The sequence below is a fragment of the Puma concolor genome, chromosome A3, assembly GCF_028749965.1.
Source record: "Puma concolor isolate L17-30 chromosome A3, mPumCon1.1.hap2, whole genome shotgun sequence".
In the NCBI taxonomy this organism is placed as follows: Eukaryota; Metazoa; Chordata; class Mammalia; order Carnivora; family Felidae; genus Puma; species Puma concolor.
Genome location: NC_141669.1, coordinates 83,298,946 through 83,371,034, shown reverse-complemented (window position 1 = coordinate 83,371,034; position 72,089 = coordinate 83,298,946). Strand labels below are relative to the sequence as shown.

Below are 72,089 nucleotides of genomic sequence, written 5' to 3'. Positions count from 1 at the left end.
GGCGGTGGGGGGTGGGGAACGGGGGCTGAAATTCTGGTGTCCTCAGTTCATACCCTTTTTTTATTATTGTGATAAAATATACATAATGTAAAATGTACCATGTTAGCCAGGTTCAAGTGTCCAAGTTCATTTGTGTTAAACTACTTTCAGACTGTGGTACAAACATCACCACCATCCATCCCCCAAATTATTTCACCTCCAAACTCTACCCATTAGATAATACCTTTCCATTCCCCTCCCTCGCCCCCAGCTACCACTGTTTTACTTTCCGTCTCTATGAATCTGACACTTCTAGGTCCCTCACATAAGTGGGGTCATACAGTTTTAATCCTGTGACTGGCTTATTTCACCTAGCGTAAGGTCCTTAACGTAAGGCAGAGCCATAGGAGAGGGTGGCTTCAATCCCACAACCCCTGGGTGAGGGGCCAGCATTTTTCCACTGTGCCACTCTGATACTTAGGCCCACGTTCTTGATTTTGCAATGGACGGTATCCTGCTTGAATTGTGTCCCCACACCCCCCAATTATAGGTTGAAACCCTAACCCCCATACTACCTTGGAATGTGACTGTATTTGGAAATGGGACCTTCAAAGGGGGTAATTAAGCTTAAACGAGATCATGTGGTGGGGCCCTAAGCCAATGTGACAGGTGTCCCTAGTAGAAGAGGGACATCAGGGATGGGGTACTCCTGGAGGACAGGCCATGTGAGGACCCAGCGGGAAGGCGGCTGTCTGCAAGTCAAGGACAGAGGCTCTGGAGAAACCAAACGTGCCAGCATCTTGATCCTGGACTTGCGGCCCCCAGGACCATAAGAAAATAAATGTCTGTTCTTTAGGCCACCCAGGCCCAGGCTGCGGGACTTTGTTATGGCGGCTGGAGCTGACTACTACAGATACGGCTCTCGGTGTTCACAGATACGAAGGCCAGTGTCACACTGCGGCCTCCTTGACCTGGCGACAGTCCTTCCCCTGTCTGATCTGTGGGCATGGACCACGGGGGTTACCTGATTCTACATATCCCGCCCAAAGGGATGTGGTTTCTGAGCCCTTCCGCGGGCTGGCACTGGATGACTTTTCAACGTTGTATGTTTCCAGCACTGCCCCTGGCCTCCATGGAGGTGGTTTCACTGGCCCCAGTAGCCTTATTTTCACAGAGGGGACCTGTTCCCATGGCCTGCAGGACCACAGAGACGTCATGGCTTCACCAACTCTGTGAATCATTCCTCTCTCCAACCTGCTGCTTTGGGGCACTAGAGGGGGAAAAACACCTCACAGAGAAAGTCACGCGGCCCGAGAAATGAGCCTCCACCTTCTGAAGGGAAAGTTACCAGTCTCCCTAATAAAAGTACAAGACTCTTTGACCTCAAATTCAGAGTAATTCTTCTATACTTTTCAATGCTCTGTGTTCAAATTTGCCACTCGGAGGTGCCACAATCTGTGTCTCATCTTGCTTTTCGGCAAAACAAATAGAATTTTTTTTTTTTTTTGGTTCTAAGACATATAAATTCTAAAACAGAGCCTCCACTTGGTCCAGAGAAACTGGAGGCCCTGAGAGACGTTGCAAAGGGTAGAGCGAGCTGGGGGGTGGAAAGTGTGTTCCGTGAGGGGGAGAGAAGGTGCTAGAAGAACCAAACAATCGCTAGAAGAGTGCCATTGGGGGCCACCCAGGAAACTCAGTGAGGAAGATTAGGCCCCGCGAGCGGCCTTGGAAATGTGTGACCCAACACAGGGAAACTGAGTAAGAGTGAGAACACCCATTACTGAAAACGAGATTCATGAATTTTCATTTAAGAAGAGCTCAGGAGAACATCAGCCACGTTGATGAGGCATGGGTTCCCAGACAGATGTTTCGGCCAGAAGCCAAAGAGGGTAAAGACAGAGATTCCAGGCAGGTGAAAAGTCTTCATGCTTCAAAGAGGAGAAGAGAAATGGGTACAGGGTTCAGGGAGTAGTGACGAGGCTGAAGGGAATAGACGGGTGTGCAGCCGGAGGGTAGAAATTAAAGGTGAACTGAAAATCAAAAGGGGAAATCTTAGTGCAAAGAGGTCAAGGCAGGGGCAGCAGCCACAGCCTCTAACGCAGAACAATCACAGAAGTGGGGCGACAGAGGGTGTCACTTGTTGGCCGAGGTGCAGGAGGCCCCGTGGCCAGGATCAATGACAGCCCAATGTCATCTGTACTGGTTGGGCACTCGCCAAGTAACAGGAGTTATCTGTGCCTATCATGGGCCGGTTCGAGAAGAAGAAACCAATGAAAAGGAGAAAGCGAAAATTTTCTGTGTACCCTGGGCAAGATACATCCCTCTTTGATCACTTGAGAATGATAAAGGGGAAGTTCACGGGCATCAGCAGCACAAGGACCTTGCATTTGGCAGTGGACCCAGGGTGGGCTTCCCGTCTGGCCATGCCTCCTCCCATTGCCCAATCCTGGTTTCTCCCCCGCTTGTGGAATAAGTGCTGATGGACCTCCCTTCATCTGCTGACCAACACATTTACAGAATGTAGTCAGTAGGCGGATATCAACCCGACATCTGTTCTGGCCAGGCCCTGTGTTATATGACAGATACTCACTGGAGATGGGATGGCAAGATCAACAGAGGTTTCTCTCCACAAGCAGGATAACACGTTCATGTGAACCCAGCTGCAGTGAGAGGGCCTGCCATAGGGCTGAGGAACCCTTCTCTTCCCCCCTGGCTTGTTTCCCTTTCGTTCCCACAGCATCTTCCCAGACTTTCGGTTTGTTTGGCTTGCACCTCTATCTTGAATCTCTGGCTGTGAGTCACTGGTCCCACTTCCTAGCCACTGAGGAAATGGACACCATCTGATGGGTCCGCACCACCTGCCTTTCCCAATGCAAAATTTCTGGGATTTTCAACCGTAGTCTCCCTCCCCTCCCGGCAACTCCTCCTCCCAGAGAAAAGTGCCTTTTTTTCTAGAGTTAGCCCCTCCCCTTGCGTGCCGGGTGTGATCTCTCAATCCCACCAGCCCTGAGTGCAGGCTTACCTCTTACAGGGTTCCTCCCTGTCTCATCCTTATGTCTCTACGGGCTTCCCCACCCGTCTCTACAGTTGGTGCAGGCTCCTCGCCCTAAGGAAAGCCTTCCCTTACATTCACTTTCCCATGCGACTACCGCCCTCCCTCCACCTCTCCTTCCTTCCTGCCCAAGCACTTGCCCAAGGCCCTACCCCAGGCTCCGCCACCCCCATTGCACACCCACTCCTTGGACCCTTAGGGTCTGATTTCCGGAGTCCTCCTTGAACTCGCTAAAAGGTAACTGAAGACCTTTCGAGTGACATGCAAATCTCAATTCTCATCTAGCCCCCACTGGGACCATTTGACGCTGTGACCACTTCCCCTTTGAAACTCCAACCCACACCCCACTCCCTTCTTGCTCTCCCTCCCACCACTGATCGTTCTTTCTGGATTCCCACTCTGATCCCTCTCTCCCCCTGCAGCTCAAACGCAGGTGTGCTTGATCTGCCATTGCTTCTCTCTCCAGGGACGCTCATGGATTCCCACACCTGCAACCGTCAGCACATGCAGGTGGTTTTAAGACCCACATCCAGGTGGACCTTCTTCTCAGCACCCCTTCCTTCACCTTACTTGCAACTTCTTGCATGCTACGTACACAATATGCGTTGTGTTCACCCACTTATTTTATGACTCCCTGACATTGACCCGATTCCCTTTATCTTCTCACCAGGACTACTGCAATGGCTTCCTAATTTTTCTCCACATCTGCCACAGTCTTCATGCACTCAATTTAGTTTCCTTCTCGAAAACCAGCGATGGTTCACACAGCCCATAGACTAATGTCCAAATTCATTGCTTAAGAGTCTTCGCTCTGGATGCATGAGTTGCAGACTATGGAGAAATTATTTTGCCTGCTTTGAGTCTTGGTGTGGTTGTAAGAACAGTCGTTCAGGTTGTACACTGCACAAGTATGCCCAGATGATGGAATCCGTTAACACGAAAATCAAACTCATGCTCCAGCCACCAAATCAGTGGCCTAGGCCGAGTCTCAGTCTGGTCAGAGTAGGAAGAAGCCTTTCCCTAATTTCCCCAAAGGTTCAGGAAGGGCTGGGACTTCCCAGATTTCTTCCACAATACATCCATATTCCTGCTGCTACCTGACACTCAGACTCAAATCTTTTATTTTTCCCAAGTGTACCAGGTACTTGAATAGCCAAGGGTGAGTTTCCATCATCTCTGCAGCAGTTTGTTCCTTTATTCTGCACTTGGGGAAAGCCTCGTCCTCCAATGCTCCGTGGTCTGGGAAGGATCTGTGCATCCCCCCCCAACTTGGAACTTCCTCTTTAGTCCACATCCTGGTTACACATTGATTGAGGACTGTGCCACTCTGGCTTGGACTGTGCTTTTGGTTGGGAATCCATCTCCTCCACTTGGTTTTGGGTGATGTGATAGCAAACCCAGAGTGGAGCCCACTCACGTTTGCTCTTTTGAGCTTAGTATTCCCGGCAGACCTGAACTTGTCACTAAGCACTATGGGGGTTACAATCTGGAAGACAAAGGGATAGAGCAGAGTTTAAGGAGCAAACATGTATATTTTGAAGGAGGCAGATTAGAGAATGATTTTAAAATAACTGTCTGAATTAAAGCGATAGTACAAAATAGCCCTGGGTATATTGGAAAAACACAGATGAGTAAAAGAAAACCGAAATGACTCCTAATCCCTCCAGCCAGAGAGAACCGTTATCATCATTTTGCTCTACAACCTTATAGATGTTATTATATATTGATGGTCTACCAAAAATAAAATGAGATTTATGTGTTACTTACTACTTTACTTGGTGTATCATGACTACTTTCTTTCTTAAATTTTTTTAATGTTTATTTTTTTATTTTTGAGACAGAGAGAGAGAGAGAGACAGAGCACAAGAGGGGGAGGGGCAGAGAGAGAGGGAAACATAGAAACTGAAGCAGCTCCAGGCTTTGAGGCATCAGTACAGAGTCCAACGCAGGTGGGGCTCAAACCCACGAACTGTGAAGTCATGACCTGAGCCAAAGTTGGACGCTTAACCAACTGAGCCACCCAGACGCCCCTATCTTGAGTATTTTCTGACTACATAAAATATTTTCTATAGGATTAATATTTTTAATATCTGCATAGTATTCCACTGGGTCTTTGTACCATAATTTATTTAAACATTCCCCAAATAGGTAGATTTTCATTTTGTCTTTGTTTTATGTAATGCTGTAGTCAACATCCTTGTAACTCTCTGATACAACATAACTTTTCTCTTAAGAATAAATGCCTTAGACAGACAAGCGCAGGATCACAGGCCAGGTACATTTTTAAGACTTTTGATATCTGTAACTAAACTGGCCCTGGAATCTTCACACCAACCTAACCTTCCCATTGGAGACCAGCGACTTGCCAATTCCACCACCCTCACCGAAACAGGTGTTTCAGATCACAGATGTTTAAAGCTGAATGTAATCCAAGAGATGACCCACAGCGAGGGTCTCATCCCTGTCTGCCACTGGACCCACGGGGGCCCGGACAGGGCATGGTGTATCCATCAAGCTCTGCAGGTGACGCTTCTGCACACCCAGGTTGGAGAACCACTGATGAAGTCCAAACCTCACGCTCCCTGTTTGAGGAAACTAAGGGCCAGAGAAGGGGTGGGTCTTGTTTAAGCTGGCCCATTGGTGGAACAAAAATTAAAATGCACCCAAAAGACAAAGGAAAGGATGCTGTTAGATGGGGGAATGAAATGATAATCATTTTGCAGTGAATTATGGATAAGAGAGGCCGTCGTCCCTAGGTGTTTATGGTCGAAACTTCATTCTGGGTCTGCAGACGATCTAAGAACATAGAGAAGGAATGCTACTCTTCCATCCATTTCATGGAGGCAACATCCCCAGAAAATTGGCTCATCACCATTTGTTCATCTTAAACTTGCATTTAAAAAAAAATTTTTAAGTTTATTTACTTATTTTGAGAAGAAAGAGAGTGAGCACATGAGCAGGGGGGGAGCAAAGGGAGAGAGAGAGAGAGAGAGAGAGAGAGAGAGAGAATCCCAAGCAGGCTCCTCACTGTCAGCAGAGCCTGACACATGGCTCGAATTCACAAACTGCAAGATCATGACCTGAACTGAAACTAAGAGTCAGACACTTAACCAGCTGAACCACCCAGATGCCCCAAAACTTGTATTTTTTTAAGTCTGTCCTTTTTAAGATATGTTTATGTTGATTTATTTTTGAAAGAGAGACAGAGCACAAGTGGGGGAGGGGCAAAGAGAGACAGAGGGAGACACAGAATCCGAAGCAGGCTCCAGTCTCTGAGCTGTCAGCACAGAGCCCGATGCGGGGCTCGAACTCATGAACGGTGAGATCATGACCTGAGCCAAAATCGGGTGCTTAACTGACTGAGCCACCCAGGTGCCCCTTTAAAGTCTATCCTTAAAGGAAAGGGAGGAAAGGAACATACAGATAAACTCCTACAGATAAACTATGTGTGAATTTATTTTTTAAAAATAAAGAAAAGTTATTTTTACAAAAGCTGCAACAAATAAATTTGTGTCAACCCAAAGAAAAAAAAAGACACAAAAATTCATTTTTAAACAAAAATCAATCCTGATGACATAAGTCAAGTAACCATTTCTTGGTTGGGGGGAAAGCCGTGCATTTGCAGATGAAAACATTTCCCAGGAGAAGAAAAATACCGTAGCTTTGTGGCTTTAAGAGTCTTGAGTGAGCGGCATTAGGGCACAATTGGATTTTGTGTCTATTTTAGTGTACATCGAACTCAAGTGTAAGAAGCCTAGACCCTGTGACCCGTCATCGCTGCAGGCATGAGCACACAGAGAAGAATCATGAATCCGTGTGTGTGTGTGTGTGTGTGTGTGTGTGTGTGCGCACCCGCGTGCGTGCGTGCGTGCGGTGGGCAGAAAAAGCTGAGGAATCTTGCCTGAGACGCGTGGTCTTTTAGAGACCAGCTGAATTAGCAATTGCAACCAATGGCTCTCCCCAGTTACCACTTTACAAGAAAAACTGATTGCAGCACCCTTTTTTTTCTGAGAAAGGAAACATTCTCAGAAAGGAAAGGGAAGGTTTTTTTGCTTTGTTATTTACTGCTGTCAGGAGATACACAGCTTGTGGTTTCGAAAGTTCGAATTGCCTATCACCAAATCCACCTTACCACTCCCACTAGTGAAATGAAGCGTTTCTTTCTTGAGCGTTGATCCATCAATGAGCAACTTTGTAAATGAGCACCCCTCCCCCTGCATTGCCCTGAGTGCCACCGGACACAGCCTGGGACCCCGAGGAGCTTAGGCTACGGAATGGGGAGTGAGAGCGGGTTCACATCTTACCCTGAAGGCAAGACTCCGACTTCCCTCAAGCTTTGCACAGGAAGATGAAGAACATTCCCAGAAGCCACTCGGCTTGCTGATGCAATCAGGCCAAAGGAAAAAGCAGCCAACGGTGTTGGGAGAAACTACAACGCCTTCATCCGGGAGATGAACTTTTCCCTGCTTTGGGAGAGTTATGATACACTTGGGCACATCAGAATCCTTAGGTGACCACCAGGACGACACTCCTCAGGTGGTCCCGAGGGCTTCTCAACCTCCGCCCAACTGACACTGGGGCCCGGTAATTCTTGGTTGGAGGGCGCTGTCCTACGTCTTGTGACGTGTTCAGCAGCGTCTCTGACCTCTACTCACTAGACGCCAATAGCTGCCTAAATCCCCCGGTTGTGACAACAAAAAATGTCCCCAGACATTGCCAAATGTCTCCTGGGGCACAATCACACACAGACACCCCTCTCCACTTCGAGGTGACACTCCCTGTTTCCTAGGAGACCACGCACAGGCAGGTGAGGAAAACATCGGAGAGGGGGACCTAAGAAAGGACTGGAGAACAGAACGATTGTCTGTCTGCAGTATTAAGAGAAGAGCAGGCTGGCCGGTAACAACAATACCAGCAGCCACAGCGTGAGACACTCCAGTGTTCCGGTCTCATGTCTTCTTCCCCAAACATATCCATGAGTAGATGTTACCCTATCTTAACAAAGGCTAACCAGTATTCTTTTTGTTTTTGTTTGTTTTTGTTTTTTTTGTTGTTGTTGCTATTTTGACCATTTCTTTTTTTTTAATATATGAAATTTATTGTCAAATTGATTTCCATACAACACCCCGTGCTCATCTCAAAAGATGCCCCCCTCAATACCCATCACCCACCCTCCCCTCCCTCCCACCCCTCATCAACCCTCAGTTTGTTCTCAGTTTTTAAGAGTCTCTTATGCTTTGGCTCTCTCCCTCTCTAACCTCTTTTTTTCCTTCCGCTCCCCCATGGGTTTCTGGTAAGTTTCTCAGGATCCACATAAGAGTGAAAACATATGGTATCTGTCTTTCCCTGTATGGCTTATTTCACTTAGCATAACACTCTCCAGTTTCATCCACGTTGCTACAGAGGGCCATATTTCATTCTCTCTCATTGCCACGTAATATTCCATTGTGTATATGCACCACAATTTCTTTATCCATTCATCAGTTGATGGACATTTAGGCTCTTTCCATAATTTGGCCATTGTTGAAAGTGCTGCTATAAACATTGGGGTACAAGTGCCCCTATGCATCAGTACTCCTGTATCTCTTGGGTAAATTCCTAGCAGTGCTACTTAAGCAGTATTCTTAAAGTCACCCAGACTCTCTGTCACCAGGTTGGGGTCTGAACCGGGTCCCCCATGCTCCTTCTATTGCTATAACAAGGTATAGAAGTAATGATCGACTGTGGAATTTTGAACAAAACAACGTAAAATGGGGTCACACTAGAAAGGTCCTAGATTACCAAAGGACCAGTTGACTTTTTTAGATGCAGGTCACATCCTTCTCGCTGATTTTGGACACTTTTTCAGAGGCAATGGAAATTAGCTTTGAGCAACAATATAAATTTTAGGGGGAAAATGATTAAGAAGGCACAGACAATATGGAAGGAAATAGAGTAATAACAAAACAACTAGTTATAGCCTAGTAAGAAGCTTAAATATATAAATGTGACATTTTTAGAAGAAAGAAAATAGAAATTCAGGGGAAACTTCTTTTTCTTATGTAATAAGTGGCCCTTCCAGAGGCACACCCAAGCAGAAATTAAACTTGGGTGTATGTGCAAGGAATAATCCTCTTAACTGAGGGACGTTTCCGCCCTGTCATAAGATAAGTGAGGATAAGAAATCACTTGGGATTCCCTGAGATACCATACTCATTTGGAAAGTCATATCACCTTTCACTCACTGACAGTGTCTTCCCTTAGAAGAGTAGGACCCAGGAAAAGAGGAAGAGGGGAAGGACCTTCTTGGGGGGAAACGGTGACCCCACTTGGGAGAATGAGTTATGGCCAAAGAGACAGAGCACATGGTGGCCCTGGTCCATAGAGTGGCATGCACGAGAAGGACACCTGATGCAGCATCCACTGGACCTGCCAAGGCAATGATCACAACCTCCGCCATGATGTTCTGGATGCATCCTACAGGGACAGCTTTGTTAGTGTGGGTAGAACCTCACCTCCCTGCAAGGCTATCCCTGTGTCTTCCACCAACCCGTCATCATAGCCACCTGGTAACTTATTACAGACCTCAAAATATTGGTTTTCTGTAGCCCAAACCGTCATCATCTCATGCCCTTGCGGTGACAGCACACTCACCAGTCCCTGAGCAGTGAGGAGCATGGGTAACAGACATTAAAGGTGAGGGTCCCTTTCACATTTGCCCTCTGGCAAAAGGCATGCTGAACGACCTTTGACCCGTGACCCAATGATGTTTGACTGGACATAGTACTGTAGACCTAACAATTGTAAGGAAAGTGATTTGAGAATGTGCAAATCAGGCACTAAAGTAGTCATAGAAAAATTATCATCTTGCTTCTCATGCCAATGGAATGTAACAACAAGTGCCAAGAGATTATTTAACAGGATATTAACAAATCCTCTGGCCAGGATGCAATAAAGCTAGATAATTAACAATGTTACTGCAAAGGCAGCCATATTGGTCTAAATGAAAATCAAAACTCAAATATCCCCAAGTTAATAAAATCATAACCAGAAGACTGTCACCTATTAAATTTCTGGAATCCAGCCAATGAAGAAAAACAAACAGAAGTTTGGTAACATATATGCCTCTTGTATACACAGAAGATACCAGGAAACTGAGTAAGACTCCTTGAAATGGCCCAAGCCACCACGTTAAATACCATCTCCATCTAAAGACAAAAGAAAGATGTTGGGGGCTGGGGGAGGGGCACCAAGGGGGGTGTAGTTATGGAAGGTTATGAGAGAAAGTGCAGTAAACAAAAGTAGGTTGCTATGCAGACTTAAATAGGGTGCATTCTCCACCGATGAGAGATTCTGGTGATTTAGGGTCATACTTCTCTTCCTGGTACAGAGTGGGAAATGTACAAATAGAGAGTCCCCTTAGAAATGCGAATATTCCTTACAAAAGGGTAATTTCTACTGTGTTCAGGGCTTCTCTCATTTCTTAAAAATAATCAGCTCAAAATAATCCATGGGCCCAAGGCACCCATGGAATTATAGTATTATAGAATTCTATAATTCTATCCTTAAACGTTAAACCTGTTTATTGATCTCAACTCAAAATACCTTTGAAACACAAATTGGTTCCATTACTAAGGATGTTTCATGTTTATAGTTTTGCTCTTCAGTCAGATTCTAACAGTCTGCTTGAAAATGGGCACAAAGAAGCTTAAAACACAGAGATTTTCGAAAGTCTTTATTGGTCGGTCCTCTGTTGAGATCTCTAAGACACAGTGGGTTCGCTAGAGTGGCCTGCACTAAATTTTCTTGTTTTATTGTTCAAAGTACTCTGTGGCCTCTGCCCTTCTGCTTATCTCTAGCATCAATGATCCAAATCTCTTTCTGACCTTTCTCCTCTTCAACGGTTTCCTCTGAACTCCCTGCAAAGGGGTGCCTCGTGATTCTTTTTTCTCTTCTACGGCATTTGCTTGTTGGCTTTATTTTTTGTTTTCGTTTTTTAAAAGAGAGGCATCTTATGAGTGAGCCCGGTGGTTTATAACCACTGGGGGAAAAATCAACCCTCTTGTTCAAGAACAATCAGGAGTAAACAAACTTACCTCTTTACATGTGAGTTCACACATGGTCGTGGTGGTAAGGTGATAAGCAAATCAGGGCTTCCTGGCCAGAACAAACAAGTGCATATCATCAGTAGAATTTTCTCGTTATGTGTTTACAGTCTATCCTACATGTCTTAGGCAGCAATATCAAACAACTTGAAGGAAAGAAAGAAAGAAAGAAAGAAAGAAAGAAAGAAAGAAAGAAAGAAAGAAGAAAGAGAGAAGATAGAGAATGAGAGAGAGAGGGGAGGGGAGGGGAGGGAAGGAGGAAGAAAGGCTCGACTACGTGCCAATAATTCTAGTTCCTGATTCTAGTTAAAATAAAAGGCACAACTCTGACAACTATCCGAGAAGGCCACTCCCATAGGCTCCCTTCTTTCAGACAACCAAAGCAAAACCCAACACATCAAGCCACCATCACAATCAAGAATTGGCCTCGTTGTGGAAAGCTGCTCTTGCACGATGCCACGTTTAAACCATCTCTGTGGTATGATTGAAGCAGCATAGGAGCAGCAGAAAACATTTCCCTCCTTCCCTTCTACGTTCTTTGGCTGATCTAATAATTACATTGACATAAGACAGATAACAGGAGAAAAAGAAATTAATTTCGTATGTGCAGGAGCCCCATAAAAGTAGGAGAACCAAAGAAGTGATCAAAGCAAGCAACTTATATACCTTTTAGATAAGCAGTAAATCTGTGATGAACTCACAAGGCCGAGAGGTTTGGGCTTGAAGTAACAAAGCGGTGAAGAAGTAAATTTTGTCCATGCAGCCTTCTCAGCCGTAAATTCCTGATCTCTGGTGAGAAGGATCCTTCTACCCTCCTTGTACAGAGAGGGTACCTTTCACATGGGAAATGTGTCTCCTGCTTTCAGGGGGACAAAGGAGGGTAAGAGTGTCCTTCTTGCACTGGCTGTTTCCCAAGTATCTTTAGCTCAAGATAATATGCCAAAAATGGCACTTCAGGGGATGGTATATTCTTCTCTCCTTCAGGAGTGTTTAAACTAGCTGTTGGGGAAAGAGAGAGAGAGAGAGAGAGAGAGAGAGAGAGAGAGAGACTTCTCTTTATTTGGATGTGTCAGATATAAAAAGGAAAACTTTTAAGTGTCCCCGGTGGTCCCAGTCGGTACTGAGATGGGCTGTGAGCACAGTCTGGACACTCCACTTCGGGACAGGTGATGGTGGAGAGGCACATCATGGCAATCCCCCCGACACCAATGTGTGCCTGTGCTCAGCCTGCATTGTTGTGATGGCTCAGCTAGCTCCTAGTAGAAAGTCGTTGTGATTTGAAGCATCATTTCAACAACCCCAAAGGTGCCCTTCCGCACTCTCCCTCACCAGCCCACTGATTCCCAGAAGAGAGCCGTTGACAAAGAACCAAACTACTCCAAGCTGTTCCATTGGAAGCAGATCAGCTCTCACTCATTTATTTACTCCCAAGATTTGTGGAGGGAGGGGGCAGTGAAGGAGGGGCAGGGAAGCATGACATTGTTGCTTCCACTTGAATTTCATTTTACTGATTATTAAAAGCATTTATTGGGCTAGGTTACACCAAAAAGATACATAAAAGTTGCTTCTGAGCCATTAAGTCATTTTATAATTTAAACCAAAACATCCTCATCATAGAAGCCCCAAACTTAGTATGTTTCTTTTATCTCTTTTCCAAGGGGAGAAACTCACATTATTCTGGAGAAAAATCTGCATTGTTTATGGTTGGTAGTGATCAGAAAGGAAGTCTAATGGGAAAGACAGAACTATGGAGGAGGATTACATTTGTCAGAATTCTTTCAACTGCAAGAAACAGAGACCCAACTTACGCAGAAATGAGGAAGCGTTAACTCCTGAACTTGAGAATTCCGAGGGAATTTAAGCACAGCAGGATCCAGGATCTCCAACAACATCATAGGACTTTCTTATTCTTTCTCGCTCTCCCTCCCCTTCTCTGATTGTGCTCATCTGTCTAGCTCTTCATTTTTGGCATGACTCTTTCTTGATTCTGACAAACTCTATGCTTATGGAAAGAAAAATTGCCACTGGCACATCTACTTCTGAGAGAGGTGCTGCCGGGGGGTCGGGGGGACAGAGAAGGAGAGACAAACATACAATTTTCCCCACTTAGTCCAGCTAAAACAAAATTCTGAACGCTTCTGGCTTACCCATCCTGGGGCACAAAGCTATTGTTGAACTATGTGCAGATCATGCGGTGTTAGGACTGACCAAGCCTGGATCACGGACCATGGGATCCATATGTATACAGGTGGTAGTTTCCTAATGGAATCAAAAGAAGGGTAGGAAAATTTATGGATCATACCCAAAGTATAGTCCACCACAAACCTAGACCCCGTCTAGAAGTAAGCAAAACTAGGAAGAAAACCATTACTCAGGGCCATCATGGCATATTGGATTTTGGAGTCAGCTAACCCTGCGTTCCAATAGTATTGGGACGGGAAATAGTACTTGGGAAAGGGATTTGAGCTTCAGAAGCTCAACACATGCATCCTCAAAATGTAGCTCAGAAGGGTGGTGTAAGGGTTTGTATGCTAAGTGCCTGAACCACGGTAAATGCTCTCAGCGAAATGTTAATCCCTACAGCCATCAGACGTACCATTGAGATACCAGGTGTGGTTCCCCTGTGACAGGTTTACATGTTTGTGCAAAACACCTACATTCATTCAACCTTGTCCTGCGTTCTCCTGGTTTCAGAGAGTAAATGCACCGCCTCCAGTGTTGTACCTGCTGTCACCCTCAGCCCATATTAAATGTCAGCTCTCTGCTCTTTTCCTGTAACAAAGCTTCCGTATCTCCATTCCGCCTCAGCTAGCCATCACATTGTAACAAAATCAACTGAGTTTATCCCCACAACTGTGTGGGTGTAGTTGTTGGAGACATTTTCATTTAAAAACAAAAAACAAACGAACAAAAACCCTACTCACGCTGATATTGCATACACCTACTTTTTTTTTTTTTTTTCATTTAATTCTAGAAAGGTATGTGGTGGTGGACTGATGGAGATGTTTTTGGGAAAACATAGCATTCTCCAATCCCTAAATGTTACTAAGTAGCTGATCACTTAAGCAGAAAGCCAGAACTAATTGAGACACAGAACCAAGTAACAGGCCTCAAAGATCATTCAAGTCAATACCTAATGTAGAACCAAAGGTTTTGGTGTCCAGTGACATGCTGCTCTCAAAAGCTTGAGCCAAAGTGACGTGTGACCATCAACAGATCCTGCATTAGAGGGGTGCCTGGGTGGCTCGGTTGGTTAAATGTCCGACTTTGGCTCAGGTCATGATCTCATGGTTCGATGAGTTCAAGCCTCATGTCGGGCTCTGTGCTGACAGCTCAGAGCCTGGAGCCTGCTTTGGATCCTGTGTCTCCCTCTCTCTCTCTGCCCCTCCCCCACTTGTGCTCTGTGTCTCTCTCTCTTTCTCTCTCAAAAATAAATAAACATTAAAAAAAAAAAAAGGTCCTGCATCAGAGCTTGAGGTGAATAAGAGTTTGATAAACTCAAAACTAAGATTACCCTTTGTTTTGTTTCATCAACATACTATAGGAATTCAAGAACCACACAGAGTCAGACCAACTTCAAGTTTCTCCTTATGGTGAAACGTGCATACAGAATTTACCATGCTTGAGTGTGCCGTTTTGTGACACTAAATACATTTGCCTTGGGGCACCTGGGTGGCTCAGTCGGTTGAACGTCTGACTTCAGCTCAGGTCATGATCTCGCGGTCCGTGAGTTCGAGCCCCGCGTTGGGCTCTGTGCTGACCGCTCAGAGCCTGGAGCCTGTTTCAGGTTCTGCGTCTTCCTCTTTCTCTGACCCTCCCCCGTTCATGCTCTGTCTCTGTCTGTCTCAAAAATAAATAAACGTTAAAAAAAATTTATAAATACATTTGCCTTGTTGTGCAACCCATCGCCACCATCCATCTTGAGAACTTGTTCACCTTCCCCAGCTGAAACTCTGCACCCATTCAAATCTAGTTTAATAATAAATGTTTCATGCATGTGAACAATACATAGAATGATATCATGAACACACAGGCACCTGCCAGGCAGCTTCCCCAAATTATAGTTTGTAACATTTCATCCGGATCTCCTCCTCCTCCTATTTTCTTCTTTTTTTTAAGAAATGGGACATTTGTCCATATAACTAGAAACCCCCACGTGGTCCACTCAGGCCCATTTCACTCTCTTTCACCCCCAAGTGGCCACTATGTTCATAATTTTATAACATTTGTGCATATCCACAAATAACACATAGGACTGTTTTTTTTTTAATGTTTATTTTTTTGAGAAAGAGAGAGAGTGTGTGCACACAAGTGGGGGAAAGGCAGAGAGGGGGGAGAGAGAGAATCCTAAGCAGGCTCCATGTTGTCAGTGGAGAGCCTGGCACAGGGCTCGATCTCACGAATCATGAGATCCTGACCTGAGCTGGAATCAAGAGTCGGGCGCTTAACTGATGAGCCGCCCAGGCACCCCAACATAGTACTGCTTTGTGTTTTATTGTATCTTTACTATATCTAATGACTGTAACTATTGTGTGTATTCTTCTGAAACTCTTGATCGACATTGCTTTGAGTTTTACTGGTATCAGGACGCTCCCCCAAATCTGGCTTCAACTCTCATGTCCTTTCTCTCCATCCTTTCCATCTCCTTCCCTTTCCTGATACTGATTCATAGGGGTTTAGAGCCAGAGTCCAGTGAACAGTAGAAGAAGAGAAGCCATCTCTAGCATTGTGCCTCCCTGGGCGATACCGTGAAGAACCCTGGATCAAGGGACCTACCTCTTATATCATGGAGTGCCAACCACGTGACCTAAAATCTGTTTTTCCTCATCTGAAGATCTGTGAACAAGGAACCCACACAAGACTTTTTGTCTTGTTCCTGATTTTCACCTGGGTGTGACACTGAGATTAAGCTTAGTTCCCCATAACCTAAGTACAAACAGCTCCAACCAAAAGCGTACTGAGAGGGACACTGCAGAGGAATTGATCCTACCGCCCTCACCAGCCCCCAGGCCCCACCCCTCACCAAAGAACAACACTCCACATCCGGAGAGAGGTCAAGGGACGGGATTTCAACTCCTACTGTGTCGGCTTGGCTGGTAGATTTGCCCAACTGTCCCTGTGCCTCTGAACTAGAGGAACGTGGACTGGAGAAGAGGTGGGGGCACGGACGCTCACTGCCACACCCACGTGGGCACACGCCACCAGAGGCTCTGGCTTCTAAGAAGTAAGAACGATGGATCCTCACGCGCCTGCAGTCCTGATGGCAGACCGCGGCAGAAGGTGAGCTGAGAGCTTCAGGTGCGGGAACACAAGCATCACAGGTCCACGGTACCAGGCCGCCGCTGGTCATCAGCAGGAAAGAATAGCCGGATGAGAGCTCCCGGTAAGTGGGACACAGAGGTGTCACCACCCACCTACCTGAGGACCTTGGACAACAAGCTAGGAGAGCAGTGGAGATGCCCCAGGGAGGCAGCTGCCACCGTGTGCAAAGACGGAGACATCTTTCTTTCTGTCTCTCACTGCTCCAACTAGGGCATGAGACACAGAGCAAAACGACAGGTGCCTCATAGCACATGACGCCCACCTTCACGCCAGTCCCGAGACTCATCTCCCCTCTCTGCTGAGAGAGCAAAAGAAAAAGAAAGGCTTTGAATCAAATGACTGATGTTTGGGGCGCCTGGGTGGCTCAGTCAGTTCAGCATCCGACTCTTGATTTTGGCTCAGGTCATGATCTCATGGTTCATGAGATCGGGCCCTGCGTGGGTTCTGCACTGGCAGCACAGAGCCGGCTTGGGGTTGTCTCTCTCCCTCTCTGTCTACTCCTCCCCCGCTTGCTCTCTATCAAAGTAAATAAACGTTAAAAAAACAATGACTGGGGCGCCTGGGTGGCGCAGTCGGTTAAGCGTCCGACTTCAGCCAGGTCACGATCTCGCGGTCCGGGAGTTCGAGCCCGGCGTCGGGCTCTGGGCTGATGGCTCAGAGCCTGGAGCCTGTTTCCGATTCTGTGTCTCCCTCTCTCTCTGCCCCTCCCCCATTCATGCTCTGTCTCTCTCTGTCCCAAAAATAAAAATAAACGTTGAAAAAAAAATTAAAAAAAAAAAAACAATGACTGAGGGGCGCCTGGTTGGCTCAGTTGGTGACGTGTCCAACTTGATCTCACCGTTCGTGAGTTCAAGCCCCATGTCGGGATCTTTGCTGACAACTCAGAGCCTGGAGCCTGCTTCAGATTGTCTCCTTCTCTGTCTGCTCCTCCCCAGCTTGCTCTCTGTCTGTCTCTCTCCCTCAAAAATAAATAAACGTTAAAATTTTGTTAAAAAATGACCAACATTTTAATATGGACTAGAGCTGCATCCTATAAATCCCAAATAATTCTCCAAAATACCCAAAATGACTAGCAATGTATAAAATTAGCTAGATCATAATTAAAGGACCTGATGGGAAAGGGGACTCAGCACTTGGGGGAAAATATGTTTGTACCACACTCATTGAGCTCAGTTACCTGGCTACCCCTGTCGTCCACCTGCTGCAACAGTCTTACAGAGTGCTTGCGGTGATAAGGTGAGATTTCATTTTACACTTTTCCTTCCTTGATGAGACATCTCTAGAAAAGTCTTACAGCAAAACACTTACGCATTCAATCATGTAAGAAGCCCAAGGCTACATGTTATGCCTTTAAGGGATCTTTTTTGTATGTTTCTGAAGCAAGAAGGGGTTTAGGATCAGCGTGCTCATCTACTCTCCACGGTGTATAACTCCCAGTATAGATTTGTATTGCTTTGTGTCAAATCAATTCTAATGAGAAGCCCTTTGAGATAGAAGGGGGAAAAAAAAAATCCCAGGGCGCCCTCTGCAGGACACTTGGAGCAATCATGGGCACCTCTCAGGTGGCCTCAGACCTCACGAGGTTTATGGGTTTGGGATATCCTCGCGGCTCATCCGCAAGGAGTTTTAAAGAACTTTCAGGAAGCCAGGCAAAGCACATCTTTTGGATTCTCTGTCTCAGGTCCCACCCTTGAGATGTGGGACAGGCACAGCCCACTTGGAGCGTCACTGGGCAAAGTCCTGGAGGAATGGACGCTGCAACAGAGGAACAGAAATCTGCTTCCCATTTGCTATTCGTCCTTCAAACTCCGTCTCAAAATATGATACAAATAAAATCAGGCCAGATTATCCTTATTTTGCTTGGAAGCCATTATGTAGATTCACAAAAAACAAAACAAAAACAAAACAAAAAAAAACAAAACAAAACAAACTTGGACAGGAAGGAGCCCGCGAGCCAATGTCACTGATGCTCCTGGGCCCCAAGTTGGTTCCCGTTATTCATCATTTATTCATCATTCGCAGACACCTGCGAAGGCCCCAGGACAAGACAATGTCTGTACCTGTTGGCACACAAACTGGGTACTGTCACAGTTGAGACGTACGACGGCTATTTTCCCCTTGCGTAAGAGAGACGAAGCCTGTCTAACATGCATAAGGTCATTTGTGGGGATTTTCAAAGCTAGCCTGCACTGCTGAAGAAAAAAGTTGGAAAACTGAGAAGGGACTCTGTTTTCAAGCACGAAGGTTAGGGGTGAATTTCCAGCCCTTGTCCACCCGCCCTCAATGAGATATTTGGTTTTGTTGATTTATTCCAACAGACATGGAGTGCCTACTAAGAAGACCCTCTGAAGGCCTCAAACATCTCTTCCCAAGAATGTCTCAAGAAATTTCCCAAGAATATCTGTGTCCTGGGGCACCTGGCTGGTTTCGTCAGAAGAGCGTGAGACTTTTGATCTCAGAGTCATGAGCTCAAGCGCTGTGTTGGGTGTAGAGATTACTAAAAAATAAATAAATAAACCTAAAAAGAAAGAAAAAAAAGAATATCTGTGTCCTGTCAACTGTGGTATAGGAAATGAAATAGGATGACATCAGAGCAGGGCCAGAAACATCCTAAATCCCAAACCTTCTTTTAGTTTTAGGGGAGCTCAACCTCCCCATAGGAGGTCAACCCTCCACTGCAGCCTGCCTGACTCAGGCTCTGTCCTCTTCCTGTCTGGGGAGAGCAGTCTTCCCCACTGGGCCCTTAATACAAAAGACCCCCAAACACAACATCAGCCTCTTCTGCCCTTGGCGGGTTTTGTCATCACTGTTGTTGAAGTAATTTACTCTACCAGCATGGTTAGTGGGAGGCTAGAAGTTTCTCTCTTTCCGTGTGGAGCCTTGGGCTTTTCCTCACCTCTGTAGTATGACCCATCAAGTTTTTTTTTTTTTTTTTTTTAATTTTTTTTTTCAACGTTTATTTATTTTTGGGACAGAGAGAGACAGAGCATGAACAGGGGAGGGGCAGAGAGAGAGGGAGACACAGAATCGGAAACAGGCTCCAGGCTCTGAGCCATCAGCCCAGAGCCCGACGCGGGGCTCGAACTCACGGACCGCGAGATCGTGACCTGGCTGAAGTCGGACGCTTAACCGACTGCGCCACCCAGGCGCCCCTGACCCATCAAGTTTTTAAGATGCCCCCAACTTGGGGCGCCTGGGTGGCTTGGTCGGTTAAATAAACGTTAAAAAAAAATTAAAGATGCCCCCAACTGGACGGATCAGTAGAAAAGCCCAAATCCGCAGGAGTGCCCCAGACACCATGACCCTGCTGGAGAAGCGCCCTGATAGGAGTCACCAGGAACGTGGCATGCACTTCCGACAGGTGCACTAGACAGGCCTGGGAATTACACAGCCTCACCCCAGAATGGAGACATGTGCTACTGGGTCCTGCCAGATCAAAAACATCCCACCCTAGAAGGAAAAAGAAAAAAAAAAAAAAAAAGAGAGAGGGAGGGAGCCAAACCATAAGAGACTCTTGAAAACTGAGAATAAACTGAAGGTCGATGGGGGGGTGGGAGGGAGGGGAAAGTGGGTGAGGAGGGCACCTGTTGGGAGGAGCAGTGGGTGTTGGATGGAAACCAATGTGACAATAAATTTCATATTTAATAAATAAATAAATAAATAAACATTAAAAAATAAGAATAAAAAAAAATCCCACCCTATCTTGTCGATCATTTCTTTTGAAATGTACAAAAATGTATAAAACAAGAAGTTTCCCATTGTCATTACCAAAATAGGAACTCAAATACAAGCCTAAAATTCTCCACTGAGACACCTTAGACTATTTCACTTTCTGGCATCTTCGGTCAACATGGTGTGAGTCACCACTTGTACAAGCTCTCTGGAGGGGAATTTGGAAGGATGTACCAGATGTCTTCATCTGGAAATCCTATTTCCAGTAATTTACCCAGGGCAAATCATCAGGTGAATGAGCCATGTTTGCCAAAGTTACAGACTGGAAACAACCTAAACATCCATAAGTCAAGGGATTAAATAAAGTATGATACCTCTACCCAATGGAATGCTATGCTACCATTAAAAGCGATGAACGGTGACTATAGTTAATAATACTGTATTGCATATTTGAAACTTGCTAAGAGAGTAGATCCTAAAAGTTCTCATCACAAGATGTTGGCTTATTGTGGTGACCACTTTACAATACATACAAATATCAAATCATTATGTTGTACACCTAAAACTAATATCATGTTGTATGTCAATTATACCTGAATAAAAATGGAGCTTTGTGTTTATTGGCTCGTAACTATGTCCATGTGCTATTGCTATATTGGTATATTAGTATTTTACTAGAGAACATTTACGTATGTATTTCAAGATCAAATCTTTGTAAATATCCATATGTATGCTGAAATGCTAATAAATATTGGTTTTAAATAACTTCCCGTTTTATGAGTTTTTCTAGTGGGCAGAAAGTCGAGAAAAGCAAGAGCTGTCTACATTGTCCAAACAAAACAAAGCGACATGCCTCCTTCTCTAGCTTCATCCTACCCTATAGAACACAGTCTTTGTTGTTTTCACAGGCAAACTGGCTTAAATGTCTGAGAATTGGGTGGGGTTTTTAAAAATTTTCTTTTAACTACTCTGGTTTTCAAACTTTTCTGGAGAAAATTTTAAACATAAAAAGTTGAGAAAATAGTATGCTGGACCCCCATGAACCTCATTCACAGCCATCAATTCTTCCATGGTCTCCACCTCTCCCTGCATTGGATTATTTTGGGACAAATCTCAGACATCACAATGCTTAACTCATAAGCGTTTCAACATATCACTTATGAAACACAAGGACTGTTTCGGAAACATACCAATACTACCATTATCATAAAAAAAAAATTAACAGTAATGCTCCAATGTCATAAAACACCCAATCAGTGATAAATTTCCCTAAGGCCATTTCTTATAACTGTGTTACCTCATGGATAGGTTACCTAATCTTTTATATCTTTAGTTTCTTTATTTTTTTTTAGAAGAGACTATATAGGATAATTGAAAGTATTAAATGAGATAATGTATTTAAAGAGGTTAGCATGGGGCGCCTGGGTGGCGCAGTCGGTTAAGCATCCGACATCAGCCAGGTCACGATCTCGCGGTCCGTGAGTTCGAGCCCCGCGTCAGGCTCTGGGCTGATGGCTCAGAGCCTGGAGCCTGTTTCCGATTCTGTGTCTCCCTCTCTCTCTGCCCCTCCCCCGTTCATGCTCTGTCTCTCTCTGTCCCAAAAATAAATTAAAAACGTTGAAAAAAAAATTAAAAAAAAAAAAAAAGAGGTTAGCATGGTATCTGGCACAGATGATTTGTGACATTATACACTTTCTCACTCCCTAGGCATTTATATGAATTTGCCCTTATACTATAAATTACCTGTTCATTTCCTTTGGCCCTTTTTCTAGGGCGCATTATGGATATCAACCCTTAACTTCATACTTTTGCCCACAGTTTTTCGGTTTATTCTATGCTTTTTAAAAAATGTTTCTAATGTTTATTTATTTTTGAGAGAGAGACAGAGTGTCTGCAGGGGAGAGGGGGAGAGAGAGAGAGAGAGAGAGAGAGAGAGAGAGAATGCAAAGCAGGCCCCAGGCTCTGAGCTGTCAGCACAGAACCCGACATGGGACTTGAACTCACGAGCCATGAGTTCATGACCTGAGCTGAGGTTGGACGCTTAACAGACTGAGCCACCCGGCCACCCCTACTTTTTTATGTCACTTATGATTATGTAGTAAAATATGTCAGTCTTTCTTTTCCTTTGTTTTGACCCAGTATAATATACATCTGCATTTTCTAGTATTTTGTGTTTTCCTGTTTTTTTTTTTATTTAGCACATATTAACTTTAAGAAATACTCTTTAAATGAGCCCTATAATCTATTCTTTCATTTAAAATGCAAAACAATGTAATCATTCTCTAATCCATGAGCTTATATATTTTATAGAATCAGGTTTTTCTTAAAGTGGAACAACTCTATAAATTAGCTCTATAAATTATGTAAGATAATTTGGGTTTCCCCATATTTATGGTGATACCAACAACCAGTTTTTCTCTAGGGTCTAAAGTGCTTTTCACATATATAATACTCAAAACCAACCTATCAAGGAAGTACTATCCTCACCCGGGTTCTGGAAATGAGACCTGTGGCTGATGGAACAAAGAGATTAGAAAGCTTGAACCCATATTCTGCCTCTCTTTCTTCCTCTGCAAAGTGGACTTCCTTAGCATGCCTGCCCCACAGAGCCAAAAATGAAGTAATGCATATAAAGCATGTAGGAGAATATCTGGAGTGTTGTAAGTGCTCTGTAAACGTTAACTATCATTATCATCATGAGCACTAACGCAGGAGTAAAAATCATGAGTGCAAAAGAATAATATTTTTGGTAAAAATGACAATATAGTAAAAAATAGTATTATTGTTATTACAATGTAATAAGAGCCAATGTCCACTGAGGTCTTACTAGGTGCCAATAGGCATTATATTTACTTGCTGGTCATCCTACAGCATAGGTGCTTTTATTGTCCTCTTTTTGTACCTAAAGCAACTGAGGCACAGAGTTTGTGACTTGCCTGAGAAAATCATCAGTTGTGCAGACGTACTCAGTTAGCAGGCGGTGGGGTTGTAACTGCAGTCTGAAGTCAGGGACACCCTTCTGGAGCCATTATGCTTAGAGCTCTGTCTTGTGGACACAGAAGAAGGAGGACCTTCTGGCCCCCATCACAACTCTTGGGCTCAGTACTGCCGTCTCTGAAGCGCAAGGGTTAAGAACATAGTGACAGACTTAGAAAAATGGCACTGAATACTTCAACCTTTGCCACGGCCTAAGAAGAGGAAAGCTATTCTTGGCCTTAAGTTAAAGACCCTCCGAAAGCTTACATGCACCGGTGAACATCCATCTCTTGAGCAAGGTGCCAGATGGAGAGCATTCCCCCAGCCGCCAGCAGAGGGCGCAGTGGAGCCGTGGGGAGGCACCGGCGTCCTTTCTTTTTTGCCAGGTTAAGGCGTGAACGTCATTTTCTCCTGTGTCTCATGAGACGAAATGCTTCTGTCTTTCTCAAAGGCCTTCAACCGCTTTCTTTTCCTCTTGTCATCCTTTTACTCAGGCAGGAGATTATGTTCATTTAAAACTGCCGTGGGAGAGACTTCTGCCGGCCCTGGGGTCATTTAAAATAACAAACAAAGCTAATTGACCCGGAAGTTAGATAAAGAAGAACCATAATAAGTTCTTGATAAAGCCTTGATGATTAAAGAAAGCAGAATGTCATGATTGGCTGGGTCACCAGTAGGCTGGGAAGCTGGTGCTGTGTTTTTCAAATTGCTTTGGAAAACCAGAAGTTGGCCCTTAAGTCGGTGGGCCGTGACCTCGCATTTTGAAAAACTGAACGAGAGGAGAACAAAACAGAATCGAACATATAACAAAAAACGGAATTGTTTTTTTTTCATTCTCTCCGCGCGCACGCGCGCGTGTGCACGTGTGTGTGTGTGTGTGTGTGTGTGTGTGTGTGTACGGAGTTGCAATGTAAAATGTAGTTAATCCTGCAGTTTGCCGTTTACAAAACATGAACACCTCTGGTAGCAGAGGCCAGCACTTCATGTACAACCTAAGCTGCATGTCTCTAAGGTCTGCACCCCTGGTTTGTCCTGCATGTGGCTCCATCTGGGATGGGGAGACAATAAATCATGGCTCTCTGGGCTGACCACATTCGAGGATGTATTGAAAACTCATCCAGCCCCTGTCCAACAACCTTCACTCCTTATGTTTTTCTTTTCTAGAAAGATGATAAGCAGAGTGCTGGCGGTGGTGAAGAGCAGGAGGGCTGATAACACACAGAGCAGGAGGGAAACAGGGAGAAAGGAGGGTGTGACCACAAAACCATCACTGTGTAAACCTTTGGTCTCCAGAGCTTCTCTGGGTAAGTTAAGGGACAACGTGAATAAATCAAATAAAACAGTAGGTATCAGTGACTCAGATTAAGAACTAATACAGCCATTGAGTAGGAGGGAAAAGAAGCCACTGCGCATTATTCTCACATTTTTCTATAACTGTAATCGCAGTTTGGGTTTTGCCCAGTTTTTCAGTGGACACAGTCACCCGGGTCGTGTCTTCAAGTTATAAATATTAGAATAGCGACACACTGGTAACCTGGTTGTGGTAGAAAAGGGTTTTTAATTTCTAGATTGATAAAATTGTCCTTTTCATATGAGCTCTGAACAAACAAAAGCGAGATTTAGGTTTCAGAATTGAGAGTTCTGAATTTACTTGATAGACATCTGATGGTTGCAAGACTTGCAGCTTCATGTTTTCTAGTGGCCAGAAAGGGAAAGGGGCGTGTGCTGTTCAGGCACGGGCCTCTGTGTCAGATTCAGCCGGCTGCGGCCCACAGGGATGCCCCACCTGCTCTCACCATGTCCAGCTCTCTGTGGCGGAGCTGCTAGAATCCCACCACCAGCCTCACCGCACAGCCAGAGATTACAAAACACAGCACACTCCGGCCAAGCATTTGGTGCCAGGTCTCTCCACGGGGTGTGAGTGCACCTGTGTCTCCCTTGAGCGCATTCGGGGCCCGAATCGGAAACGATGTGCCTGGTCCTCTTCTGAGGTGGTGGGAGGTGAGGGAAAAGCATTCTGATGAGGACAAGAAAAACTCCATCCTGTAGTCGGACCATCTGATGGTATATCCCTGTGGATTTCATTCTCTCTCTCTCTCTCTTTTTTTTTTTTTTTTTTTCATGGCTTTAACGTTTATTTATTTTTGGGACAGAGAGAGACAGAGCATGAACGGGGGAGGGGCAGAGAGAGAGGGAGACACAGAATCGGAAACAGGCTCCAGGCTCTGAGCCATCAGCCCAGAGCCCGACGTGGGGCTCGAACTCCGGACTGCGAGATCATGACCTGGCTGAAGTCGGACGCTTAACCGACTGCGCCACCCAGGCGCCCCTCTCTCTCTCTTTTTTTAAATGTCTATTTATTTATTTTGAGAGAGAGAGGGACCATCTGATGGTATATCCCTGTGGATTTCATCCTCTCTCTCTTTTTTTAAATGTCTATTTATTTATTTTGAGAGAGAGAGAGAGAGAGAAAGCAGGGGAGGGGCAGAGACAGAGGGAGAGAAAGAATCCCAAGCAGGCTCTGCACCACAAGTGCAGTAGCCGGAGCCAGACGTGGGGCTCGAACCAACGAAGCCGTGAGATTGTGACCTGCGCCCAGATCAAGAGTCAGACGCTAACCGACTGAGCCACCCAGGAGACTTTCACTCTCTTTTGTTATCCCTTCTCGTCCTGTAAAATCTTTTTTGGTCCTTGCAGGTGTCAGTTGCGCTTCTAGGAATTAGTCAAGGGTGGACAGGCCAGAGCACCCGCAGTGGGCAGTGGCAACTGTTGTTAATATAAGAACCTCTGAGGAAAGGTGACTCTGGAGAGCAGGGCCAGAGCCACAAGCACTGATTTCCCTTCTCAAGGGAAGAATCTCTCTCTCTCTCAGAGGTCTGGGGTTTGATTTTGATTCAAGCAAATGGCAGCATCCCTTCGAAGCTACCTGGGGAGGGAGGGGAGAGGGAGACAGATGTGTACAGAGCCCCATCCATGAAGGCCCCAGAGGAATCCATCTGAGATCTGAGAAGAGTGGCCTTTAGCCGTCACAACAGATGTGCTGCCGCTATGAGGGCCACCATCGCCCCCATCACTTCTTCTAGACATTGCGGATTCGTCATCTATAGAACAGTCTTTATTCAAAGAAGGAAACCAGGGAGGAATTTTCCACTTTAACTTTCCAGACGCGGCCCTGGATAAATCAACCAAACAAAGCATCTGTTGGAGGAAAGTTTATTAAAAAATGAGTCAGGATCAAGAGCCAAAGAAAGGTCAACCGACTGGGCCAGAGCAGGCAGACCTCTGAGTCACCGCAGTTTGGCAGGGGCAGAAGGCGCTGGGGGATCGTGCCCCCCGGCCCCAGGTAGGTCAGACGACTCCTCGTGACTCTACGGCCTGTGCCAGGCACTTTCACATATGTGTCTTTATCTCGGTTGACCTTCTGGGAAAAGACCCTCTATTTAATGTGACTCAGTCTTCACCCAGGACTTTCTCACAGGCAGACTCACAGTATTTGAGGAGAGAAACCAAAGGAAGTGGGTCCTGTGGTTGATTCAGTCATTATAGGAAGGCAGGCCAAAAGGTAATGGAGGGGTTCAACACATGTTTCATCTTTTCTTTGACCTATTCACCTCTCACCCCTGCCCCCAGGTGAGTCCTGTCCCCTCAGGTTATCCGGAGCCCCATTTACCTCACCACGCCCCACTGGGGAAAACAGGAGGGAATCAGTGGTGGCCTTCAGCTTTCATATAATCTGCCTTTCTATCCACTATCCGGTGACACCTAAACCTTCCTAGTTGTGCAAACTTAGACATGAGTCCACAGCTGACAACTGAATATTTTTTGCTTTTACCTTCTAATCTATGTTTCAGTGGCAAAGCCAGGCTAATTCAATCACTTACATTTTTACCACATTGTATCCCTTTGTTCCACTAAAAACTGGTGGAAATTAAAAATGGAACTGCTGGAACCAGGAAACTAGTAATAATAAAATTGAGAATGAGATGGGCGAGTGCTTAGTATGAAGCTTACTCTTCACGATCGCGAGCAACTTAATTACGGGTCCAAGTGCTGAGATGTAATGTTAAAGAACACCTACAAAACAGTGGAAATGCACATTTCGGGGGCTGCATTGTGGATCAAATTGAGGATCCTCAGTGGAATCCCAGCACCCCTTCCCTGAAATCTCTTTTAGGGACCAGCCCATTCTCTGACCCGCGGAATTAATGGTCTCTCCATCCTCGGCCAAGGGCTATCTGCACACACGCTGCTTCAAGCCCTTCTCTCCCACCACCACTACCCCAACCAAACAATGCCTCTGAACTCCTGTTACAGAAATTCTGGAAGGCTCTGAGGCAAGTAGAGTCTTCAGGACATATTGTCGAGTTTCATTTCAGGGGCGTTCCGATGAAATAATGGCAAGAAGTGAGCAACTTCCGGTACCATACCAGGGTGCTTGTGTCTCAGGGAGACACTGAGTGTCTCAGGGAGAATGGAACATGATCCGAGAGGTAGTAGGACTGGCTTGAGGCTAGAGGAGGGGTGACAGCACGGTCTTCCGGAGGCCCAGGATAGGCCTCAGCTGGGTCTCCCCAGTTCAGGTACTTCCTTCAAACACTCTCCCGGCCTGGGATACTGCATGGTAGAGTGAGCCCAGCGGAAGGTTATTCCTGGCACCTACCTCCCAGGATTAGGCTTCGAAACTCCCTGAGCTCCTCATAATCAAGACCAAGCTGCAAGCGAGGACAACATTCAAAGCCCCCATGGGAGCCGGTAGCCCTGTGTGGATACTCAGGGGATCAGGAAGGCTCGGGGTCCTTGCCTAAAGTAGAGGACACCAGCCAGCAGGCAGGGCAGTACGGTTTGGGAAGTTACTCCAGCTGAGTGCTCACAGCATGGGCCCCAGGCGTGGATGCCGTGAGTCTCAATAGGAGCGCCTGTCTTCAGGGGCATTCTTTGTGTGACTTTAAGAAGGTAGTAGAAAGCTTAGGATTCTCCAAAAACTGTGGGCTGCCTACTGCAAAACGTTCAATGCCGATTGATTTTCTTTCCCCCCTTCAGTTAAAATTTTTTTCCCTGAATATCATGGCCAGAGTTCTTTCAAGTGTATCCTGACTCTTGGGGCTTCTCTGTCTCTCTTCATCCCCTGGAAAGAAAGGGCTTGGAAGGAAGGGGGAGGCTTTGGGGCATGGACTCCACATAAGCCAAAGTGAAGGGCAAAATGCCTGTCTGACCCCCGCAGCCAACAAGCCTTCTCCAGCATCGATAGCAATCTCCAGGTACAAAGCAGAGAAGAGAAAACTGAGGCAGCGAGGGGAACAGAATGAGGAACACATCAGTGGCCGTCGCTTTGCTCCTGGGTACATCCAGAGAAATAGCTTCTTTTCCTTAAACTGGCAAATCCTCCATGAGGAATTAGGACTCCCATGTTCTACAGAAACCAAGAAGCAAAGAGTTTACAAACATCTGATTAGAAGGACCCTAATAAGCTTATTACTTCTGGTGGTTGTCCCAGTCCCCGTAATAAAATAGACACATGCTACTCTTCAAGCAGATAAGAAATAAAGAAGGGAGGGAGGGACTAAATAAGAATAATGAAACAAAAAGCAAATATTACACATGAATCTTAGTGACATGTGGCTAAGTGAACTAAGCCAGTCACAAAAGGCCAAATCCTGTATGATTCCACTTATATGCGGGACCTAGCATAGCCAAAATCATAGACATAGAAAGCAGAACATTGAAGGGGCTGTGACAGCGGGGAGGGAGAGTTAGTGTTTAATGGGGACAGAGTTCCAGTTGGGGAAGATGATAAAGTTCTGGAACCAGACGGTTCTAATGGTTGTACAAGGTGAATGTATTTACCGCCACTAAAGTATACAGTTAAAAATCGTTGAGATGGTAAATTTCACATTATATATACTTTAGCACAATGAAAAAATCTTCAGAGAACAAACGTTACATAAAATAAAGAGGGGCTTGACGCTAAGTGAGAACTGGCGTATGATGGCAAAGAAATGTGTAACCTTAGGTCACCTCGGAACCTAAATTCTAAAAGACTTGAGTGGGCTCCTCATGACGTAAGATCCCACCAGACACTTTATGCTGTCTGCAGCCTGTCAAGAAGGTCACGCAGCCACCTATTCCTGTCCCCCATCCCCCAGACTCCGTCCACTCTGCTCATTCCTGCATGCTGGGGTCTTTGTTCTCCCAACTCACCCCTCCTGCTCCTCCTCCCCCTCCCCAGCCCCTGTCCTGCCCATTGGCTGATTCCCTTCCAGTCCCCATGACCCTTCATTCGGGCCATGCCTTAGTCTGTCTGGGTTGCTATAATGAAGCACAATACACTGGGTGGCTTATTAACACTGGGTGCCCTCATGGTCCGGTGAGGGCTTTCTTTCAGATCACAGACTTCTAGCTGTGTCCTCACATAGCCAAAGGGGCAAGGGACCTCTTGGGGTATCTTTTACGAGAGTACTAATCCTATTCGTGAGGTCTCCACCGTTATGACCCAGTCACCTCACCTCCTCCTCAAAGGCCTCACCCCCCAATACCATGACATTGGGTATTAGGGTTGCAACATGTAAATTTGGGAGATACAACATTCTGACCATAGCAGGTCACTTGTTAGGGTTTGATGTCATCAAAACCACAGAACTCAGATGCTATCTAAGCCTCAGGTCAGGTCTTTGACAGTAGTTTACAGATGAGTTTACAGCGAAGTTTTAGCATTAGAAATCCTCATGCCTTGTTCGAACATAGATTGACCTGTGATGAGGCGACACCGGCTAACTGACAGATGGCTTTGTTTGACGTGGACTAGAATTGCATCATCTTGGTGTGCCACCTGTGTCTCTCACATGCTTCTAAGAATTCTGGCCTTCATAGGCCAGCTGGAAAAACAAGCGAATTGTTACTTATCTTGATTTGGTGGATAAAGTCTTTCAAGACTGGAGTCCAGCAGGAGGGTAACTAATGTGCAATCCCAGTGGTGCCACGCTTGGTCCCCACTAGTCTGTGTGACCTTTAAGTGGCTTCCAGTATCAATGTGCTACGACCGTGGTCATGAAAAAAGTGCCATTATCCTCGCCTGCCCTCCCCGCAGATTGCCTCCCGCCATTCCCTGACTTCCATTTCTGGCCCCACGTATGCTACACTACATGCCAAACTTCCTGACATCTTAACCGCCACTCTACAACTCTCACGTCCCATTACCCCAGGGCTCACGTGCTACATCTCTGCATTCAGGGAGTGTTCAAGAGAGCCTGTAAGTGAAGGAGGGCCTTCTGGAGAGGTGACATCTTTCCCTTAAGAAGTAGCTCTGATCAAAACAAGCAACAGACACAGGCCCTCTCACCACAAGTATATACGGTAGCAAGCTTCAAGCAGATGGTCCAAGTGTGATGCATCGTTGTCCCTCTGTAAGCCACCCCGTGCCAACAATGCCAACTGGTGATGAACCCACCTTGGCCCCCCACTTGCCGGCTATGAGGTCTCAGTACGTGTGCTTCAGCATCTGGGCGGAAGAAGACGGTGGAGGCCTTTTGGGTGGCATGTGATATCTCACTTTTTTCCAGAACTTGGTCTTTGCGCACTGTGACTGCTCTGTGAAGTCCCCACTCCACTGGATGGCCCCGTGCTTCTGCTTGATGTACTGAATTGACTCTGGCATGGCCGTGTAGTCCTTGACCTTCTCCAGTTCAATCAGAATGACCTTCATCCCGTCCTGGATGAGCGCATTATAGACTGCGATTTGTTCTTCAGACATGTTCTTTAACAGGTCAAAGCTCAGGAATTCAGGAACTATGATGATGATCAGCCTCCTGCACAGCTTGATGTTTTCATCAATGACATTGGCCACAGCTGGAAATAAAGAAAGAAGAGGCGGATTATCTCATGAGTGAAACAGCCCAGACCTCAGTGCTATTGAGAATATTAGAAATGGAACCCAAGAAGACAGTGTGGGCTTTAAAATAAAGGTGACTTAGGAATGGATTAATAAACTTGTTTTAAGTTTATTTCTTTATCTTGAAAGAGAGAAAGCGAGCGGGGAAGGGACAGAGAGAGAGGGAAAGAGAGAGAATCCCAAGCTGGCTCCATTCTTGATCTCATGGGGATCTCATGGGGCTCGATCTCACAACTGTGAGATCATGACCTGAGCTGAAATCAAGAGTCAGACACTTAACTGACTGAGCCACCAGCCTCCCCAGTGAAAGTTTTTTTTTTTTCTTCAAACATTTATCACATCCTCTGTGAAACCTTCCTGACTTTCCCTGAGAAATTGGTCCTTTGTATTCATAAGTCTTATTTTTTGGTGGTTAGCTGTCACTTTCCTCAGGCTCCACCTTGTGAACTACTCTGAACAAGGGTTTTATCATTCCCAAGTTGATATCTCCAACTTAGCCGAAGGGCTGGTATATATTAGATGATTAACACATTTTTTAAATAGATTTTAAAAGGATAGGGAAAATGTAGATAGCTCAAACACTGTATTAATCTTTATCGCTGTTTTCCTTTTGTGCTTCACAGCTACTTAAAGGCCCAGGACTTACAGAACTACTGTGAAAATGAATAACATCCCCTGATGATTTCTTGGGGAGAGTTCTTGAAATATCCAGCTATGGATGCAACTTGGTCTTTTTTAGCAATAAAGATTAATTTTTATATCCTCCTTATTCCTAGAATATAAAAATAGATTGTGGCCTTCCCAAGATCAGGTTCTTCTTCCCTTTGGTTTATTTTTATATTTCTAGTGCCTAGAATATTACCTGGCACATAGTTGGTGCTCAATAAATATTTGCTAAGTAAGCAACAGAATGTGCTTACGAAATCTTAGCTCTCCCACATGTTTATGGCAAGTGTTAGATCAAATTTTCATTTCCTCATGGAGGATGATTTTATGACTTGAGAAGATGAGGGCTGAGATATAGTTGTAGCTCACCATGGATATGAGCAGCCTACAAATCCAAAGTACTTAGCAACCTTTGCAAACGACCCAGAACAGGCCACTAGCAAATGTTGTAAATGTTGGTTTCCTTTTGACCAGTAAAGGATGTTTATTTCAAAATTCAGCCATTTATTGTATAGAGTTCCAGGAAGGAAAATTTGTAGGTCAAAAGGGAAACTTTTATCTGCTGAATGTCTCATATGTGCTAAGCTCCATACTGGTCTCCGCTCGGGTTTTGCCTCATTTCATTCTCTTGGCCAAGTCAGGGAAGCATTCTCATCCCCATTTGACAGATGAGACAACTGAGGTTCAGAGAGGTTGCCTGCATAGCCCAAAGCTTCACTCCTGTCCAATGGGAGACATAAATGAATTCTATTTTACTTATGCAGGAAAAGACTGGGGGGTTGAGGTTTATAAGATCAGCTTTATTTATTTTTTTTTTTTCAACATTTATTTATTTTTGGGACAGAGAGAGACAGAGCATGAACGGGGGAGGGGCAGAGAGAGAGGGAGACACAGAATCGGAAACAGGCTCCAGGCTCTGAGCCATCAGCCCAGAGCCTGACGCGGGACTCTAACTCACGGACCGTGAGATCGTGACCTGGCTGAAGTCGGACGCTTAACCGACTGCGCCACCCAGGCGCCCCTATAAGATCAGCTTTAAACATGAGCGGATTGATATATTCAAGCTGATGGACTATGTTCGGCAGTTAGTCTCAAGGGCTTGAGGGCAAATGAGCCCTTGTCTCCTTTCAGTCTCTTGGCCAAGGCTGCCAAGAGTCACATTATTTCTTTCTTTCTTTTTTTTTTTTTTAATGTTTATTTATTTTTTGAGACAGAGAGAGACAGCGCATGAACGGGGGAGCGGCAGAGAGAGAGGGAGACATAGAACCGGAAGCAGGCTCCAGGCTCCGAGCCATCAGCCCAGAGCCCGACGCGGGGCTCGAACTCACGGAGCACGAGATTGTGACCTGAGCTGAAGTCGGACGCTTAACCGACTGAGCCACCCAGGCGCCCCAGAGTCACATTATTTCAACCAGGCATCCCAGTCACCCTCCTGCAGGAATGGGCCCCAGAGATAAGAGGCCCGGTCCTAACTTGGCTCAGGGGTTGTGGGTTGGGGAGGTACAGGACTCTTCATGTTTCCATGGAGAAGGAAAGGAGAGTCCCCCACCCCACCATTTGTAAAGTGAAGGAACAGAGACCTCCCTCTCCCTCTTTATCTGCTGCTTTTATACCTTTGATACTCAAAACTTACCTTGTCCAGGAAATTCATCCCTACCAAATATAAATAATTTGTATCCACACTGCCTCTCCAGCACCTCGGGCAGAATCTTCAACACCAGTGTGTCCACCTCATGACTCTGGATTTCTCTTTGGGGCTTGGGGTACAAGACATAGGCATCATACAGCTTCCCATCTGAAAAGGAAATGAGATGCAGTCGTGGGATTATTCCTACCACATTCTTTTATGCTAACACGGCAAAACTCTGAGCTGCTACCCTGACATCCTTCCCTTGGGCTCATTGACTTTGGAGTGCCAACTGGCTGGCTCAGTGCCAAGCACTGCCACACCAGGCAACTCTCATTCTTTCAGGGCTTGAAACGTTCCTCTTCACTGTCTTTTGCTTGTGTCGTTTCTGAGGACAGGTTGAATGAAGCGCACATCTTTGTTTCTTGACAGGTGAGGTGTTTTTTTCGTCTGGCTTCTTTTAGGATGTTTGGATTTTCTTGTCTTTGATCTTCTACAGTTTGAAAATGATAGGTCTAGGTGTTTCTTTGTTTCTTTGTTTGTTTATTCTGCTTGGTACTCTCAGAGGTGTCTGACATTAATTCGGGGAAATTCTCAGTCAGTCGTGTTTCAGATATTTATGTTCCTTTCTCTCTTTCTCCTCCTTTGGTATTCCCATTACACTTATGTTACACCTTCTGTGGTAGTCCCACACTCGTTGGATATCTTCTTTTTTTTTTTTTTTTTTTCAGTCTTTGTTCTCTAGCTTTTCAGTTTCAGAGGTTTCTAGAGTGATATCCTCAAGCTCAGAGATTCTCTGCTCAGCCATATCCACTCCACTAAGAAGCCCATCAGACGCACTCTTCATTTTTGTTACAGTTGTTTGTTTGTTTTTAATTGCTAGCTTTCTTTTTGGTTCTTTTTAGGATTTTCTTCTCTCTGCTTACATCACCTGTCTGTTGTTACATGCTGTCTGGTTTTATCCATGAGATCCCTTGGCATACTAATCAGGAATATTTTATTTTATTTTTTATTTTTATTTTTTTCAATATATGAAGTTAATTGTCAAATTGGTTTCCATACAACACCCAGTGCTCATCCCAAAAGGTGCCCTCAATACCCATCACCCACCCACCCACCCCCCATCAACCCTGTTTGTTCTCAGTTTTTAAGAGTCTCTTATGCTTTGGCTCTCTCCCTCTCTAACCTCTTTTGTTTTCCTTCCCCTCCCCCATGGGTTTCTGTTAAGTTTCTCAGGATCCACATAAGAGTGAAACTATATGGTATCTGTCTTTCTCTGTATAGCTTATTTCACTTAGCATCACACTCTCCAGTTCCATCCATGTTGCTACAAAGGGCCATATCTCTTTCTTTCTCATTGCCACGTAGTACTCCATTGTGTATATAAACCACAATTTCCTTATCCATTCATCAGTTGATGGACATTTAGGCTCTTTCCATAATTTGGCTATTGTTGAGAGTGCTGCTATGAACATTGGGGTACAAGTGCCCGTTATGCATCAGTACTCCTGTATCCCTTGGGTAAATTCCTAGCAGTGCTATTGCTGGGTCATAGGGTAGGTCTATTTTTAATTTTCTGAGGAACCTCCACACTGTTTTCCACAGTGGCTGCACCAATTTGCATTCCCACCAACAGTGCAAGAGGGTATCCGTTTCTCCACATCCTCGCCAGCATCTATAGTCTAATCAGGAATATTTTAAATTCCCAGTCTGATAATGCCAACATTCCTGCCATATCTGGCTCTGATGTTTGCTGTCTCTTCGAATTGTGTTTTTGCCTTTTAATATGACTCATACTTTTTCCTGATAGCTGGATAGAATGTGCCAGATAAAAGAAAGTACTAAAAAAAAAACAAAAACGCCCTTTAGTAACAAGGTGGTGAGGTGTGCAGTCTATGGTCCCTATGATTAGATCTCAGTCCTTCAGTGACTCTGGATTATGAACTTCACAAGCATTGCTCAGTTTTTTATCCCCACTTAGGTGGGGCAGGATGGCTAGATTGGGCCGGAGTTGGGTATTTCTCTCTGCACAGATCAGTTAGGCTCTGATAACACCCTAGCAGATAAGACTTTCATTAACTAGTTTATCCTGAGGGCAGGCATTGTTAATAAGAACACAGTGCTCTAGGATATTTCAGAATGATTTTTCTCCTCCCCCTTCTGGGGGCAGGATATTTACTATGAGCCAGGTCAGGCTTCCAGGAGGTAACACTCACAAAAGTGTGGGTTTTGACCCCTTCTGACTAGGTCCCTGTGAAGATTTTAAGTCTCAGATTTGTCCGTATTGAGCCTCCAGTGATTTGTCAATTACAGTTCAGTTTCCTACCCCATGGACATCGATCTATGAGGAGGATGGTCTTTTCACCATTACATAAGCATCACTTCTCCAAGATGACACAGCCCCAACTGCAACCTGACTCCTTTGACTCTAAGTCCACCACTCCCTGTGGTGAAAATGAGAACTGAAGGCAGGAGTTTCCATGGGTCCTGTGCAATGGCGGACTTTCGTAACTGTACCTGGCAAAACCGACCAAGTCTCTCACAATTCAGACCCATTAATGAATTCCATCACTGCAATTGCGCATAGCACTCTAGAGACCAAGCCTCTGAGCAGACTCTAGGAACTTCCTGTGTGAAACTTAGAAGCCAAACACGGCAGCACATTTCGTCATCACCAGGATGAGCCAAGCATTTATTGAGCAACTAACCACATGTAACAGTCACTGTGCTCACCTGCGTACAGATGAACAAGACACATCTAACTGGAAAAACCATTCACAGACTTGGAAATAGAAACACGAGGCATTGCAAGATAACAAATGGCCTCATGAACTGGAGAAACAGAAAGAAAAGAAACTTCCCCACGGCCTGGAGCTCCTGAGAAAAATTCACAAAGGATGTAGGGCAGCTCCTGGATATTAACGGACTTAAGGAAAAAAATGGGCTGGTAGCGGAGGGTAAAGAGATCAAGGAGAGAAAGAGTTTGAGAAGGGCATGGAAGGGGAATGTTTATGCTCTACTCAGGGGTCATATGAACAAGTAAGAAGCTTTAGCATGCTAGAAGCCTTGAGTGACCATCTCATTAGAAAAATGTGATTTTTGAGGGGTGCCTGCGTGGTTCATTCGGTTAAGCATCCGACTCTTGGTTTCGGCTCAGGTCATTATCTCGAGGTTTCCTGAGTTTGAGCCCCACATCGGGCTCCAGCGCTGGATCTCGGAGCCTGCTTGGGATTTTCTGTCTCCTCTCTCTCTCTCAAGGCCCCTCCCCCATTCGCATTGTCTCTGTCTCTCTCAAAATAAATGAAAATAAACTCAAAAAAAAAAAAAAAAGAAAAGAAAATGTGATTTTTGACCTTCGGGCTATTAAGAAATTCCTGGCCAACCTAACAGGAACCGAAGAGAGAGCCATTCCTTTCTATTCCTCTTTTATGGAAGTTTTTTGGATTGAATAGACTTGAAAAGAGGGGTGGCTCTAAGCCCAACAAAAGAAGGTAGAATTTTGTATTCGTTTAGTTTTTGTCTAAAGACTGTCCCCCAACTTAGGATGGTTCGATTGATGATTTTTTGACTTTATGATGGTCTGAAAGCTATACACATTCAGGAGAAACCATACTTCACATTTTGAATTTTGATCTTTTCTAGACTAGTGATATGTATTCCTCTCCTCTCTCTCTGATGCTGGGCAGACCCAAAAGCCACAGGTCCCAGTCAGCCACGTGATCTGGAGGGTCAACAATCCATATACAGACAACCATGCGGTACCCATACACCTGCTGTTTTCCACTTTCAAGGCCATATCCAGTCAATCACATGAGACTGTCAATACTTTATTATAAAATAGGTGTTGTGTTAGATGATTCTGCCCAACTGTAGGCTAATGTAAGAGTTCTGAGAACGTCTAAGGTGGGCTGGGCTAAGCTATCCTGTTCTGCAGGTTAAGTGCATTGAATGCATTTTCAGCTTATGATATTTTTAATTCATGATGGGTTTATTGGGATGCAACCCCATCATAAATCAAGGAAGATCTGTAGTGAAAATGTGCACAGAACTTTAGAGTTTCCATGTAGCCTTTTCTCATTTTCCATAAATTCTCACCCCAACCACTGACAACCTTCTGGTCTCTGCCTACCCTTCCTGGTCATCCTGTGGAAAACGGTGATATACACACATGTGCACACAGGCACACTCTTCCTCAGTCTCTCCACTCCCTGTAACAAAAGGAAACTGTGTGAAAATGGGGGCTTCTTTTGGTGTGATTCTATCTTCAGTGTCTGGAGCAAGAAACAGGACAGAGGAGGTCTCCATCAGTCACTGCCAAATATCTGCATGGGGCTTGATTTTGCAGAGGCTCAAGGAGGTTACATCTATGTAGGAGAGAGAGAAGTTTTAGATCATGAGCAGATTTTGCTTTTTAATAAATCAGGGTCATAAGTCACGTGCCAAAGGGATGATTAATTTGCGTCTAGAGTTGGCAAAAACCCAACCGAGCTAAAACTCCTTGTGCAATGTCTTCAATGTTACTAGTCTATACCGCTACTCCATAAGTGGATTCTTTTCTGTATCAAATTTAATGTCATACACTTGATTTTCTAAAGCTGGGGGACATGTGAATTTTTTTTTTTTTAAGATTTCATAAAGGCTTTATGCTTTTAAACACTTTAGAAAGGAATTAAATCTTCTCACTTAAAACTATGATAATATTTATCCTTTTTATGGTAAAGGGGTGGTTGGCTTGGTACTTTCTTTGCCACATAACAGAGCCTCCCCACTGAATACAGTATTTCTTGGTCTAGAAATTACAATGAACATCCATGTTCATCACCACCTCTGTCAGAACCCCTACCACTGGTGTCTCTCTTCCCTCAAGCTGTTTCTCTTTCTTCCTTCTCATACAAACAATAAAATAAAATAAAATAAAATAAAATAAAATAAAATAAAATAAAACAAAATAAAATAAAGTAACAAAATGAAAAACTATGTTAAGTGAACTCTCTCCTCTTTTTTTAATGTTTATTTATTTATTTATTTATTTATTTTGAGAGAGAGTGTGTGTGTGAAAGGGAGAAGAGCAGACAGAGAGGGAGACAGAGAACCTGAAGCAGGTTCTGTGCTGACAGTGGAGAGGCCGATGCAGGGCTCAAACGCACGAACCACAAGATCATGACCTGAGCCAAAGTCAGACGCTTAACCGAGTCACCCAGGCGCCCCCTGAATTCTCTCTTTTGACAGTGTTCCAATTCCGTGTTTTTATATGAGGAGTGTGAACATACAGCTGCTCTGTGCTGTGCAACGTGCAGACTTCGGGACAGAAGAGACTTGGGCAGCGAAGGACTCACACTTTTTAAAAACTCAAAATATAAAATGCTCCCAATTTTTCAGTCATCTTTTTTTTCTTTCGAAGCTTTTGAGTAGAAATGCTTATGTTCACAACTTGTTCTCAAAACGTAGTGGGCTCTTGTCACTTCCAAATGATCAACTCATAACTGATTGACCCGATATAGCAAAAAACCAAGCTGACGCCATTTTGCTTTTCGCATCCGCCTGCAGTTTTGAAGGGCCATCTTAGCGGACTGCCTGCCAGCACTGCACGGTTGTGTCTCTCACAGTCACAGTAAGGGTCACGTTTATCCCTTCAGATTGCAGGTAAGGAAGCTGAGACAGACAAGGCCGCGTTATTTCTCCAGTCTTTCAGCTGCCAAGTGCACAGCTTTGAGTCAAACCCAAGCCCACCGCCCCTCTGGTGTGGCTGAGATGAGAACTGGGAGGAGGAAACTTCACAAAGTTTCTCCCTGATTAGTCTCGTGCAAGTGTGTCAGACAGCATTTTTTACAAAAATAGCCCTAGCAGTATTTCCAGTTCCACATGCTCTTTCAGAACGGACCACACCCCCCACAAAGAGGTGGAATCTACTTCCACTCCCTTAAAATTGGCTAGGACTCTATAGCTGCCTTGGCAAATAGAATGTGGTAGAATTGACACTAGAAATTTAGGGTCTGAGTCATAAGAGAAAATATGGCTTTTCCTGCCTCTCTTGTTCTTGAAACACTAGCCGTTGGAAGCCAATCACCACGCTGTGTGGGCTCCTGTGGGCTTCAGGAGCCCACACTGAGAGACCACAAGGAGAGGCTGTTGAGAGAGAAACCGAGGCCACCAGCTGATGGCCAGAATCAACTGCCAGTCCTCCAGCTGGGTCCCCAGACATCATGGAGCTGGGACAGGCCATCCCCACTGTGTCTGTTCACATCCTGACCCACAGAACCCATTAGCAATACAAATGGCTGCCCTGTGCCACAAAGTTTCAAGGCAATTTGCTTCCTAGCCATAGTAAATGGAACAGCAATTGGGAAAGTGACAATGAATGGCAATAGATAATGATGAGTTGGACACTCCCCCCAACTGTCTATTTCACTAAAAAATTGTGGAAATGTAGACCTACTAGTAAGTTTTTTGAGAAAGTGGCCTGCTGGCAGATACCCCCATAGCCTGCCTCTATATAGTGGTGAGGTAAGACTTCATGTAGATTCTGGCCACACTTTTTTAATTTCCTGAGGAGGTTCAGCCCTACTTTCGATGTTAAAGCATCTGCATGTGGTTTTATTGGCTCTCGGCAAAAAATACAAAGTTTGTTTGCATAAATTAATATTTATGACAGATCGCTTAAACATTATTCAAGCCCTTACTTTCTTTTCTTATATTATTGCTAAATCTCCAACCTGATCAAACTGGACCAATGGAGAAATCAGATAGAATCCATCTGGCCTTCAGGTGTTTTTACTAAATTGCATGAGGTTTGGCATTTTAGCCTTAACATGAAAGACACTAGAAGAAAAGCCACATTAAACATGCTATTACATTTACCATGGGAAGGCTGTTGCAGACAAGGTTCATTATATTACACCCTTTAAAAATAAGGCCTCCCTACAAAAACTTTTCCTTGGAAAATTGTCCCAGACAAAGCCATGTGCTGTCACGAGCAACTGAAGGGTATTTGTGAGAAGCACACAATGAATCTTGTCATTGCTTTGCCTTTACTTCTAAAACAAGCTCATCTTTAAAAAGTGTCCATGATTTGTCATTAATTCTACCCCCAAGCTTTATTTTATCGTTCTACCCTCTGTTCACTGTACCTGCTTTGTTTGTTTTTCATTGTTGTATTCTCCACAAACCTATTTGGAAGCAGGTGAGGCATACACAAATCTCTCTAGGAGATGGGTAAGATCACTCTTATATTCTTACACACACTTGCACAGCCTGGAAGGAAAATTTTTAAAGTAACTCCTATAATTTAATAGAGAACATACAGAATTCATGGATATTAGGGCTGTCGATGACTCAATAAAACTGAGTTATACACACCTAACTATTACTCATGTTATAAAGCGTAACTAATCACATTGGAGTAAATAACTTATCATAAGAAAGACACATTTCATCTATTTCCTCATTTATATTTGCCACCCATTACTCCACAGTTCCCAAATAACTCAGGAAATATCCCTAAGGGATACAATGCTTGGAAATAACATCTGGGACAAATCGTAAGTCTCATCGCTAACTCGTTGTCAAAGCCAACACTCAGAGAGGAATTACAGGGGTAGTTCTCATAGACGGAGCTGTAGAGATTAATCATAAAGTACGCAAGTACTCCTCGGAATTAAGAAAAAAATAGAACCCTGGCTTGACTATGAGCCCTGATGTCCAAATTCTCAGCCCAAATTTGGGCTGTAGCCTGCTCCCAGCAGAGGGTGGGGCTCCCTGAGTCTGTCATCTGCTCAGCTCCCCCCGCTCTGGGTGAGTCACTATTCCTTTTATCTCTTCCTGCTAAACTCCACCTCACCAGCCGACAGCTGCACAGGCCCTCAGCTCTCAGACTCCTGGGAGTCCCAGTGAGTCCGGGAGTGAGCCACACACCAGGGCCAGAGATCTGGAAACACCACTGAAGTCTCTGCAGTTCCCTGTCAGGCAGTAAACAGAGGGCAGCTGGACCACTCACGTGTGGGTGTCAGAAAAGACAAGTGGTGATGCACTGGTCCCCTGCCCCACACAGGCAGGCAGGAGCGCGGCCAACAGGGAGACTGCAGGGACTGCAGCCCCAAAGAGAAACCCCACGTTCAGCTGACTGTCCGCAACCCAGAGGCGCTTCAGGCTGCGTTGGACACACAGAGTCAGGTTTCCGCGACTGAGCTGTGCCACCAAAAGAGAATGCAGGGGTGCCTGGGTGGCTCAGTCGGTCGAGCATCCAACTTCAGCTGGTGAGCTCAAGTCCCACGTCAGACTCTGTGCTGACACCTCAGAGCCTGGGACCTGCTTCAGATTCTATGTCTCCCTCTCTCCGCCCCTCCCCTGCTCGCTCTCTAGCTCTTTCTCAAAATAAATAAATAAACTTTATTTAAAAAAAAAAAAAAACAACCCATGATGGTGGGAAATGCCTTCTCCTCGGAGTTTCAGAATCTCACAGGCATTTGTGTGTTGAGTAGTGCTGGCAGGACAGACGCTTCGCAGACCAAACTGAAACCCAGGGCAGAGTGGCAGGGGCAGCTGAAGGCTTTGGCCTTCAGACAACAAGATGCCCCTTGTGCCCCAGGTCCTTGCTCAGTGCTTTCCTGGACTTGAACTCAGTTGTTCCTACAATACTCTGTGAGGCAGGCTCTGATCATTTTCTCTCCCTCCCTCCCTCCCTCCCTCCTTCCTCCCTTCCCTCTCTCCTTCTTTCCTTCCTCCCTTCTCTCCTTCCTTCCTTCATGTTTCTTTCCATTCTATTGCCCAGAGAGAGAAGAACCTTAAATACTTTCTAAGATCACACGGGAGTAAGTAGAGAGCCAAATGCAAACCCAGGTCTCTCTCCGGCCTTGAGAGTCCTCTGACTCTTAAATCTTTCAGGTACCAAGCACAGGGCCTAGAATGAGCTCCAGCCGCAGTCAGCTCATCACTCCTCATGATGTAAATTCTGTTCATGTGCCGACCATGTTGAAGATGCATCGCAGATGGGGAGCCCTTTGTCACTCCAGGAGAAATTGTCTTCTTTTGGAAACACCAGAAGATGTGAGAATGGCTCTAAAATGGTCACAGTAGGACCTGGAAGATGATTTGCTCCTGTTGCTTTGCAAATGTTTGCTCAGTCACCACTAGCCTGCAAGCCTTATTTAACTGAACAACGCTGGTGACCACAGACCAATTGTTTCCCTGAAGCATGAGAAGTTCCAGGAAGATTCCTTCTTTCCAATTTGCCAACAACATGAAAGGCAAGCTAGTAAAATATGTGAAAGTATATTTACAATGGGTATACGGATGAGCAACAACCAAGTATGAGGCATTTTTCATTGGTTACCCACACTTACCTTCTTTGATCTCAGTAGAAAGGAAGGCACTTCGATACCAGAGAACAATGTCAATCTTAAAAATGTTGTAGATGTACGTGACAGACACTGCTGCGCCTATCAGGGTGACAAGCCCTCCTATCAAGTAAGCTTGAACATCCGGGGCTACAAACGACAGCAAATAAATACATAAATAATCAGATAATAATCATAATACAAAGGCTCACAGATCACATTACAAATACCAAATGGAAATGTGTGAGAGGTCAATGAGGATACTGCTTAAATATTTTTTTTACAGTTAAATAACAGGTATATGGGAGTAGAATAATCTAGCGTGGACCATGAATTTCAGGAAGCAAATGTGCTCTTGGGAACCTGGGGAAGGAAATCCTGCAGAACTCTCGCTTCTGATGGTGGATACAGCATGGTTCCTATGCATGAGAACTGCTCCCAAAACACACACAACCAGGTCTTACTTAGTCAACACTAGACTCTCCAGAGGTAGAGCCTAAGCGTGTGTATTGGAAGACCTGGTGGTTCTCTTGCACATTCCTGATTATTCCTGTTATAACTGCTTCCACAGGCACCAAAAATTGAGCAGCAGGATGTCTGTCATAAAGAGCCGTCAACGGCCTCCCCTGAAAGCCAACTCTGTTGTCTCCATAAGGCTGGCAGAGAGCCAGACTGCCCCCTTTGTGCCGGCAAGGTCTGGGTTGGGGGCCTGCCTGCAAGGCACGATCTCAGAAAGGGCATCTACCCCTGCTCTGCTTGTGAACACCACTGCGGAGCAATTATGGCAAAAGCAGTGGGTGGGAGATGACCGAGAAGCAGAACCAGTTCCTCTGGAATGTCAAGTCACTAAAGACATGCTCCCACATCACCGCTGCCACCACCACCACCACCGAGAAGAGGAACACAGCCTTCTCCCTTACCACAGCCCAAATCAGTGCTGCCACGGAAGGAAGGAGGCTCTAGGAAGGGGAGAATTCGAAAAGTGGAAGAGGACAGAGGAAGAGAAAGTCTCTCCTTTCTTAGAACCCACCGCATACACCACTTCCTTCATCAGCCCCTTCCTGATGCTCTAGTCCCCACTAGAAGGTGTGTGTGTGTGTGGGGGGGATGGCCTGGCCGGGAGGGGCGGGTAGGTATACGGGGGGGGGGGGGGGGGTTCTCTTTTCTTTGAACTCCCAGAGCACATTCCTTTTTTTAAATACTCCTTAAAGATCTTATCACGACCTGCCCTAAGTCACACCATACTGCAAACAGTCTGAGGTGGAAGACATCTCCATGCACCACTGCATGTCTTTAAATAAATGGCACAACAAAGCATCGTGACTAAAACACATTCTGGGTCAACAGAAATAGCAGCCCATTGATTAAATCCCAGCACAACCAAGCGGATCTGCTCTGCACGCTGGTGCCCAATCTCATCCTGACCATCTGTTTGAACCTCTAGCTTCTGTTAGATAGATCCGCCCTTCCCATCCATCCTCCACTTCTCTTTGTCCTTCCCCAACTCTTGGAACAACAACGCCACCCCTCCCTTTGGGGGACCCATGTCTGGGAACCTGTAATGTATAGACTTCACGGATCTTGATACTGTAATGGTCATGATAAGAAGACCATGTCGTGCAATATTTATGAGATTCATAAAGCCCCTGGCATGTAGACAGGAGTGATGGCCTTCAGGAGTGTTGATATTCTCTGCTCTGGAAATGAGTTTAAAACCATCACATTTCCAAACAGGAAATGAATGCTGAGTTCTTCTACTGACTATCACTCTGCTGCCTCATGCCAAGTGCTTAATGCCATGCTGTTTTCTTTTTTTTTCTTTTTTTTTTTTTTTAATTTTTTTTTTCAATGTTTATTTACCTTTGGGACAGAGAGAGACAGAGCATGAACAGGGGAGGGGCAGAGAGAGAGGGAGACACAGAATTGGAAACAGGCTCCAGGCTCCGAGCCACCAGCCCAGAGCCCGATGCGGGGCTCGAACTCACGGACCGCGAGATCGTGACCTGGCTGAAGTCGGACGCTCAACCGACTGCGCCACCCAGGCGCCCCAACCATGCTGTTTTCATATGTGTCTCCTTGTCATTGTTTTGAGCCCTCCAAACAGCATGTACCCCACCGAACAACTACCTGGGAGTTTTAAAATAAAGTACGCTGCCGACACTCCAGCATGGCAAATGAAAGGATGGCCATAATCTTCCATTTTCACTTCTGAGAAGGTTATGTTCACTGTGTAAAAAATATGTTTCTGAAAAGAAATGTGAGATCTGTAAAAGAAAAGAACCACCCAGTTACACATGAGTCATATTTACCCAACCTACTGTACCATCTTCAGTCTAGAGAATAAGTCTCGGGGCGCCTGGGTGGCGCAGTCGGTTAAGCGTCCGACTTCAGGCAGGTCGCGATCTCGCGGTCTGAGTTCGAGCCCCGCGTCTGGCTCTGGGCTGATGGCTCGGAGCCTGGAGCCTGTTTCCAATTCTGTGTCTCCCTGTCTCTCTGCCCCTCCCCCGTTCATGCTCTGTCTCTCTCTGTCCCAAAAATAAATAAACGTTGAGAATAAAAAGTCTCTCCCAGAGAACACTTTGGGCCATCCTGTTACCCTAAGAAGGCTTCACGGAGTGGCTCAGTGAGGTGTGTGGAAATTTTTCATTTTCTTCTGGAAGGTGACAAGGAAGTGTGGCTCTATTAATTACAGATAGCATCATCAGCCCTCCAGAGCCTTGGCCTGGTCCCCTCCACTTATCCTAACTTATCAACCCTGCAGGGTTCAACACAATTTCTCCTGCCCTCTCCTTCAGTAGTCTTGATTTATACCACCCAATTTAAACAATCACAAATTGGGTTTATACCACTCAATTAGCTAATGATTAAGTCCTATCTCCCCTAAGAGTCCCCGTGTTGCTGCCTCTTTTGCTACTGAAGCCTAGAAGGTCTATAGCTCATGATATAACTAAACAGGAATGAGGCTGGTTTTAAGTTGGGAGAAATTGATCTTGTTGCATGAAGGGCATACTTGATGCTTTGCCTCATGTGTCTGACTAGGGTGTAAGCAGGATTGATAACATGAACACCTCACACCCCCCTGATTCAAGAAGGTTTGGCCGTGCATAGCACTGGCAAGATCTTTGAGAGACAAAGCCAAAAGGAGTAATGAGGGATCAGTGAGAAGCATCTAAAAAAAGCAGTACTAGCATCAAAACACTTCATGTTTATTTTATTTTTGAGAGAGAGAGAGAGAGAGAGAGAGAGCATGAGTGGGGGAGGGGCAGAGAGAGGAGGGAGACAAAGAATCTGGAGCAGGCTCCAGGCTCTGAGCCGTCAGCACAGAACCTCACATGGGGCTCGAACCTACGGACTGCGAGATCTTGATGTGAGCCAAAGTCAGCGCTCAACCAACTGAGCCACCCAGGCGCCCCCAAAATAATTTAAATGAAGAAATTCTTGCCAACTTTTAGGGAAGTCAGAAAAACACAACACCTACTCAAATCCTTCTCTGATTCGTTTGGATTCATTGTAGTAATCATCCACCAAGGTGTCATTGACTCTCCAGGATCGGAGATTTGTATTATCCCTTGTGTCTGTTATATTGCAGTCTACAGTAAGGGTAGTGCCTGTAAAAAACAAATTCATAAATATTACATGAAAAGTCTATAAAAAATGATCAGCTAAACAAAACCTCTTGCTTCTGAGCCTGGAATATGTTTTGATTACCAAAAATACCCCTTGGAGGTCAACGTTAATCTACTTTATTCTCTCCTTGGACAGAGATAATAGGGGACAAGTGGCCTTCCAGGGTGTCTAAACAGCCGAATATCTGGCCACTGTCTTCCACAGTATTAGGGACACAAATACTAGTTCTAGTCTTAGGAAACTTAGCAAAGAACTTTAAAGTTTACAAAGTATTTCACACACATTGTCTCCTTAGGTCTTCATATCCTCAAAACTATACCAAAAAAAAAAGAGGAGGTGCTATAAGGTCCATATTACAGATGAGAACACTGAGGTTCAGATAGATTAGTGACCTGCCCCCAAGGTCACACATTAGAGAAAGAAATGAGACATGAACTCTGGTTTTCTAGTTCCAAATCTTCCAAATACTTTACCAATCGTGACCCCTATCCTGACTCCACACACGTTCACAAATTATATTTAACAATTTTATATTTTTATTTTATTTTTATGTGTATTTATTTTATATTTTTCTTTTGTTTGGTTCCATGAGCCTAATAAATTCCATCTATTTACACGACATAAAAAGTTACTCTATTTCTAAATAGTCTACTTCATGTTTCTTTATTCCAGCTGGAATTAAGGTTTTTTAAAAAAAAATTCTCAACTATAACACATGTATAGTAAAAAGTATAGAATATACATGTAAAGCGCATATCCATACCACCTTCACCCCATCAAGAAAATAGTATGGGGGGTGCCCAGGTGGCTCAGTCTGTTGAGCATCCGACTCTTGATTTCAGCTCAGGTCATGATCCCAAGGTCATGGGATTGAGCCCCACATCTGGCTCTGTGCTGGGAGTGGAGCCTGCTTGGGACAAGAGTGTCTTAACTATTAGTCAGTCTTTACATTTCCCTACCAACATTATAAACAGATTCAGCAAAAAATGAAACTCTATTGAGATTTTGGCTCTCCCTCAAAACCAAGGAAACGGGTTTAAGAGTTCAGTCTTGAGTGTGTTATTTCTTCTACAGGTTTCTAAAGATAGATTTTTAAAAATCAGATTAAGGATGTTCCCTTACATTCGTAGTTTTAAAGGAAGTTTAAAAAAAAAAATTCTGGGGCACCTGGGTGGCTCAGTCAGTTAAGCGTCTGACTTCAGCTTAGGTCATGATTTCACGGTCGGTGAGTTCGAGCCCCGCGCCGAGCTCTGTGCTGACAGCTCAGAGCCTGGAGCCTGCTTTGGATTCTGTGTCTCCCTGTCTCTCTGACCCTCCCCCATTCATGCTCTGTCTCTCTCTGTCTCAAAAATAAATAAACATTAAACAAATTTTAAAAAAAATTCTAGTTTAGGTGTTCATGGTTTTTGGTGTCTATGAGGTGAATATATATATTATTTTTTCTCCTTTGGTTTGTTGATGCAAAATAAAAGAATGAATTATCTAATAGGAAGCAGCTTGGCATTGTTTCATGTAAACCCAACTTAGGCCACAAGGTAACGTTCTTTATGTATGCTGTTAAAATAAATTTGCTAAAAATGTGCTTAGAGTGTTTCCTCTGTGTTGATGAATGAGATTGGCCTGAAGTTTGCTTTGTAACAACATTCATTTTGCATTTGAGGGTTAAGAGTTTCCTGACCTAATATAATGAGTTAATGACTGTTTCCTCTTTTTCTGCTCTGTGAAACATTTTGTTTAAATTTGCTAAATTTCTTTACTAACTGCTTTGTAGAGCTCACGGGAAAAGCCAACTAGATACAGAATTTTGTTTGTAGCAAGATTTTTAAATTTATAGTCTTATTCCTATTCTGAAATCTTGTGCCAGATCCTCTGTGCTGATTTTTACATAAAATGCCCATTTCTTTTTAGATTTTCAAATTGGCACTAAGTTGTTCAGAATATCCTTTTGTGATCTTTTTTGTGTGTATATGATCTATGGTGATGGCCTCTTTTTCCTTCAGATTGTCCCTTCCCTCATTTCTTAATCATCCAGGGGGCTACCAATCACATCCCACTTTCAAAAAAAACAACTTTTTCTTTGTTAATCACTCAACTGCATGTTCATTTACTATTTCACTATTTTCTGCTATTACTTTTCATCTCATCTCTTCCATTTCTTTTTTTAAAATTTTTAAAAAATGTTTATTTATTTTTGGGAGAGAGAGACAGCATGAGTGAGGGAGGAGCAGAGAGGGAGGGAGACACAGAATCCGAAACAGGTTCCAGGCTCTGAGCGGTCAGCACAGAGCCTGATGCGGGGCTCAAACTCACAAACTGTGAGATCATGACCGGAGTCGAAGTTGGATGCTTAACCAACTGAACCACCCAGGTGCCCCGATCTCTTCCATTTCTGTTGGATTTATTTTGTTTCTCCTTTTCTCTCTTCGGGGGTGAGCATGCTGCTCATAGATATTGCAACCATCTTCTTTTCCTAACTCAGGTTAACAAGCGTGCTCTGATCAAATCTTTGTATCTCATCAACCTCACTGTAATCTTTTTATTAGTATTCACTGTCAAATAATTTTCTCATTTCTATTATTATCCATGAGCTATTGAGAGGAGTTGTTTTTATTTGATTGTTTATTTGATTTGATACGGTTATTCTAATTGTCTTTTTATTACTTATTTCTAACTTCTGACAATATGTAGTTGCAATGATTTCAATCTGTTGTTATAGCCCAATATATGGTCTATTTTATCAAACATTTCATTGTGCTTAGAAAGAATGTGTAATCTGTAGTAGCTGGGCACAGGGCTCTGTAATATAAACATCAGGCCATTCGTTGGACACATTTTGTTTGTCATGATAGGGTGTTCTGTTTGCCTGTTCTATCAGCTATTGTGAAAACCGTGGCTGGTATTATCCCATTATTATTCCATTATTACTGTAAATTGGTCAATTTCTCCCTGTAATCCTGAACTTTCTCTCTTTCTGTATGTACACACACACACACACACACACACACACACCCCTTTAAGGCCATGTTATTATGTATCTAATAGGTTCAAAAATGAACTTTCAATCATTATGAAGTATCCCTGTTTATCTCTAATAATGCATTCTGCCTTTGTATCTACTTTGATATTAGTATAATTATACCAACATCACTTTGGTTAGTGTTTATATCATATATCATTTTCCAGTCTTTTCCAGCATCTTGTAGACAGTCCAGAGTTTTAATTTCTTGTTCAAACCCAGTATGACAATCTTAATTTGGAGCATTTAGTCCATCATATAATTGGTGATATATGTGTGTTTAAATCGACTAACTTATATAGATATTTTATTTGTAGCATCTGTCCTATATCTGTCTTTTCCTCCTTGCTTTCTTTTGATTCCTTCTTTTGGATCGCTTCTTACCTTGCTCTTGATTATTATTACTCCATATAACCCTATATTTTAAAAATTATTATTATCTTAGGGTTGCCCTAAGTATTAAAACATAGATCCTCAAACTTATCAAAGTCTGATATTACTGATATCTCCACTTTCTTCTAAGAGAATGTAAAGTCTTAGAATGTAATTACATTTGACCTTCTCCTAGCATACAGGCAAATGCTGTTGGGAATTCTAACATCATGTATATTTTAAATTCCATGAACAATCGTCATTATTACTGCCTTATGCAGTCAAGATTCCTTTAGATCTGCTCACATATTTACATCAACATTGCTCTTTCATTCCCTCCTACATAGCTGATTCACAATCTGGAAACATTTCCTTCTGCTTAAAGAGCATTGCAGTAGTTCCTTTTAAGACTGTGCTTGGCAAAGTTTGTCATTTTTAGTTTGCCATATTTTCACTGATTATAAAATTAGCAGCATTTTTTTCAGCATACAACCTCTGTTATTTCCATTGAAGTTTCAAACAGCGGTTTTACTGCTGCACACAGAGCGTGTCTTTTTTTTTTTTTTCTTTTTTCCCTAACTTTTAAGATACTTTTCCTTTGTTTTTGGTTTTCTGCAGTTGCACTGTGGTATTTTAAGGTGCAGGTTTGGTTTCATTTATCCTGCTGAGTCTCCTTAGCTTCCAGGGTCTTTTAATTGATGTGTCTATCAGTTTGGAACATTCTCAGATTATCATTTAAATAATATTGCCTCTGCTCTCATTTTTCTCTTTTCTCTTTCTTCTAGGACTGTAGTTATATACAGGTTAGCTCTGCAGATCCTCTTCCTCTAACCTCTGTATTTCTTATTCTTTTGTCTCTCTGTGCTTAATCCTGGACATTTTCTCCTGACTTATATTTTAGTTCAGTAGTTCTTTTTTTCAAATGTCTCATAGGCTATTAAACTCTGTATTGAATTTTTTGTTTTGGTATTGTCTTTGTCAGTCCTGATGTTTCGTTTGTTCTTTTTCAAATCTGATATGCTACTCTTTTTAAAAGTTTTCAATTGTCTTTTGAAAATTTCAATCATGTCTTTTCCTTCCTTGAACATAGTAAGCACAATTTATATATATATCATTGTTTTGGTGTATGTTTTTTATTGCAGATGAGCATATTTTCATATTTTCTTAGTCTTTTTTTTTCTTCTGTGGATTATTCATTTGCCCCATTTGGATTATTCACATTCCTTGATTTGTTGGTATTTTCCATAGAAATACCATGGATAGATATCATTATATTACCTGTTTTTTAATACCTCTGTTCCAAACATTCTCTCTTAGTTTGTCATTCACATTTTGATTTTACCATTTTTCACATATACATACACTTAAATTTTTTATGATAGTCTAATTTTTAAGATATACACACACACATATATATACATACATATAGATACATATATACATACATGTGTGTGTGTGTGTGTGTGTGTGTGTGTGTGTGTGTGTGTGTGTATCTGGGACCCTGGGGATCTGTGTCTGCTGTATGTGGTCTACCATCTAGAATTTACTGAGTCAAAAGTTATACATATTTGTGAAGGGTCTGAATACATATTAGAATTTCCCTCTGCAGAGTTTATACCAGTCCATTGACTTATTTATCTATTTAGCAACTATTTCTTGAGCATCATCTTTTTTAAAAAATGTTTGTTTATTTATTTATTTCAAGGAAGAGACAGAGAGAGAGCAAGTAGGAGGGAGACAGAGAGGGAGAGAATCCCAGGCAGGCTCCACACTGTCAGCACAGACCCCAACACAGGGCTCGATCTCACAAACTGTGAGATGATGACCTGAGCTGAAATCAGGAGTCAGATGCCTAATCAATGGAGCCACCCAGACGCCATAAGCACCTTCTGTGTTCTAGAAATTGTTCTGAGCACTCATGATATTGGAGGGAACAAACCAGATGCAAAGCTTTCTCCTAAGAAGCATGGTTCAAATAGAATTAGAGATAACAAGACAGGTTCAAAATATGTGAGGTAGTGATAAGTACTTTATGAAAACATACAGAAAGCTCAAGGGCTAGAGCATGATGGTGAGTGAGGTGTGCTATTTCAACATGGTGGTCAAGTGAGATGACATTCAGTGGAGACCCGATGGAAGTGAAGAAACAGAACAAGGGGATGTGTGTGGAAGAGCGTTTCAAGTAGAGGAAACAGCAAGTGCAAAGTCCCTGAGGTAGAAGTGTGCTTGACTGTTCAAGGAACAGCAGGTATACCAGTGTGATCAAAACAGAAGGACTGAATGGAGAGCTGCAATAAATGAGGTCCAAGCACATGTGAGGTGCTAACAAGGGGAAGTCGACCGTGGAGGGCCCCGCTGGGAATGCAAGGATTTTGAATTTTAGTCTGAGATGGGAAACCTTTGGAGAGTTTTAAACCTAAACATTTTTAAATGATTGCTCATATTCATGGCTGGTCATGTATTAGAACACCTCCCATAGTATCTTTGCTAATATTTGGTATTATATATGTTTTAATCCTTACCAATTTCATGGATAGATATCATTGTTTTTGTGTATATTTTTTATTGCAGGTGAATATATTTTCATATTTTCTTAGTCTTTTATTCTTCTGTTAATTATTCATTTGCCCCATTTGGATTATTCATATTCTTTGATTTCTTGGAATTTTCTAGAGAAATTATATTAGCTGTTTTTTAATATCTCTGTTCAAAACATTCTTAGTTTGTCTTTCACATTTTGATTTTACCATTTTTTACATATACATACATTTAAATTTTTTATGATAGTCTAATTTTTAATCTTCTGTGATTTCTTCCACTGGTTCTATGTGTAGAAAGTACATCCTTCTGAGGTTGGACATAAGTTTATCTTTTGTTATTATCATTATTATTTTATTTGAGAGACAGTAAGTGCTTGTGAGCAGGAGAGGGGCAAAGAGAATCCAGAGCAGGCTCTATGCTCAGCATGGAGCCTGATTTGGGGCTCGATCTCATGACCCTGGAACCATAACCTGAGCTGAAACCAAGAGTTGGACACTCAACCAACTGAGCCACCCAGGTGCCCTGATTTATCTTTATGTTCTTTTTTTTTTTTTTAATGTTTACTTATTTTTGAGACAGAGAGAGACAGAGCATGAATGGGGGAGGGTCAGAAAGAGAGGGAGACACAGAATCTGAAACAGGCTCCAGGCTCTGAGCTGTCAGCACAGAGCCTGACGCAGGGCTCGAACTCACGGACCACAAGATCATGACCTGAGCCAAAGTTGGACGGTTAACTGACTGAGCCACTCAGGCACCCCTATCTTTATTTTCAATGGTACTTTTGAGGATTTATTTTTATATGTAGTTCTTTAATTCATCAAAAATGTATTTTAGTGTCTGATATGAGATAAAGAATGAACTTCATATTCTTCACATTTAACAAGTTTACTCATATTGCACATACACTATATCTCTTTCTCTACATATCTCCTTTACTAAATTTCTGTGTATTCCAACATATGCTTATTGTTTTGTTATGTTATCTAATCTTTGTTTGCATACAAATATCAGTGTCTATTTATTATAGCTTTATAATTAAACATACTTTAATATTTACTAGAAAAGATCTCTATTTCTTCTTTTTCTCGCTCTTTACTTCTTCTATTCAATTGTTTTCCTGCTAACTTCTTCCAACATTTTTTGACATGAATTTTTAACAAATGCCTTGTCAAATTTAAGGACAGTCAATGAAATTTAATTGGTTTTATATTAAACATGTATATTGGGGCGCCTGGGTGGCGCAGTCAGTTAAGCGTCCGACTTCAGCCAGGTCACGATCTCGCGGTCCGTGAGTTCGAGCCCCGCGTCAGGCTCTGGGCTGATGGCTCAGAGCCTGGAGCCTGTTTCCGATTCTGTGTCTCCCTCTCTCTCTGACCCTCCCCCGTTCATGCTCTGTCTCTCTCTGTCCCAAAAATAAATAAACGTTGAAAAAAAAAATTTAAAAAAACAAAAAACAAAAAACAAAAAAACGTATATTAATCTCCCCTTAGTGATTTCAATGGCTTCAAAATTTTTACTCACCAGGTTGTACTTCAATTGAATTGTTTTTTGGATAAATGATTTTAGGAATTCTTCCTGCATATCCATGTGTTTCTGCTAAGAAATCAAACCCATGTGAAATTGCATTAGAATCATGTATGATACCTTCCCAACGACTTATCCAATGCTAGTGTAAAGAAAACACAGTACTAAGCAGATCTTCAGTTAATACTAGTCAAGGAAAACACAAAGCTCGTGGCATGATGAAATGCCACCCCATAAATACCTATTTTGAAACCAGAAATAACTGAATTGCTAAGGAAGAGCCCTAAGCACTGGGCTAGCACGAGAGCTCTCTTCGCCATTCTGTATTTGGTATAAATGTAAACTGATGAGATTGTGTACTAAAATCTCATTACCTAATAATCCAGATAAAGTTTGTAAAAGCAGTGGCTCTAAGCAAAGCTCTGGCCTGGGTCCTACAGAGAGATAATGATCCTAATGTCTCACTGCTCCATCCTCTCTCCCTGCTTTTCCACATTCTTTATATCCCATCTTCTTCCATTATACTTCCACTGTATCACTGTCTTCCCTTGTGTTGACTTGTCAGCCCTTCAATTTTCTCCACTTCTTCTCTTCCCAGTTTGTCCACCAACATTTAGCAATCACCTGCCTAGCCCCACGTGCCTCCTCTAGATTTGGGGTGGGATGCGGAGAAGCTATAAGAGGGAAGCTAGGAAAATGCAAAAACATACGTCCTTTATAATGACAATAATATTTGCACATTCCACATACAAAGCATCCAAATTCAGTGTGTTCCAGACAGAAATCATCACCGGCCAGTTAATATACCACCTTGCTCTGGATCGCACACAGCTAAAATCTAGAAGTCATTCTAGGCAACAGCCCTTCTCTTACTTCTTCAAATTACCAAACACCAAGTCAAACTAATTTCACCTCCTAACATTTCTTCATGTGTGCCTCCTTCTTCACAGCTAAACCCTCTATTTTCCACTCTCTACTCTTTCCTAGGTACTCTTATTCATATCCACCCTTCTATTACCATCTAAAGGCCAAGGACTTTGAGAGTTGCATCTCCAGACTTTTCTCTAGACTGTGGCCTTGGCCTACTTGACATCTCCACGTGGGCACCTCCAAGTACTCAACTTACCCATGACCAAGCTCATGATCTCTTTCCTAAATCCAGTTTTCCTTCAGAGTTATATTATTTCATTGAATAATATCACCAACCAGCCCATTGCATATGCCAAAAGGCCTAACTCCCTTGACCTTGCCATATCCCTTACCCCATATTCAATCCAACACTAACACCTGTGGGTTTTACCTCCTAAAATTCCTTGAACCCAGCCACATCTATCTTCAATGCCACCATGTTGCCTGTACCTACCTGATATCTCACCTGCATTTCTGTACCCGCCTCCTACATGCCACTTCTACCCCTGTAGGGATCATTCTGTGCACAGCAGCCACACTCAGCTTTCAGAAATGTAAGTCACATCATGCGACTCTCCTGCTCTCCACCCGTCTGGCTGCTTACCATTGTTCTTGGAATGAACTCCACACTCTCTGCTTTGGATTGCATGTTCCCACCAATTCCTGGCCCCTAATTACTTCTCCAACCTCATTACCTAGTGTGACCTCCCTCCCTCAGCATTGCTCCAGCCAACCTGCCTATTTCCCATTATTCAGACATACCATGGTCTGTTTTGTTACAAGGCCTTTATTGTGGCTGCTCCCTCAGTCTGGAAAAATCTCACCCACTCCATCATTCAGTTTATGCTTCCTGACTATCAGTGTCACTATTATCAAGAAGCTTTCCTTGACCCACAGACTTCTCAACAGGTCCTTGTCTGTTTGATCTCACATTTTCCATTCTCTCATTGCATTGAATCTCCTTGGTAATTACACATCTCACTAGCAACTTATCTGATATAGCTCTGCCTCCCCTCCCTGCTCAGACTTCAAAGTTCCATCAGAGCAGCAGTCATGGTTGTTGTCCTCCTTATCATGCTCTCTCTACTAAGCACAGGACCTGGCCTTGTTAGGCACTTAGTAAAGAGCCACTAAATTACCGCCTGAAGAAGAATCTCCTGCCTATTCCACTCAAGTTCTGATTATCAGCCCTCTTCTGGGTATTGCAGCAGCTGCCAAAGTGGTCTGCAGGCTCCAAGACCCTCTTCAACTCTTGCTCAACCATCTCAAGACTGGTCTTGTCCATCACAAATGCAGCCTCATCCCTCTGCATCCAAAGGCTCTGCAGTGGCTCCATGGGAAAGCCTGCGTGTAACTGGCCCCCTTAACCTTGACCCTGTTTCACTCCATGGCCTCAGCAATCTCCGCTCCTTACTACATGCTTATGTATGCTCCAACAAAATTAGTTTTAGATCCAACACAAACTATACTGGTGGACACATTTATGTTTTGTCTTAGACCATTCTCTCTGCCCTGTCTCACTCTTTACATCTATAAATCTAACTCATCCTTCAAAATTCAGCTGAGAAGACATTTCCTCTTGGAAGCCTTCCAAGGCGACTTATTTGCCACTCTCATGGCTACTTCTGATTCTTTTACTGTTCCTCAGACACTATCTATAACTCTATCCTTATCACGTAATGTTAAAATGATTCATTTACATCTCCATCTCCACTGCCACCAGGTTGAGAGCTTCTCAACAGAAGAAACAATGGGTTTATGTTTTTTTTTTTAATTTGTTAATGATCAGGTTCTAACAATTTGGGAGATATAATAGATCATAATTAAGTGTTTGTTGCAATGGCACGAAATATAGACTATTGAGCTCAATGACCTCTTGAGGTAGTCTTCATTTCACCTTTGAAATGTTGTGTTTCAAAGAATCCCTTGGCTACCCATGTAAAACTAAAGCATGACAGTTGCCAATCATGCTGTTAATAAATAGGTCTGTGCCTAGTCTAGGCCAGGCACTGGGCTAGGTGTGGGGGATTGAGCAAGACAACTTTCGCCTACCTTTGGAGAGATAACAGGTGACGTAAAACCCAAAAGCATAAAAATCATCAAATATAATACAATTATTTTTCTTAATTAAAGGGTTCTAGGTGGGAAGCAGGAAGCCATCCATGCTAAATACTTGCCTAAGAGAACCACACCATTAGGAAATTGCTAGGTACCACCCAGCGTTTTGAAGTCTGATAGAAATTAGTGACAGATATAATGGTCCAAATCAAAGAAATATTCAGTCTTCAGTTCTTCCCATTTAGATGAATAAACATAGAAAACAACTATCTCCTGACAAGAGAGCAAAAGGCAATAGCAAGAACTCCTTGATGAAGGTGTTGAAAAGAAGGAATGCTCATCTGGCCACTGAAAGCCTTAGTCCTAGACCTGTTTCTGTCACCAACCAGCTCTGTAAGTTTCATAAGTTACTCCTCCCGGGTCTCTATAAAATAAACGGCTTAAGCTGAATTATCTTTAGGGTTTCTTCAACCCCAAATATTCTGCTTTCAGGTCTCCAGGTCATATGTTCAAGCCAACTGGCTGCTCTGGGTTGAGAACTGATACCCCATGAGCATCAAGTCCAGAGACCTTGAACTCTGCATGCATGGGCAGGGGAGGCCAAAGCTGGAGTGGCCCAGCAAAGTAGTCACAGTAGTGATGGCTGAGGGAAATAAGAGTAACAATAATATCTACCACGTCCTGAATACCTATACTTTGCCAGGTACCCCAGTACCTGCTTTACATACGTGCTCTCATTTCATTTTCACACCAAGCGTGTTGAGCATTCTGTTTTCCCAGATGAGAAACTGAACTCCTCCTGCCCTTTGACCACCCCCTCTTTCTCCCCTCTGATTCTAACAATGGCAACTTTGAGAGTCTGCTAACCCTCAAGAAAATCAAGATTGAGAATCACTGCTTCCCAAAGCCAGCCATCTCACGCAGAGCCAAGAGGAAGCCAAGGCAACGGATATGAGCATATTTACTGATATTCACAGTGATGCTGTTTAAAATAGTGTACCGCTTCCCTGTGTGTGTCAGTTGGGCTTGACACGCGTAGTCCCCTCCGTCCTCTGCTGAAACGTTGCTCACTGAGAGCTTAATTCTCCAACGAGTAAACCGTCCTCCTTTAATCTCTTTACAGTCCTAAATACAAAAATATATATACATATATATTTTATTTACTTATTTAATTTGAGAGAGAGAATGAGTGCAAGGAGGGGAGAGGGACAGAGAGAATCCTAAGCAGGCTCTGCGCTCAGTGCAGAACCTGATGTGGGGCTCGATTCCCATGACCCTGGGATCACAACCTGAAGCAAAACCAAGATACGGATGCTCAACTGACTAAGCCACCTGGGAGCCCTTATACATATACATTTTAATTCAAAGAGTATTTTGGTGCATCAGTTACATTCCTAGTTAGCACCTCCTATGAACTGTGGGGAGATGCAAGAAACATGTGATCCCTAGACCATGGGTAATGTATAATCTAACTGAAGATGATTATCTATCTATCTATCTATCTATCTACTATCTATCCATCCATATCCATCTATATCTGTAGATAGATAGAAAGATGGATAAATATCTACAGAAGATCTGACAAAGAATATGTTGCAAGCTACAGTGAGTGCTGTAATATTAAGTCTAACAGAGGTTGAGAAGAGAGAGGCCTAAGTGGGCTAGAAGGAAGACTATATGAAGGAGGATTGGGTAGGGTCCTCAGAGGAATATGGTAGGAGGATGTGAACAGGCAGGAATGCCTTCCACCCACAAGGGACCATATCTCCCAGTGGACCACCATCTCATGGCACCATGACCCTTTGCTAAAACTGCAAGCCCAGGTGATTAATGACTGCTTCCACTGTGTTCCAGGCCCAAATACACCTTCTCAACCTGTCAGGGGTTGGACTTTACAGAGGTCCAAAATAACTCTTCAAGAACATTCTGCTTGGTGGTCTGAGCAATAGTCAAAGTATGATGGCTAGGCTTATGGGCAGATGTCACATAACTTGTTACGTCGCCCACGCTGCCGCTGCATCGACAAGAACAACCTCACACCAAACCAGCTTGAGGTCTGGTTGGTCTCAGGAATGCTTTTCTTGCTTGTCATCCTCGGCAACCACCCACAGGGCAGGCCTCAGCCTCCATCTGTCTGTCAGAAGCTCACATTCTCATGCTAACTGCCACTTCTTCCATCTCACAGACCCCCTTCTGAACATTTCCTCAAAACTTTGCCCCTTTCTTTGGGAAGTGCCACTCAACAGAGTAACTTCTTGAATTATTGAGCCCATTTATTCATTAAAACATTCAAGTTCCTGCTCTTTGCTAGTCTGTGAGAGGTCATGTCATACAGGAATAAGATGCAGTCCCTGTCTTCAGAAAGCTCACAACCATGTAATATAGAGGACAAACTTTCAGGGGTTACCCTGATAAAGATTTAATTGCCTGCGTTTGGAGCTCTCTTCTCATGGAATCAGCTGTAGCTAGCTCAGGAGAAGACTCCATTCTTCATGGGAACAGTGTGAATGGATCCACCTTGGAAGCTAAAACTCAGTAACTCCAGAACGAGCATTTGTTTATTTATCATGTGAATTTCTAAAAGTTTTACCTTATTCCCCATATGGGAAATCCAATTATAATTGGATAGTTACTTAACAAACAGAATGGGAATTATTAGTAAGGGTCAGATGGGTGAAGGCATCAGATCCCATAATGTGATGCCACCTTCTTTGGAGTAGGGACAAACAAAAAGCATTGAGTCCCTGGACTATGAAAACTTTCTTCCCTGGATAGGGCTTCGATAAGGGCAATCTCTGGAGGCCCAGAATACGTGGATCCGTATATCCCTTTCTACATTTCTGTCATTGACCAGTCCCTTTCTGATCGACTCATCCTTTCTTTTAAGATGTACAAATACTTAATCATATGGAAATCCAATCTTGATAATTTAAGAAGCAATCTTGATAGCTCCTGTCCCTTTACAGTAACTGGGACTGCTTCTACCACAGTCCAGTAGGGCATCGTTGTAGAGTTTAAATTCTCAGAAGGCCTTGACGGTTACTTAAAAATCTGTAAGTGACATCTCACTGACAAGATCTAAACTTAAAATATTAGTAATGAGAGCAGGCAACATTTGAATGTATTTTGTCTCCCAAGCGCCAAGAAGAACACTTTGAGCCCAGCACGTACAGTGGTTGGAGGAATAGAATGGCCCAGAGTGTCTGGCTAAGATGCAAAACCTACAGGAGAGTGACAGAGATAGAACTGGTCAGGCACCCAGGAGCCCAATCATAGAAAACCATGAAAAAGGGACGAACATTGCAGCTTTTCCAGCAAGGGAATGAGACGATCATATTTGCCTTTGAGAATGATCTCAGGAAGTACAGACACAGCCTCATAGTGGAGCAGAAATCATTGTATTGAGAAGTAGTTTGGAATTGAAAAAAAAAATGGAGACATTACTGCTTTTCCAATGTGAATACTTCATTGTCTATGAGAATGCATATTTTATTTTTTAAATTTTTTTATGTCTATTTTAGAGAGAGAGAGAGAGAAAGAGAGAGAATGCAAGTGGGGGAGGAGCAGAGAGAGAGGGAAACACAGAATCTGAAGCAGGCTCCAGGCTCTGAGCTGTCAGCACAGAGCCCAATGCGGGGCTCAAACCCACGAACCGCGAGATCGTGACCTGAGCCAAAGTCAGACGCTTAACCAACTGAGCCACCCAGGTGCCCCAAGAATGGATATGTTAATACCTGAACCTTCTCCTCCATAACCCTTCAATTTCAAGGACCATCTCTATTCCTCTTGGTCTTCAATTATCCCAGCCACAAGCTGGGCTTTGTCATTATCCAGAACCACTATGTTTCTAAATTCCTCAAAACAAATATACCATTCTGATTATCATTTTTTATTATTCCATCTCTTCCATTCCTTTATTTTAACCAAATAATAGCATGTGATATTTATTTATTAAATAATTGCTATGTACCTACACTGAACTAAGGGCTTACCAGATAGATGATTTCATTCACTCTTCAAAACAAATCTGTGAGGCCTTATCTCTTGGACGGGTTTTAGTTGCATAAAGCAAAAAGCATCCCAGCTATTTTAGGGGGAAAAGGATTTAACACAGGTATTAGGCACTTACAAATCTTTAAGAAGCACTCAGGCAGTGAGATCTAAACCAGACCATGCTGGTGAACTAGCTCACAGGATCCCTGCTACCTCTGACATAACTGTGAGGTGGGAGTCAAGACTTTGAAACACCCCACCTGAAAGTCAGACACCAGGAGTTGCCACGACGCAAATCTAGCGTGCGAAGTCATGCCACATCTAGTAAAGTCACACCAACAAATACATCATCAGAAGGCCTATGCACTGCTTCTCAGCTCCCACAAAGCCGAGGTCTGGGCCCTGGAACACCGCTGCAGAAAAATCCCCATGTCCATGCTGTCCAGCAGAAAAAGCAGGACAATCTAGACAATTTCTCATTTCAGCCCTTCAGGGAAGCCAGCTGAAGAAGCTTAGTCACATCCAGAACATTAGCTGCAGGAAACCCTGGAAAACTGTAGGGTGTGTATTTGGTTGCTTTGGTTGTTTGTTTGTTCGTTTGTTTCTTTTTAGCTTTATAGCCTCTCTAGTGTTTAAAGAGGCTCACCATGGACAGTGAACATCTATCCACCATGTTCATTATAGTCTTCTACCTGAAATTTCTATCCATCGCACCCATTTTTCTGTCTTCGCTGGAAGCAGTCTACTTGAATCCTCATTTGGTATTAATTACCACTTTCCTTCAGGTATCATTTCCTTTCCCATCATGTGGCGTCACTTTACTGACCCCCTTTCAATTCCTCCACACTGTCGCCCTTTATCCTTGCAGCATATTCAGCCTGCAAAACCCACCCTGGGTTGGTCCCATTGTCCCTCTCCTACATGCCTACAACCCGATGAACATTATGAGAGAAAATCACATCAACATGAGTCTTGGCATCACTACTAATTCATGGTCTTCACCTTAGAAATTCTTTGCCTTCGACTCCCTCATTCACCTACTCACCTACACTGTTCTTTCTAAATTTCCACCTAACATCTCCCTCCAATTAATGGAGAAAAGAGGGGCCACTGGGAATGAGTTCCCTCCACTTACTCTCCTCTCTTTTCCCCTCGTTCTGTCAGTTCTATCTTATACACTCTCCTCAATGGTCCTCGTTTAATCACTGAATTTCTGAAATAGCGTCAATGATCCACACGCCACCATCCGCAAGCCCTTCCAATTTATTCCCTGCAGTGCCTCCACGAGGACTTTACTAACGCATAAAGAAGTGGAGTATGTCATTCTCCTAATAGGGTGATTGGCCGTTAACATACTTTAAGTGGGGGAAAGGCTATGTGCTGGTTAGCAAACAAGATCTTCTACTTCCTAGCATCACCTTACCCCACTCGGACATGGACCTCAGACTCTAACTAATACCCCCAAACACCATTCTCTTTCTTACCTGATCCCTTTGCACCTGCTAGGGTTTTTTCTAATTGTCATCATTTTCGCCCCCCACCACCCCTTCCCCACCAGCTTCATTGCTATTCATTCTTTATGCAGTGCAATGCTCACCTCCTACACAAAGCATTTCCTGGTATGGCCCCAGGCAGATAATAGGTTCTAAGTGCTTAGAGAATTGATTCCAACGTTCTCATTTGACAGAAGAAAACACTGAGGCCCAAAAAGTAACTCAAGGTCTGAACTGGAGAGTAGCAAAAACAGAGCCATAACTGAGGTCGCTGGTGGGACAGTTTCAGAACAATCCCTCCTCTTCATATTGCTCGACTCCTAGCCTCCTATCTGCTCAGGCTGAGCAGATAGTTTAAAAATAAAGATGCCTGAACCTCACCTATGGATAATCTGATTCAGGGAGTAGAAGATAAGTCCAAGCCAAGTGCTTTAAAAAAAAAAAAAAAACCCATCCTCTTAACACTGAGGTAGTGACAAAGTTGATTCTAAAAACCTACCTCTCTACAAATGTCAAGTGCTTTCCAATCTATGACCACAATAGGCCCAGGCCAAGAGGAAAAAATTTCGAGAAGAGTTCTACTGATAAGACTCTAAAGGGGCATAATGCTGGTGCCAAGAGGTAATTGTTGCAAGGCTTCAAGGTGGGAGACAGAATGCTGGAGGAAGAGTCTACAAGAAGCCACGGAGAAGAACGTACCCTCTAAGTGAAACAGGAATACTGTTAGGGAATTTTTTTTTCCAAGTAGGCTCCATGCCCAACATGGGCTGGAACTCATGACCCTGAGATCAAGAGTTGCATGTTCTACTGACTTAGCCAGCCAGGCCTCCCTTGGAACAGGATTGTTGTTAGTTTTTAAACTGTAGTCAGAGCCAATGCTAACAAGAGGATAATGAGAAAGAGTATGCAAACTGTTTATTATATGTCCCAACACATATTAAATGAATACTTGTCACGTAATTTTTTTCCAATGGCCCAATAGTTAATAAGAAAAACAAAACATATTGGAGATAGAAAGAACTCAGAAGCCATCCACCTATTCAACAAAAACTTACTGAACATTTCCTCAGGGCCAGGTATTAGCCTTGTAAGTGGAGAAGACACAGGCAGTAGCTATAAAGTCTGTAAAGAGAACTTCTCATTAAAGGAAAACTGGGTGTTTAGAACTAAGTGTCCCAAATACTTCTTTTTTTTTTAAATGTTTATTTATTTCTGAGACAGAAACAGAGCATGAGTGGGGGAGGGGCAGAGAGAGAGGGAGCCACAGAATCCTAAGCAGGCTCCAGGCTCTGAGCTGTCAGCACAGAGCCCGACATAGGGCTCAAACTCACAGACCGTGAGATCATCACCTGAGCCGAAGTTGGACGCTCAACCTCAACCAACTGAGCCACCCGGGCGCCCCACCCCCAAAATTATCCTGAAGGTGACAGCCAGTAGACTGATAAGACAGTGCTTTGACAGATACAGGTGTAGGAGACAAAAGCTAGAGTCAGGGCCTGACGTCCTGCCAAACTCTTAAGTCCTCAGCTGGGATCGAAATGACCACACGGTTTGGTTAAACCGCTAAAAGCATGGCCCTAAAAGAAGACCGAGTCAATCCCAACTTCAAATGATGATTCTCACAAGTTTACTATTGCGCCAAGCAAGCCAGGCTTGTGCCTATATGTACTACATACAATATGATTCAATTTCAGTGAAATTCATAAGCTGGCAACACTAATCTATGCTATTATAAGTCAGGGGATTAGGGAAGTACAGTTCTTTGGAAGATGGCAGAAGGGGGCCTTCTGAGGTGCTGGTGGTGTTTTAGTTCTTGACCTTGATCACTGGAAGGGGTAACCAAAGGGTATGTTCACTTTCTGATAATCCATCAAGCTTGTCCCCTTAAGCTTCATGTATTTTCTATACATACACTGAACCTCGATGGAAATTGTTCACGCATTCCAAACATTGGTACCCAGAATATATAAATATATAAAGTCTCTTGTAAGTCAGCAACAAAATGGTAAGAAAAATGAAAAAAATAAAAATAGGGCAAAAGGTAGGAGTCACCAGTTCAGAGCATTCAAAAATGGTCAGTAAATGTATGCAAAAGTTGTTCAATCTCACTAACACTAATAATTAAGGAAAAGCAACTAAAACAACAATACAGTAACATTTACACCCATTAAGCTGATAAAAAAATATATAAGTCTTATAATACAAAGTCCCAGATAAGGTTTTAGGGAGTCCAGGATATTGCAGGGGGTGAGTATAAGCCGATAAAAAATTTTGTCAAGGAACTTGGCATCATCAATGAAATTGAATACTTTATACATAGCCTACAATCTAACAATTATAAGGTTAATGAGAATGTAGCCCACAAAACTTACACACTGGCAAATGAGCCTTCAAACACAGGGATAAGGCCATTCATTGCCTTGTGAGAGCAGAAAATGGAAACAAAGTAAATGAACACAAAACATGTAATAGGATCAACAAGGCCAAAACTGGATCCTTGGAAAAAAGTAATAAAACTGACACCTCTCTTATGAGAGACTAATCCAGTGAGACAGTGAGAGACAAATACATTGTAACAGGGATTAAAAGAAGAACCTTCTGGCAGAAACAGACATCAAAAGAGCAAAGATGATAAACCGTTGCATGCTAGAGTATCTGAAATGTTTAATGAAAGGAGCAATTTCCTACAAAAAAAGAAATCTTACCAAAACTCTTTCAGGAAGAAATGAGAAATTGGTATAAGCCTCTCTCCATTAATGAAATTGAATCAGGTGATAAAAAGGTTTCCACAGAGAAAAATCACGCCCCAGATGGCTGTACCGACAGGTGCTAACAAGCAGAATTACAGGAGAACTAATTCTATCTTAAATAACCAGCCTGTTCTCCTCCCTGCCTAGGATTATGTCTTAGACATTAATATCTGCCGGGACAGCCAAGAAAAGAGAATGCTCCAAGGCGGAAACACAAGGTGCAGAAAGGTGAGTCAAGGATTTCGTGTTTTCATAAAAAGTGAAGGACAAAGATATAGTTTTATTTGCTTGGATAGCATGATATAAAAATAATGCAAAGGATAGAAGAAAGTAATAAAAGCAGCCACGTGCTAGGAAAGGTGTGACAGGCCCAGGGCAAATACAGCTCAGGAGAGCAGAGGATACTTTCCAGGGGTGACTTTTTATACTTTGTGATTATTGAATCATGTGCGTGTAGTGCCCACTCAAACAAATTTATTAATCTGTTAGAATAAAAGAATAACCAAGGATAGTTCTCAAAAATACAATAGCGGGGAGGTGGTGAATACAAGGAATAAAATATTACAAAGTTGTAAGAACCATAAATTTTAAAATCAATAATCAGCTGGGTAAAATTATCAATATCAATTAGCTAACAATTAGCTAGGTACTCAAATCTCTTTACCAACTCTGCCTTAAAAGATACAACTTAAACTAAAAACAGGTTTAAAAAAATTTTTATGCTTATTTATTTTTGAGACAGAGAAAGAGTGAGAACAGGGAAGGGGCAGAGAAAGAGGGAGACACAGAATCTGAAGCCAACTCTAGACTGAGCTGTCAGCACAGAGCCCATCGTGGGTCTCGAACTCATGAACTGTGAGATCATGACCTGAGCTAAAGTTGGATGCTTGACCAACTGAGCCACCCAGGCCCCCCCCAAAACGAGTAAGTTTTAAAGAAGAAGAAAAATATCATAGGAAAATTATTTTTTTTACCTTGTACCACGTTATTGAATCCAAAACACAACTCTGTGGGAAGTTCAGATGACAGGTAAGACTGTCGTCTTTTCCGGCATGTAATATTTGTTTGTATTCATCTGATAAAATCAGTTGACTGTTTCCAGAAAAACAATACCAATATTTTCTTAACACAGTTAGGTTTACATGGATTCTGTGACAGGTGTTTGTATAGCTGTAAGAAAATGGCAAATTGAAACCTCGTAAACTCCAACAGTCACAAAATCAAATGAATCCACTCATCTCCAGATTGCCAAATCATCTTCAAGATATTGTGCAAGCCCTCTGCCTCAAACGAGGTGGGATGCATCTCACAAATCATTACTTACAAAAAGGAAAAAATATATATTTATATTGTGGAAGCCCTGGACAACACCTTAACCACGTGATCCAACTGATTACCACCACCAAGGGGCAAATGGACACCATGAGCTGCTGAGTGTGTTGTCTGAAGAGGGTACAGACTACATGCTATTCCAGCCAAGAAGGCTCAGCCTCATCCTACTTAGGAAGAAATGTCTGGCAAACCCGAATGAAGGGATAGTGTATAAAATAATTGTACTCCTTAAAAATGTCAATGTCGTGAAGCACAGAGGACCTGTTCCAGATGAAAAGAGACTGAAAATACGTGACAGCCCCATGCAATACATGATCCCAGATTGGATGCTCTACCAGAAAGGAAAGGAAAAAAATGTGTCAAGAAAAATCGAGATGATTGACAAAATTATAGTGTGAATTGGGAGTTAGATAAAAATGTTATATGATGGTTCCTGAATATGATAACTAAAAAAATATTCTTGGCAGCAAACACACATGGAACTACTCAAGGCTAAAGGAACACGACGCATACAACTCAAGTGTTTTAGAAGAAATGGCTTAGAAAAAAAAATATTGCATGTAATATACATATACAGCTGACCCTTGAACAACGAGGGGGTTAGGGGCACTGGGCCCCGTGCACTGTTGAAAATCCACATAGAACTTTTGACTCCCCCAAACCTGAACTACTAATAGCCACTGTTGACTGGAAGCCTTACTGATAACATAAACAATGGATTAACACATATTTTGTATGTTATGTGTATTATATATTGTGTTTTTACAGTAAAGTAAGCTAGAGGGGCACCTGGGTGGCTCAGTCAGGTGAGCGACTGACTCTTGATTTCAGCTCAAGTCATGAGCCCAAGGTCGTGAGATCAAGCTCCCTGTTGAGCTCCACGTTGAGTGTGGAGACTGCTTAGGATTCTCTCTCTCTCCCTCTGCCCCTCTCCCCTGCTCATGCTCTCTTTCTCTCTTTAAAATGAAAAAAAAAATAATAAAGTTAGAGGGAAAATGTTAAGGAAATAATAAGGAAGAGAAAATACATTTACAGTAATGTACTATATTCATCAAAAAAATATCCATGTATAAGTGGACCTATGCAATTCAAACCCATGTTGTTCAGGGATCAGTCATATATGGAGAGAGCAAGAAAGAGAGAGAGAGAGAGGGAGAGAGAATTATAAGGTAAATGTGGCAAATGTTAAAATAATGAGGAATCTAGATAAAGGATAGGTGGGAGTTCTTTATACTATTCTTGCAAAATTTGCAGGAATTTGAAATTACTTCAGTGTAAAAATATACAGTTTACTAAGTATGTCTCATATCTGTATGTTAATGATTTTTGAGAATTCACACTTATTTTTTTCCATGACAGCAGCATCTGTGTCTACTTTCTAGGAAAGATGATCTTTCCCTGTTTCACAGCAACCAGATTTAAGTATTTTAAATCCAGCCCAGGCATCCAGATGAATTTGTGTGCCACACAATCTCCAGCTCTATTATGTCATAACCCAGAGTCAAACAGGACAGGAGACCTCCACGAGACACCTTGTCAGCACCTTAATCTAAACAGTGAGTGAAATTGTGGAAAGGAGCCATGAAACGGGCCCACTTGTGTACCACTGGGCAAACGCAATCACCTTTCTCCAGTACCAATTTCACATATAATCTCAGCTAATTGTCCCTTCAACCCTATCAGGCTGGCATTACTTCCATTTTACAGATAGGAAAATCAAGGCTCAGAGAGATCAAATCATTTGTTAAAGACATGCATGCCAGTAAGGAAAGGTAACAAAATTGAGGCCGTTGGGCAAAATTTGTCCACAAATGTGTTTTATTTAAGCCATACTCACAAAGCTTATTGAAAACTCACACACACACACACACACACACACACACACACACACACACATACATACAATTTCCAGGTTCCCTGAAAACTTGGGGCTTGAGTTGTAGAGATTGCTGCCTTTGGTGGGACATGTGCTTTCTGGTTCCCCAAAGCCCCCACCAGACTCAACTGTCTCCCTGCCATGAGCCCTGGGTCACTCACTCATTTACATTACGTCCTAACATGAGGCTTACTTAGCACAGGGCCTGAAACATATCTGTCAGTCACTGTTAAATTCCGATTGTGGTGCCATTACAAAAAGGTGCTCAAAGGAGGTTTATCCCCATCTGGTTGTGCCACCTGTCACAAAAACTTCTGGCATTCTAAGAAAGAAGGCAGCAATAACAATGGGAGAAACAGATTTTTAAGCTGGTCTGGCCTGCGGCCTTAGATCAATGGGAAAAGATGCATTTCATGTTCCAACAACTGATTTATAAACCTGTTCTGTTTTAAAATGTGTTCACTGGATCGCTTCTCGGCATTTTGGCTGAGATCAAGTGTAAAATGTGTTCACTGGAAACCGTCTGGTAACAAACTGTTATAAAACTATTTTATTCTCTCACTGAGCTTTCTATGTTTATTAAGAGTTTATAAAGAATTTTCCTAAAAGAATTATATATATATATATACATATATATATAAATTTTTTTTTCAACGTTTTTTATTTATTTTTGGGACAGAGAGAGACAGAGCATGAACGGGGGAGGGGCAGAGAGAGAGAGAGACACAGAATCCGAAACAGGCTCCAGGCTCTGAGCCATCAGCCCAGAGCCCGACGCGGGGCTCGAACCCACGGACCGCGAGATCGTGACCTGGCTGAAGTCGGACATTTAACCGACTGCGCCACCCAGGCGCCCCCATATATATATATATATATATATATATATATATGGTTATAACACTATACACACACGTGTGTGTGTGTGTGTGTGTGTGTGTGTGTGTGTGTGTGTGAAAAAAGACAGAAAGAGGGACTTAGTTCTATTTTAAATGAGCAACTTACTTTATGACACATTGGTAGATCCCGGTGTCCTCCTGTGTCAGGGGGAGAAACAAAATCCAGTTTTGCTCCTGGTGAATTCTGGACTGTGCATTTGTGGATATTGGGCTTTTGCCAGGATATTTATACCATGTTACATGTACTTTCCCGGACGTTGGTGACAGGTTTATACAATTAAAAGCAAAAGGCTGGCCGGCGGAAGGTGTCTCCTTGTACATTCTAATATCCTTGCATGCATCTAGGGAAAGAAAGCGGTGGGGGAATCATGAAAGAGAACTCTGGTGCTATTTATTATCAGTTTTAACAAATGCCTCTTCAATTTTCTAGCCAATTTGAAATTGTATTGGAGAGTTTTCTCAGCGTGGGAGTTCCCTAAAATGGTCTGCTGATTTGATTTATGGACAAAAATGTGTCCATAAAAGACATTGACTCATCCTCTCTGTCTGGGATGATTTTGTTCTGTCGCTTCTTTCCTAAGACCCTGAGTCCTTATCTGCCTGAGTACAAGTTCCTGTTCTGAGCCCCCTTGTCCTGTTTCTTTGTGCTCTGCCACCCAGTTATTTCACTCCGTCTTGAATAAAAGGTGCAAGTATTTCATCCCAAAGAGGATTGTTTAAAAATCTGCTCATGTTAAAGTTCGCTTCTACTGAACCGCATAGCATGGCACTGCACTGCGTGTCTTCTCGGGAGAAGTCTGTTCTGCTGCTGGGTTTTGAGCCTTTGGACTCAAGACTTCCAAATTTGCCTACCCACACCTCCTCACCCCCCCCCCCCCCCCCGGCACCTTCCCCCTGCCAAAGGTGCCTCAAAACCCAAAGGGGACATTTGGGGCTGAGCGTCAGATGCTGGGAACTTGCTGTTTCCCCACTCAGCGTTAACTTCACTTGGTCCCCTGGGGTGGAAGTAGCAGAAAGGCTGGGGGCTCTTGTGAGCCCCCAGATGGGCCGCGCAGGCGCTCCCACAGAGCCGCAAGGAGGAAGGTGGGTGAGGGTGGCCTAGACCCGAGGACGGCCCAACGTACCTGCTCTGACAAAGGGTGGAAGCGCGATGGACACGCCGCAGAACAACAGGGCCAGCATCCCCCCGTTGAGCGACAAGGAAGACACTAAGGTGGGAGCGGATGAGGTTCGGCGGGGACGGCGACCACGAATCTCAGAGGTCCTAGCCCAGGCCTACCTGTCTTCGCGGGGTGCCCACATTTACCCGACGTGCCGCCAAAGACTCCCCGCTCCCGGCCCCACCTCCAGAATCCTGCAGGCTGGAGAGGGATCAGCGGGAGGAGCTGGGAGGCGCGGTGCCGGGAAGTGATCTTCGTAGGGAGGGAGGTTCCCAGCTCCGGGGTGCGCCCTGGCCCCTCCTGCGGCCGCGGTGGCGTGACCTCTGCTAACCCGCAGCGAGGCGGGTGTGCGCCCTGCGCCGGGTGAGCGGTACGCCACCCACCTGGGCTCCCCACCTGTGCGTCCCGCGTAGCCTCTCCCCTGCGCGCCTTAGCCTCGGGGTCCGCCTGGGCCTGGCGGTCCAAACGGAGCCCTCACCACCAGCTCACCTGGGAGAAGCCAGCTTAGGCCGACCTGGCAAAGGGCCGCCGGAAAAGGGAGAGGAAGCCAGAGCGCCGCCGGAGCGGCAGGTAGCGGGAACTGCACACCTTCGCCCAGAGACGGAGCCCGCTCCCCCAAGGTCGCCCGGCGAGCCGGGGGCCGCCCTCCCGGGAGTCCCGATCTCCGGCCTCTCGGTCGTGCACATGTTAGCCGGCCACTTTCCCTCCACACCTTTCCGACGGCCGGCGCCGCACCCGCTTGGCTCAACCGCAGACTCGCGGCCGGTGTCCACCTGCCAGACCGGCGGGAGCAGGCAGGATCCCGTGGAGAGAGGAGAATCGAGACGGGCACTGAACCCAGGCGTGGCATTTCCATACCGCGCTACTTCCTTGCCACCGTGGGCAGGGCAGGCCTACCTTCCCCAAGGGGAGCGTAGGAAGGAATAGTGCCATCACAGGAAGAAGTGGGTTTAAAGGCGTTGTTACCTGATTTTCTGGCGGCTGACAAATCTTTCACCGGCAGTCATGTCTGCTTAGATCTATTCCGAATCGTCCCCATAAAGACCCCGTTCCAGACCCGTCTGAGCAGTTATTACATGCCCTGCTTGGTCTATACAGAATACCCCAACGTGGAAGCTGTGCCAAATGGCTTCTGAGGAATAGCATTTCCCTGCCCCAGTCAGGCTGTTAACTTCTGTAAAGCAGACCTCCCAGGGCGATCCTGAAATACCTGAGCACAAAGTCGGCTCCTGTGTGAAATTTCCAAAGATGATATCAACCAGGACAGGTTGCCCTGGCCTTCAGGAGACACCCAGAGATAGGCCTGCAGGGCACTGGGACTCAGAAAAGAAGAAGAAGAAAGAGAAAAAAAAAAAAAAAAAAAAAAAAAAAATATATATATATATATATACACACACACACACATATACATAATGTAATCTCCATTTAGCAGATTCCTGACCAAGCTATCTCTGACGAGTTTTGTGGTTTTAGAGAGAGCGAGACAGAAGCAGCTGCAGGAACAGGACAGGAGTTCAGCAATTTCATTACCAGCACAGCTTTCTGTGATGAGCTGGGGGCCAGGGGTTTGCAAGTTGCTATACTCTTAAAACATTATTGAGGATTCTAAAGTGCTTGTTTATGTGGGTTACTGCTGTCAATATTTACTATATCAGAAATTAAGACGGAGAGCATTTAAAACGCTTATTTTCTTGTTTATTTTAAATACAAACAATAGACTTTAACATAAGTGTTAACATAAACGTCATGCATCTTATGAAAAATAACTGAACTATCCAGAACAAATTTATTGAGGAAAGTCATACTGTTCTACATACTACTACATACCCCTGCTTAATGTTCCCAAGTCTCTTTGATGTCTGACTTAACAGAAGACAGCTGGATTCTCACAGCTGCTTCAGCACCAAACCTCTTAGGATGTAACATGTCAGGTAGCCTCTGAAAAAA

General features: G+C 43.8%; 1 protein-coding gene across 3 annotated transcripts; it reads right to left on the bottom strand.

Annotated features, from left to right (window-relative positions):
- Positions 1 to 26,282: 26,282 nt before the first annotated feature.
- IL1RL2 (interleukin 1 receptor like 2) lies at positions 26,283 to 71,199 on the bottom strand. 3 transcript variants are annotated; one of them, XM_086701427.1, is made up of 10 exons: positions 71,109 to 71,199; positions 69,089 to 69,323; positions 65,853 to 66,048; positions 57,608 to 57,767; positions 53,673 to 53,747; positions 46,074 to 46,203; positions 44,723 to 44,859; positions 42,602 to 42,745; positions 33,270 to 33,431; positions 26,283 to 30,927 (listed from the first exon to the last, which is right to left on the bottom strand). In XM_086701427.1, exons 2-10 carry the CDS (start codon positions 69,301 to 69,303, stop codon positions 30,560 to 30,562), a joined length of 1,587 nt encoding a protein of 528 aa, XP_086557553.1. In that variant the 5' UTR covers positions 69,304 to 69,323; positions 71,109 to 71,199; the 3' UTR covers positions 26,283 to 30,559. The 3 variants fall into 3 exon arrangements, with proteins under 3 accessions (XP_086557553.1, XP_086557552.1, XP_086557551.1); XM_086701426.1 differs by lacking the exon at positions 71,109 to 71,199 and adding an exon at positions 70,632 to 71,035 and having other exon boundaries at positions 53,673 to 53,744; XM_086701425.1 differs by lacking the exon at positions 71,109 to 71,199 and adding an exon at positions 70,632 to 71,033.
- Between the last annotated feature and the right edge of the window lie 890 nt (positions 71,200 to 72,089).

Bases quoted from the DNA above. Each gene is read 5' to 3' on its own strand.
- IL1RL2 (XM_086701425.1), bottom strand. From the start codon at position 70,998: ATGGAAATGCCACGCCTGGGTTCAGTGCCCGTCTCGATTCTCCTCTCT. The intron at 57,768-65,852 runs GTAAAAAAAATA...TTTTGTATTTAG, and splicing joins ATTCAATAACGTGGTACAAG to GACTGTAAAGAGATTAAAGG. The intron at 33,432-42,601 runs GTAAGTGTGGGT...TTTCCTTTTCAG, and splicing joins TTCTACTGAGATCAAAGAAG to ATGGGAAGCTGTATGATGCC.